Source organism: Pararge aegeria, chromosome 2, assembly GCF_905163445.1.
Source record: "Pararge aegeria chromosome 2, ilParAegt1.1, whole genome shotgun sequence".
NCBI lineage: Eukaryota > Metazoa > Arthropoda > Insecta > Lepidoptera > Nymphalidae > Pararge > Pararge aegeria.
Genome location: NC_053181.1, coordinates 6,210,362 through 6,282,450, shown reverse-complemented (window position 1 = coordinate 6,282,450; position 72,089 = coordinate 6,210,362). Strand labels below are relative to the sequence as shown.

General features: G+C 38.0%; 2 protein-coding genes across 3 annotated transcripts in view; one reads left to right on the top strand and one right to left on the bottom strand.

The window, feature by feature from the left end:
• LOC120627890 overlaps window positions 1-1,120 on the bottom strand; it is an 11,067-nt gene extending 9,947 nt beyond the window's left edge. For both annotated transcript variants that reach the window (XM_039896014.1, XM_039896019.1), the window contains exon 1: window positions 975-1,120. In XM_039896014.1, the coding sequence (XP_039751948.1) occupies window positions 975-990 (16 nt within the window). In that variant the 5' untranslated portion in view covers window positions 991-1,120. The remainder of the gene's footprint in view (window positions 1-974) is intronic.
• Window positions 1,121-15,806: 14,686 nt separating this feature from the next.
• Window positions 15,807-71,610, top strand: LOC120627826 (RNA-binding protein 24-like). The gene is made up of 5 exons (XM_039895894.1): window positions 15,807-16,212; window positions 27,855-27,981; window positions 63,332-63,404; window positions 67,766-67,995; window positions 69,420-71,610. The coding sequence occupies exons 1-5, from the start codon at window positions 15,991-15,993 to the stop codon at window positions 69,548-69,550; spliced, it is 783 nt and encodes a 260-aa protein (XP_039751828.1). The 5' UTR covers window positions 15,807-15,990; the 3' UTR covers window positions 69,551-71,610.
• Window positions 71,611-72,089: the final 479 nt, after the last annotated feature.

Sequence of the window (72,089 nt, the reverse complement as noted above, 5' to 3'; positions counted from 1 at the left end):
CTCTCATCCTACGACAATCGATCCCTTGGAAGATAAAAGGTGGGTGCGTCGCATCAGGTACATACCTGATGCGAGTAGGTATTATCTTAAAATAAGGTTTAGGTTCCAAATTTTGATGAAATAAAACCTGCTAGTAATCGAAGGATCCAAATTGTATAGATTTATTTTCAACGAACGAGATGTGTTTAAAATAAACCCATCCAATTTATTACAAAGTGTTGTACCTACCTATCTGCCAATCCTACCTATACGTTAACAATACCATAATACCCTAGACCAATTCAAGCAGTAGGTACCTAATAAATTAACTTGTTAGCGATTTATTACAGATGACGTCATGCCTCCCTACATACTTTGAAAATCATACAATGTTATAACACCTACTCAGCGTCCCTACTTTGAAAATCCTACCATGTCATAATATCTACCTAGCGTCCTTATTTTGAAAACCCTACCATGTCATAATACCTGCCTAGCGTCCCTACTTTGAAAATCTTACAATGTCATAACACCTACCTATCTAATTGTCTAATAAGATCAATTAAGAACAATTACCCAGCTATGTACCTAACGATTTTGTCGTGGGAATTTTGCCCATCTACGTATAAATAGTTATAATTTCAAAGTATAATCTTAGCGTAGGTAAACAAGTTAAGAGGTTAGTAATAATAGTTCGGTAAGCTAATCGAATACTATTTCGGAACTGGAAAAAAAAATTTAGCTATTGATCCTAACGAATTCTAGAAGAAGCCGCACCACACCCTTTTGGCCTGGCCTTGTGCCAAACTAACGCCGGCAAATGGCTGCAACCGGCACGTCAAATAATACATTAGGATTCTTACTTCTTTTATATTGCAAAACGTATTCCGATCACTCAGTGGATGTAAACCGGTTCAAAATTAAAACGCGCCGCAAATAAAATTTAGTTCGTCGAGAATTATTTTTAGTCTGTAAACATTAGTTTTCTCGCTTACCTAGAATGTTTGCCATGATGGAGATAAATAGATAACTTAGTCACTTGATATATTATTCACTGTACGTGAGCTCGGAGTGAAGCCGGCCTCTGAACTGAGGGAGCGAGGTCGGCTCCGGCAGTCTCGGTATACAGTTTGTACTCGGCCGCGTTACATCTCACGGACTCCGAGGCTCCAACGTATCGCGCTATGATGTCATCGTGGTACCTAACATGAATGTTGAAAACAAATAAATAATAAATTATCGTGGAATGTCACTAATAAAACAAAAAGTTGGTATTTCACTGCGGTAGGTACCTCTTTAGGGCATTAATTATTCTGCATGCACGTTTTCATTTTACACTGCTACCTCGGAAAAAACAAATACTTACATATTCTAGGTATCCCGCAGATGTTTTACTTGTAACTTGTAAGATGTGCAAAAGTTGGATAAAAGATCCGTCATAGCAAAGTATTTTGAACGTCTGCTTCATCATTCATAGCACGCTGGTAGGTACGCTGATGAACAAGTTACACTTTAAAAATACGTTTTGTTTTAATGTCTAATGATCATAATATATCATTGAAACAAAGGGCTCAGTGGCTGAAGACCAAAGTCTTCGAATAGTGCGTGTTGTCAGTGATGACTTGTTCGCTAGCTATAGGTTTCATAAGAAGGCTCAGCCTCAGAGTCACTCAGCGGGATATGGAGAGAGCTGCGCTCGGAGTACGTGATCAAATGAGAACTGAGCAGATCCGTAGAAGAACCAAAGTAACCGACATAGCACAAGTCGCCAAGCTGAGGTTGCAATGGGCGTTGCACATATCTCAGAACAGATGTACTTTGGGTACCAAGGTGCAGGAATGGCGACCTCGCACCGGTAAACACAGCATTGGTACAACCTCGATGAGTTGTATAGATAACCTCACTCCTGGACCCAAGCGGCACCAGACCGTGGTATTTGGAACTCCCTACAAAATACCTATGTCCAGCAGTGGTCGCCCATTGGTTGGCATGATAATGGTAGAACTTACACCTCTCTGTATAACATGACATGATGGGTGCCACAACGAGTAAGTATTGAAAAACAGAATAAGTAAATCATAATATTACACCGGGCGACTTCAAATGTTTTCCGAGGCACTGAGACATAACTAATTTCCTATCTTCGGGTTGATACTGGTAATTTTTAACAGATATAATTAAAAGAAAACTAGTATCTCTAATTACAACATAGCACTCCCAAGAGATAACTTTTTCAATCTTCCCTTGATACTTCTGTCTACACTCTTCTGTATCTCTATTTTTCCCACCATTTTATATGACCTTCCTTTTTATTCTGGGTTCCTGTCATTTTGAATTCCTAATCCAACTTATACCGACCACAGATTATGCATAATGTTGACCAGTGTGAACGAAGATACAGTTTTAGAGACATTTTCATTAGGTATACTATTTTATATATAATACCATACGTATACCATTTAAATAAGTGGCTGCATTATATAGGTCGGTACATTTGCTTTTTCCTAATCTGAATTGTTCAAGACCGTAGCTATATTTTGTCTTGTTTTGTCAAGCGTGTCGTCGTTATGTTGATTAAGCGACTATGTTATACGGAAAATGACCTTCGACACCTTTATATAGCCTGCCAGTGAAGGCCGTGTACACATAAATTTAAAATCAGACCCTTTTATAACGTTACGTTTGGTTAGTACATCACGACATTATTATAAGTTGTAATCATAACTAGCTATGATAGGACAGAAGTAGCTAAGTAGGTAGGTCAAAACTTTCTTTCTTTTTCCATAATACCATATACCACAAGGTAATACCACAAGGTAATATTGCAAGGTAATATTGCAAGCAAGGGCTTGCTTGCAATATTACCTTGTGGTAAATGATGATGCAGGCTAAGATGGAATTCGGGGCGCTTGTTATATTACCGTACCGGAACGCTATACGAATTGATTGGCGCGACGTGATGCCTTTGCCGGTAGGGTAGTAACTATGCTAGCTACGGCTAAAGCTTCCCACCAGTCCTGACCGGGCCAAATTTTTTCTATTGGGTATCGAACCCGGGACCTCCCGTGTCAGTGGAAATATTAATGTTTGTATACTCATTGTTATTAAGACATGTGAAGTGAGTCTGGGGTGAGAATTAACTTGCTGGTACATGGAGCTTGTGATCATCTTTACATTAAACTGAATATGAAACTATTAAGGGTTTAATTAATAATACTTATACCACAATGACATCCCACTTACAAGACCACAACGCTCACGGTCACGGAGGTCGTCAAAATTACTACTACCAAGTGTAAGTCGAAATGTAAGTAGTAAAACTTCCCTTTTTCATATCTCGCCAGTGAGTACGGAAAGGTAGAGAAAGACAGCGAGATTCTCATAATACACCCCTCAAACTCATAAGATTTATTGCTGCATATATTAGTCTCATTTTACGAAGGCTCCTGAATTTTATCCGCGATCTCAGCCTCGACGAAATATAAGACCATCTCAGTATAACCATCTCTTTAGACCGAAAGTTATGGCGCCTTGGATCACAAGTCTCAGAGGAGGCGCTATAAGGCGAGGATAAAGTTTTTCCGGATTTCTTCAAGTCCTGTGGCAGTCCACCTAGCAGGACTTGAAATATTTTTAAAAACACTGCTAGCAATATTGAATTCAATTTCGACGTATAGGTTTTGTTCTAATAAAATGATTTGGGTTTAACCGGTTAAGTTGTCTGAAAAAAAAATCAAGCCCACTCCCCGTCGCACTGCTTTATGGAAGATCGAACACAAGAGGTCAATCCACTCAGTCAACGCTTACGCAAAAAAGCCACCCATCAACCAATTAATTTATTTAGTTCGCCATATTGTTACAACCACCAATCACTATTAATAATTTTCAATTTGATATAGTAAACGGTACAAAAATTACAGGTTTTTAAGCCGTCACAGAACTTCTCCGCTCGCCCCACTGTTTACGCGACGATAGTTGTCACACAGATCAAAACAATTTCATTTTACTACCTTGAATAAATTTTTTTTTAATATACCCAACGACCAGTCTGCAAAAAAGTTGTGCAAAAAGTTCATTACAAATTAAAATAAATTCAGTTACGTTCGATGTTAATATTGATGCCTTTTCAGTTCTGTTTTATAATCTTGATTACAGCAACAAATACATCACTGAATTTCTAGGAATTCCCAATCCCAATCTCGAATCACTCATTGGATAAGAGCCAGGCAGGGGTTTTGAACTTCTTATTTTATCTTAGTTTTTTGTCTATCATTTCGATGTTGCAATATTTTATTTTGGGAACACTTTTTATTTAATGAATATTAACTCTGCCCTGTGGTTGCGTCGAAGCCTATAATTCAGCAAGCAGCCATAGCTGTTACATTTACTGCCTATCTATTCAAAAAGCTCATCTAAGTTAAAGACGCCTTTTCTAATAAAGTTAGGTAGTTCCTAATCTAAGTGCGTTCAAAATAAAAACAACCAGAGCGGCTTAAAAAGTTTTCACAAACTCTTCACTGGGAAAGCAGCAATAATGAACACAACAATCACAGAAAATTGTGTACTGGCATTAAAAAATGGCATTTTCTGTGAAGTGTGAGCGTACGTGAAAAGTAGATAATCTAAAGTACCTTAGCTTTGGGCGCCTGTTAAGTAAGACATAACACAATCCTCTGTAGTTGAAAAATCTACTACTTAAATTAGACAATTAGTATTATTAATATTATTATGATAAGCCTAGCCTTTTCTCGGAAAAGGGGTGGGCCCTTTTCCGAGAAAAGGCTGCCCCTAGTCTCTTGAAGGTTTTGTAATACTGAGCAGTTCAGTGCCACCTGGGGCCTACATACTCACAGTGGAAGATGGGACATTGTATTGTTTGCAGATGATACATCTCTAATTTTTAAGACTGATAGGAGTAAAGATAACTCTGACGAAGTAAACCGTGTTATATCGCATGTGTCGCACTGGTTTACAGTTAACAACTTACTTTTAAATGCAAAAAAAACAAATGTAAAGAAAATTTATAAAAATATAATGATAAATGGTGAATCACTAAAAATAGAGAGTTTCACAGTTTTTCTGGGCGTGACCTTGGATAATAAACTACAGTGGGGTGCCCATATAGATTCACTAGCGGGTAAACTAAGCTCGGCTGCCTACGCATTCAGAAAAATTAGACAGATTACTGACGTTGAAATAGCTAGGCTTGTTTATTTTGCGTACTTTCATAGTGTTATGTCCTATGGAATCTTGTTATGGGGTAAAGCAGCTGATGTCGAAACTATATTTATATGGCAGAAAAGATATTGCATACTTACTGTAGCTTCACAATATATTTATAATAATAGTGTTTGTAAGACAACATATTAGTCTTTATAAACAAAAAGTGGACATATCCAGTCGACTTACAAGAAATGGTCATAAATTTGTGTCATCTGCATCTCGTCTGCGAAAGGTACAGAAGTCATTTGTGGGATTGAGTATACGCTTCTATAATATTATTCCTAAGGTGATTTTGGACCTGCCAATGCATAAGTTTAAAGAATTTGTTAAAACACATTTAATACAGCGAGGTTACTATACAATTAATGAATTTCTTAATGACAAGGTTGCTTGAAGGCATCCGGCTCCGCTTTCAGCTCTCACAAGATGGAAAAATGAATGTTAAAATATTAATTATTGTTGTTGGAATAGAGCCACTGCTGAGTTTCTTGCCGGCTTCTTCTCGGTAGAATCTGCCTTCCGAACCGGTGGTAGAGTCACTACAAACAGACAGACTTGACGTTTTAAAAGTGCTTATATTAGGCCTACTTGAAATAAATGAATTTTAAATTTTGAATTTTGAATATCGTCGCTCCATATATTATAGATTGTTTTTCCTCTATTTCTTTTATTCTACTTCAATTATTATCTTGTATTTAAACTTGTTGTTTTGACCCTTAAGGTATAAGTAAACGAACATTTAAATAGTTGCATGTTTTGATGTTCAAGCGTAATAATTAATAACGTTGTTATGATTATAGATGACGAAATAGTCCTCGGTCTCAATCAGTGACGATCTAGAATGACTCATTTTCAGTTGACAAAAGGTCAGGAGTAATGGCGGACTCATATCCAACTATTGAATCATACCTTTGAATACGAATTGTCGTTTAATTTTGTGTGAATGCATTGTGAAACTTAGATATGAATTTCCGTGGATATAACGATCATCACACAATGTCCACTCAACATCCACTCGACTGAAACAAAAGTATTGAAATGTCGTGTAACATTGTGTTGTTTGAAGTGTATGGCCCATTGGCAAAGCGTGGTGCACTCGAAGTATAATTGCCTTCAAACATCAAATTGGCCTAACACCGCCTCGACTCAAGTTAAAGCATTGAAATCCGTCTGGCATGGCACCACGCTGTATCTCATTAACTGTGGTAGTTAGACCGTTGACAGCTATAACAACAAATAAGTACTAAAAAACCTAAAGTCAATCATGAAAGATAGACGTATGCTGTCCACGACTTTTTTCAGAAATTTTAAAGGGGAAAAACTTTGTCATACATGATTTTCATCACGAGGTATCACGGACTTTTTCTAGATCGACTGTAGGCAGATATTTTCGTAACTATTAAATTCTACACAATATATAAATAAGCAAAATACCTATATGACCTGATATGAAAAAGAATCACGATTGCGCATTTTTTTACAGGCTGGTATCTCAATAATCCTAAGGATGCCTGGAAGAGATCGCTACTAAGCGATAAGGCCGCCCTTTGTATCCTACTTTTAAATTTTTTTTTTGTTGTGTCCATTGTTTTTTTTTCCTATTTGTGGTGTACAAATAAAGTGTATAAATAAATAAAAATAAATAAATAATAATTTTGGATAAACTAACTTTCTGATGGTAAAAATAAAAATATTAAAATAGGTTCAGTAGTTTGAGAGTTTAGTTACGATTTTAAATAAATAACGAAACAAATCTTTCCTCTTTATAATAGAGCGGACAAGCGGCTCTCATTCCGATTTAGCTTAGGAAGTGGTCAATGTGATGCAAAACATACAGGGGTAAATTAACATTTAGAATTGTATACAACTAAATCATATTGTATCGCCTTCTTGGTCTTATTTCTATCAAGAAGTTCTCAGCAATTGGTACGGGGCAAGATTTACTAAAATTATAAATGTGAAAGATTGGATGTTTCATGTTCGCTAAAACAAACCCAAATGATGCTCAAAACCCCTCAATGCCTGAATCGCTGCTTGGCGGCACGTCTTTCTTCTAGGTACCTACCAGGCAAAAATATTTCTTCTTTTAGTTTTAACTTTTAGTTTTGATTTTCCAATAGTTACCCTCCTTTAAAGAGACGTTCAATAGTTTACCTGTGTATAATAAGTACGTACACATGATACATTGAATGCTGTCATGAAATCAGTTATAGCATCATCTTATACCTACTTATTCGATGACGATGATAACGTCACTACTTAAAATAGTAGGTCTTGGCATAATTAAACCTACGTTTCTTCAATTTATTATTTCGTTTATTAAACTTTACACCAATTTGAACTGTGAGAACGCTTTAGTAGACGGAAACTTCAATAATTAGGTATGTGTAGGCATTTTTCAAGTTCCCTTGGTTTTAGTAAAATGCTGCCATCTGGTTGCAATATTAAATATTAAATTAAGCACTTAACGCCATCTAGTGTTTGTTTTCTAAATTACGTGATGATTGAGTTTCGTGATGGGAATTTGTTCAAAGAAATCTGGGAGTTCATCAATAGTTAGATAGATGGCGTTGACAGAAAATAATCAGACTTTCACGATTGGAGAGTTCAGAATGAGTTAACTGATCTTGAATAATCAAATCAGCCACCCTTACTATCAGTTGCTCATGCCTGTACATAATTCTTTAGATGTCAAGGCGGTGCACAATAATTATATTCTACCAAAATAATGACTACGTTTGACTGGCTGGATTTCGTAGGTTCCTATTTTAATTAACACGCGTTCCTCGAACATCTGTTAAAAAAAATTTTGCTTCTGAGTGTTGAAGGAGGTAATAGTTGATTTTAAAGTAATCAGAGAAAATAGTTATTCAATCGGAACAGACAATAAATGCGAAACGAAACATTTTGGTTACGGACACGATAGTATTGTACCTAATTAAAGTGCTGTTTTAGAAATTGTACTTACGATGAAAACTTTAAACCTTGACTTCGAGAATCTACATGTGTTTAGGAAGTAAGATCTTGTATTCAATTAAGTACCTATCTCCTTAACACTATTTATATTTACTTGTTTAACAAAAAGATTTTGTTTTGTTTTTGTTTTGTACGCAGCACTATTCAACTGTCATCAGCATCATTGGCACTACAGCTTCTTGTAGGCCCGGGTCTGCTCTAATCATTTTCTCCACCTATCTATATCATATACTCATGTCTTCCAGTTTCGTATCGGTATTCGATGGCTTTTTGCGTATCGGCTTTCTCCATCTAGCCAGCGCAACTTGGGATTCCCAATCGATCTTCGCCCGTCTAGCTGTTGCATTGCCTTTTTGGTTTATGTTGATAAAGAAGAAAATTGAAGAATATACAAAGAGATGCTATGCACTGAAAAAGAAGACTGATAATTCAAATTCCGAAATTCTTTATTCGTTTTGATAGGCCTATCACAGGCAGTGTCCGCAGATTGAAGCCTTCAAACATATAAAAGATTGGACGAAAACAAGAGTACTTAAGTACGTTATAGCTTATCAGAACTTTTCGACTGCTAGTTTGCATTCATTAATTACATATTGTTATTTAATTTTCATTACTATAATACATATTATGATTCAGATTGGGTGAGTACGGGGTACAATTCCAAAGAGGATACAAATACTGAGGTACAATTTAAAGAATGAAATGCAAATGCCATAGATACTTATCATAGACAAAACATAACAAAACAAAAAAGTTTAATACAATAGTGACCATTGTATTATATTAAAGCTAACTTATGGCACAAATAACATCTAGAACATGTCAAGCGTAACGCAAAATTTCAGATTAGATCAATAAAAAACTTCCATATCCTACCATCTGCGTACCCCAATAGACACACTAGGGTAGTCCCGCTGCGGCAGCTGGCGTCGCACGCGCACGACACAAAGGCCGATCAATGAACTCACCCCCCACCCTTAGGGCAGCTAGGGTTCATATATTTGACCTCCCTTTTGGAGGACTAAAAAGATATTCTATATTATCATCAACTAGACTAAATAAAGGCCAATGAAAAGTAAGAGATAGTAGAGTTGTATGTTACAGAGCTCGTCTGGGGACGCTTCTACTACTAATACTACCATGCTATTTCTGCCGCCATTGCTATGTTCCGGTCGGAAGGGCTTGATTGCCAGTGTAATTACAGGCACATAAGACTTAACACCTACGCGTCAGGATAACAGATGGACGACGAGGAACACAGAAAGACGCTTTGTAAGACGCGGCCTTGTATGGCCAGCGAAGAGTTGCTCTGTTTATATAAAGTATAAAATTTAATTCAGTTTTCATTTAATTTAGCATTTTAATTTAATTTAATTTAATTTAATTTAGTTATATAATTACTGAAAAACGTAGCGCGCGTCGCCATTTGTCAGTTCAGTTGTATGCTGGAGCAGCCTAATATATATAATGCTAAGTTTGCCGCCAATTACCATATCGATATTTTATTGTTACCTATGTAACTACATACATATATCTAACTTAAAAATTAAGCATGGCAATTAAGTTATTTATGATTATTATTATTTTATAGTCGTAGTTTGGTTTCGAAACCCGACGGGGAAATTTTGGAAATTATTTTCGGCTTTAGTTTCCTACTGTAAAATACGTGCCGCAAAACGATGGATACGATGTCGCATACAAACCGATTGGAGGTATGACTTATAGCAACCATGCTCCTAACAGGTTTGCCCGCTACCGTCTTAGACTTCATCATCACATTACATGAGATAAGATTTCAATCAAGGGTTGACTTGTAGTGGAATAAAAAAAAACCTCACATCTAACGGTTGGCACAGTGTGCAGCGATTCTGCTTTCTGAGTCCATGGCCGTGTGTTCGATTCCCAAAACTGAAAAGTGTTTGTGTGATGAGCGTGGATGTTTTTCAGTGTCTGGGTGTTTATCTGTGTATTATTTAAGTATTTATGTGTATTATATTCATAAAAATATTCATAAGTCATCTTAGGTACCAATAACACAAGCTTCGCTTACTTTGGGGCTAGATGGCGATGTGTGTATTGTCGTAGTATATTTATTTATTATTTATTAACGTAGTGTGTTAATAGTAACGTAGAGAGACATGGTTATCGTGTTCGGATTAGTACGATGTAAATGGGACGATCCTAAAAATAAAAAAGATATGGGACCCCTTGTTACTTACCTAGCGTGCTTTTCACCGAAAAGGTTCATTGAATCCTTAAAAGGGAAGGTTACACAAGAGATACTAGAACAGCTGATCCTTTCGAAATCTTACAAAAAACACAAATAGTTTTTTTTTTTAATTTCAAACAAACTGTTTCGCCTAAACAAAGCGATTCAATTTAAGAAGCAATCTTTTGGTAACCAACGGGCTGGGTAGCGTTGGCACTTTCGTCACCATTCACATACAACAGTGGAAAACACATTTAATTATTCGTGGCTACTACTTGATTGATGAATTCCTTAACGACGAGGCTGCTTGGAAGCAGCCCGCTCCACTCCTATCTTTTACAAGACAGAGAAATTGTAAAACTGTAAATTGATGTTGCAATAGAGTACCTAATCTGCTGAGTCTCTTGCCGGGTCTTCTCGGTAGAATCTGCCTTCCGAACCGGTAGTAGAGTGACGCCAATTCATTAAGTTTCCCAACAACTTGCCAACTGAACAAAACGCATAATTTGACAGTAACAGGTGTATACCTCGTTTGTTCGCTTAAGTAGTTTGTGCGTCGGCTACTTCAAAGAGTGGACAACTACATTGGTGCGTCGCGATCGCAACTAATACTTATTATACATATTATATATAGTATTTTTAATTTTTTTTTTTTAGAATTTAAGTTGGAACCCCGGCATGCAACTCTAACTTGTTTGACATCGCCAAGAAGTTATAATATATAGATATGACAACAAAGTAGTTGCTCTCTTTACAACGGATTTGTATTTCATGAAATGCAATAGGTAGCGGGTGTAGACATAACGGTGTTTGATGGAACGTGGTTTGTAAGGTTTCCTGAATTATGGTAGACTGTGAATAGAACAGTTTGTACGTAACATATACCTAACTAAGTACCTTGCTACAAATCATTATCATTCATCACCGGCCTTATTTCGCTAACAGGCCTTGGCTTTTTTAAACATTTATAACGACTAATGTCCTTTTTCACCAAGCCTAGGCATCGCCTAAATCAAATGCCTAATGATTTAGCCTATGACTACAAAAAAATATACGTTTCAACAACTCTTAGGTTGGTTCTAACCTATTGCTTAACGGTTGATGTATGCCTAGGGATCTCCTTAGATAAGGCATTACTTATTTATTGCATTACCTTGTTCCGAACAACGAATAATTTGTTCGTCGTTAGTAAAAATGGGCATATGACACCGCGAGGTTAAGGTAAATCTGCATCGTTTATAGTCTCATACAAGTGTATCGTACCTGTATTTATATCCAAATACCAAACAACGCAATGTCCTTAACATTGGCTCTGAATAAAATATAATTTTAATAATTTTTTGAAAACTATTTATTGCTAAAATTAAAATTATCAGCACATTTTTAAAACGCCAATTTTATCTTATTAAAGTACGAATCTTCTAATTGAAAATAACGAGAGATTGCAATAGTAAAAAGACTCGTAGGACACATGGACAAATTACGAGAAAGAGGTGAACCGCCAAATCCGACTGATGGGCAGCGTTCGGAAAACTTCGTGACATCTTTTGGTCTAAAATCCCTCAGTACCTGAAGACCAATCTACCAGTGATCTGTAACTTGGTGCTTGATAAGATTGATGAGTCATTCAGCGGGTGATAGAGAGAACTATCTTAGGGTTAGGAGTATCTGTACGTGATCAAATGAGGTGACCCATCGTAGAATTAAAGTTACCGCTATAGCACAACGAGTTGCGAAGTTGAAATGGCAATGAGCGGGGCACTACAAAAGACCGACTGCATGAGGTAGTTTGTAGTGCCAAGGCTAAAAGTTTTAGTAAAAGGAAGATATAGATACATATATATAAATCTATGCAGATGAGGTGAAACTATTCAAAATATTTTCCTGGAATCATTGATCCCACATTCAGAGAAATTACTCTAAGAGTTCCTATATAAATATGCGGTTGCGACCTACAACTTACGACAACATAATACCTACTTGTAACATGACGACAAAAAAAAGATTAATTTGCACCATCGCTCACACGCTCACAATATGATGTTATTATATCGAGTCATTACAATAATTATTAGTTTTGGTAACTTTTATTGTATGTTACCTTAATATTATCTCTTTAATGCCATTGTTCCACGTTATGGCACAACAGGTCTTCTTCAGAGATAAATACTGACCGCCGGCCGGACGTCGACCTTCCTTGGGAATAATGTTTTTGTTGGCAGAATAACCCCCTTTCAGTTTAAAGGGATAGTGTTGTATTCTTCTTTTAAACTCAAAGTTAGTTAGTCTCCATTAGACAACGTCCGCATGATGCCTTTCCGGACCCTTTCTGAGAGTTCCTGTAGCGCAGATTTGTTGTAATAAAGCCTCCATAAAATTAAAACCTCCATACAAATAAATAAACACTCGTTGTAATAAAGTCCCCGCCGTGTCGTTCAGGTTACTTTTCTACAACGTGTAAATTAAAACCGAAATATTACTTCACATGCTTTAGAGTTACATTATTTACTGTCTCTGAGACTTATCTGTATAACCGAAACGTTACCTAATAGTTTTTGAGTAAAGAAGTGCCATATTTTTAACTGAAAGAAATCAGATATAGCCCTAACATCACATGCAAAATTAAAATCAAGTGACTCCTGTCACTTTATTAGGTACGATTCGCGTAGCGTAGGTACTATGCGCGTGTCGGCCTTTTATCTTCAATAGGGTTGCCATGAGTAAATACTTAAAATGTTTTGCATTAGTTGGAATGGAAGAATAGTAATTGATTTATATTTTTACAAGGTGATCCATTTTGGCCACCTGAATTTTGAATAAGACAGCACTGGAAAATGGGTTACCGGTTGCAAAAAATTTGTTGTAATAACCGAGTGCTGTTACGAATTATGGAAAAGAATAAATAGGGGATGAAAGTCAACCTATCTGCAACTTTGGAGCTATTGTGACAGAGCTCATCCGAGAAAGTACCGCCATACCTATTTTGGCCGCCAAGCAGCAATGCTGTGTTCCGGTCATACATGGACATGAGGTTTGGGTGTGACCTACGCCACAGGTTGATGGACACAGGGTGATATTTTGTAGGACATGTTTCTTGCATGCCCTGCAAAATTTTGCCCTTTTTATAGGTTAGGTTAGGTTTTCCATTTACCATAGGTAGGCCATCCGCTTGATCCGTTTGGTAATCGTGGGCAACAGGAAATTATAATTAAAATTTGAATGATTATGATATGTTTATGATAAAAAAAATATTACACAACACACTGGTAGATATTTCGATATCTGGATATCTCTATAATAATCAGGTATTTTTTTATATGTACCTACTTATGTATATATAAAATACACCACGCATTCTAATCACAGATAACTATGATAAAGCTTTGACGTTATCTACCTGGGTACTTTTAATGCACAAATCCTTATAAAAAAACGTTACGATCTCGAGATAAGAGCGCATTCCTATATATAGGTATAGATGCCGGATGTTTACCCTGGCGTCAGTAAATATTGGTTTCGGAGCTATGATGTTGATGTCTTGGGTAGTGAATAACCGTCAATCGTGAATAAGAAGTTCTCAAGTGTTTACGAAAACTAAACCATGTACAGGCGAGATTTAGTGTTGATGAAGTTCTACTGCTTAGCAGACGAAGGTAGGTATTTCGTTTTTGCTAAGTTCTGGCAGCAATCACATTGGTTTTTTACTGTCTTTGTTGACAGCAATAAATAAGTCTTCTTTTAAACCCTCTTTATTTACGCACCACTACAAATTAAGAAAATTAAGATGGAACAGAAAAACACAGATAGTTAAGCAGAATAGTGCTTAGACAACCCGTCAAGCTCTTAGCATGAGGCAACCAAAAGGATGTACCTATTATTTGAAATTTAATTATTAAATAACTAAATTAGTAATACATACAAAAGGCGGCCTTATCACTTTCTATCGGTCTCTCACCGGCAGCATATGAGCCAGAACCCGAGATAGTGTAAAATTAAAACCTACATACAAATACATATACCTACCTAGTTCGCACAAGTGAAATAAAATACTTTGTGCTGACGGAAAATTTGTTTTCTTCTGACCATATAGTCTATAGATATAATAATATAATATAATTCATTGTACATTAGTTGACCATTTTGACTGTAACCAAATATGTTGTTGTTGGAAGGTTTTAATGGGCAAAACAGTGAAGTGCCAAGTTTAATATTCTGCCAAGTTTAGTGCTTCTGTTCCGTTCTAAATATTTTGTCGCAAAAGTGTTCAATACCCAGTGAAGGTGGTTTATGAAATGTCTGTTTAAAAGTAGGTCACCAGTCTTTCACGGTCAAAGTTAAAAATATATCTGGTAATTAATCTTATACCTCTTCCAACAGATCGTGTTTTGGTATTTATATTGGTCACTTGCTATCTATGGGATACTTGCCATAGAAAAAAGCGCATAAAGCCTATAGAGGTTATGACTTCGGCCTCCTTTTTAGAAGGATTGCTTTGGTCGCTGGCTTTTGATCGCTAAACTTTTCGGAGTTATATGCGTTTTAAAATAGAGGAAAACAACATCGTAAAGTAACTTGCATGCCTGGGAGTTATCCATAACGTTCTCATAGGGTGTGAAATCTTCCAATTTGCTCTTTGCTAGCGGTGGTCGACGGCCTCACCTTCTTATTTTGAGAGGAAACCAGTTCCGTCTAGTGTGTCGGTAATGGGTTGATAATGACGAATATTTACCGGGTTCATATGAAAGGTCGTAGTTACCTAGGCGATGTGGTAAGGTACCATCGATACGTTGTAAAATACCTACTTTGTCGGAGCGTTTCTTATTAGGTAAATAAGATGTAAAGAAGTCTCTAGAAGACTTGCTTTACCGGCTCAACCAAATTCGATAAATTGTGTGGCACATATCTGTGTTGCTGAAGAGGATGACTAAATGCTAGAGTGGAAACCCTAAAGCTGAAAACGCTGTGCCATAAGATAGAATGGAGCGTCCATTAGGTGGATATACAATTTTAAGCGAGACGATGGAAACAAGCTCATGCGACTTCGAAAGTAAACTATCTAGGTACATTTGCGTGACTTCCTGTGACGGGGCAACTTAGATCCAGTCAATTTCAACCGAGCTGAAGGGAGTCGCTGGACACAAGCGCAAGCGACTTAGAAAGTCTACTAGGTACATTGTGACCGAACAACTTCGCGGTTATCTACTGTAAAAGTACGTCTTAAGTTATAAAGCGTAGTAAGAGCGGTGATAACGAGGCATATCATTAAGCCGAATGTGATGGAGGGTAGCAGGCTGCGAGGCAGTAGGTAGGGCAACGCATGTGGCCCGGCGGGACGGTGCCTCCGCATCTGGTACCGGCGGGGGGAGCGCGGCGGGGGTTAAAATTAGTACCGGAGCGCCACGTGCGCCGAGTCCGACCGCCGAGGGCGACCGAGCGAACGCGTAGCAAGCTTCAGTTCGCGCACGACTACCAAACACGTCGCTCACCCGTTCACGGTCCACCCCAGTGTTTACTAAACCCACGCTCGTGCGTATTTGATCCGCTGCAGCGGACAGTGATCGCGAAGTGCAACGGTGGCCGGCGCGACGGAGGCGGTGCAAGGCATGTTGATGGCGGGCGGTTTGCCGGCCGACTCCGAGGGCTTACTGACCCTCGGTGCTCTCCCCGGACAGAAGGACACCACTTGGACGAAACTCTTCGTTGGCGGCCTCCCTTACCACACCACAGACAAAAGCTTGAGAGAACACTTCGCAGTGTACGGAGATATCGAAGAGGCCGTAGTCATCACAGATAGACAGACCAGCAAAAGCAGAGGATATGGATTTGTAAGCATAATTTCAGAATTTATTCCACAAATTTTAGTGTTTAATGGTCACGTTTGCGTTGTTAAATAGTTTTAACTTAATTAACACGCCGTGCGACGTGCGTATGTAAGAAATAAAGAAAATTTATTCAGCTGAAATGACACGTAAACGCGAACTGTAATGTGCCTGTACGCATTCGTGTCGCGTCGACTCTGAAACAGCGCGGGCGTATCGCATGTTTGCGTTATCGTTACCTGCTACGGCGCTACCTAGGTGTATACCTAACTACTGGATACAGTTGTGTAGTGTCGGATACACTACACAATCACACACATTCACGTTGTACGTATCGTGAAACAACATCAAACACGGAAGTTATGCCCTTGCTAGGCACCTACAGGTGTACATTATACTTCCATCACGGCACTTAGAACAGACGTAACTCAAGCGTTTTCATTTTCCAAACATTACAGTTATTAATCGTGAGCGAATACATTTGTGCAAAATATACAATACCTAAATGGATCTTCTATATTCTATCCACCAACCAATTGATCGAAATAGATGTATTTGGGTACTAGGTATTTGAACGCTGCAGACGCAAATGAAATTGATTACGAACAGTTTAATAGAATAGGCATAAGTATCTACCTACCTACGCAATATTAAGTTAAAACGTTGATAAACCGTAGCAACACCTTGGCGTTCATCAACGCGTTAAAAACGCGTTAATAAAGTAGGTATGAAAGTTTTATACCTAACCAGCAAAGTTTTAGAACAAAAATATTACTTTGAATGAATTCGATCGTCAAAAATTTTGCTCTGCCCAAATGTTTTTAGCCTAAGCTCAGTGCGGTACGCTTGGGGCTCGTGGGAAATGAATCACAACCCCATTTTCAATTCAACTAGGGTTGGGACCCTGACGGAGGGAACATGTCTCGATGCACCCTCGCTGTGACATCTAAATAGCTGTAATAATCGCAATGCGTCGATAGCAACACTCTGTAAAGAATTTTTTTTTAGAAATATGAAAGTTACCGCTTTCAAGTTACCGCTTTGTTACGCGATTCTCTTCGAGATTATCTGGTTCTAAATACCTAATAGTCTTTTTCAGATTGTGAATAAAGGAACTGTTTGAAACAGGGATTTTGAAAACGCTTTAATTTTCAGCATGTACCTACGTAAGAACTTAGATTGTTATAATATTTTGGGTCGTGAATAATAAAATAAATTGGTTTAAGGACCAAAAATTGAGTAAAGTTAATCATCATGGAACTATAAAGTTTTACAGTGTAAAAATGTTTATCTGATTACGAGAACAGTATTTTTCGGATTTCCTATATCAATATTTCTATTAGGTTTATAGCTATTTTCCGGCACCGCTAACACGCCAGCAATATTCTAATTAGGTTGGATGAAAGAGAAAAACAGATACCTAACAACGATTTAGAAGTTACCGGAGATGAAAGTAACATTTTGTAAAATAAAAAAACATGAATTTGATAGAATTACAGACCGTACGTTCTCCTTTTTTTTATCTTATCTACATTTTTAACCAGATGATGTATTACTTTATAAATTCCCACCATTAGAGATTGAAAAATTCATGTATACCCATTCTCGAATGAGTTTTCTCGGCAACGTTGATGGTATTTATGAGTTTCAATACTATAACATTAGAGTAAAATAAACTGATTAAATGATTACTATTTTTCTTACAATGTTATAAATGTATGACTTTATACAAGGAGCTTTTGGTCCACCTCTGACATTATAGTATTACTAGCGACCCGCCCCGGCTACGCACGTATGAAACGTAGATACTAATGTGAGGCAGTTTAGAGCGATTAGTAAAATTATGATTGTGATGTGTAGGTACTACATATAAACCATCCTATTGCGTCTTTTTCTGAACGCTGTATTAAAATTCGTGGCTCAGCTTAAAAGATCTAAGCGTACGAACAGTGAGAGCAACTTTGTTTTATACATTACATAGTAGATGTAACGATAAAGAAAGATAATTCACGAGAGCTATCAATGTTGAAGAGACGTCTAACCTGTAGTTACTTAAGGTACTGATCCAAACCATGAGATATCTGATCAATCGTGTAATTTTTTACTCGATATGGCAAATTTTTTGAGGTTATCAGATTATATGCGCACCAAAATGAGTCCAAACCCGTCAGTATCAAGTACTGAACAAATAGTTTTCTATGTAAAAAAAAGTGATACAAGAAGCCTGGTCTTATTAAACAATTTAGCTTTGTGGATTCTGCATAAACCTAGCCTAGATAGATTACGGTGTAAGGTTTTTAATATCATAATTAAAATGGACCCTGGTGCTATAGTAATACGGGTTAAATATGAGAATTGTGTTGAACAATTGGTTAGCTCAGCGAGCACCGAGGCGGTATGACGGGACGTGCATAAGTACGTGTTAAAGACAAAAGACCGACATCTGATACTGTGCGGGCGAAGAACGGGTCGTGTGTACAGCAAAAAAAAAAAAATTATGTTAGAGAAAATTTGTAGAAAATTTCCACTTTTATCAATATTCAGTAGACTCGAAAGCTTTTGGAGATATAAGGGAATATAGGTACTTCTTTTGCAAGTACTATCTTTCTATTTAGATAGAAGATGCATCTTCTTCCACCATTTAAGCTCTTACCCAGGGTTATTCCTGATGTCTTATCCTAGGTATGGGATGAATAAATACACTTTTATTGTTAACTAAACTAAACAGATATAAAGAAAAACAAACAAAAATGAGCGTAAAACATGTTCCATAATATTATGCTGTAATATATTTTATGTCTTGAAGCTCATTTGGATTGGCATAAGTTTTTTTTTAGTAAATTTCTATACGTATTTCACGTGGATGTTTTTCTATGAAACTCAAAAAATCATTAGAATCTACTCAATAGTTTTCGTGTGACCTATTTAATCAACCAAATTTTGTGGTGAGGTAGATGATGTTTTACACCTACTAATGGCGTGTGTTCGGAATCACAGCTTGAGAGAAACACTAACCTACGAACTGAATATTAATTTTATGAACATTGGCATTTTTAATTCTATTATTAGCGAACCGTTGAGCACTTTGGCAATGAAACTTTATAGATTCGTTGGTGATTCTCTCAAATTGTTGTAGTTTAAGATTTTTGTTTATTTAGGATTCATATTGTGTGTAACGATGGGGCTGACATATAGGTAACCTATAAAAGTCCCTTAAAAAAATAGAATAAAAAAAAAAAAAAAACCAAATTTTAATATTCTGCATATACATATTGAAAGTGCTTTAAAATTTGAGTGAGTTAGTCAGTCAATCATGAGGTAAAAGCTGATTTCGAACCTATCAGGTATCTTAGAAATTTCTTAATTATTTCGTGATTTTATAATCCATTCATCTCATCTTTCACTAGCATAACGATCGTGTAATAAAGGAATTATTATATTATATTATTATAATTATAAAAGAGATAGTATAATAGCAAATTGGCCTTAAGCTATTATTTGGCACATTTACACTATAAAGAGGTACAGTAGTGGCTGCAATGTTTTTGGCCGCCCTGAACTACGCACAAGCTCATTTCAAGGCGACCAAAACTTTGGAGATTGAATAAATTCCATTCATTCATGAATTTAAATACAGTTTTATTGTACAGCACATCAAAATAATAAAAAAAAAACTTTGTAAAAATAAAGTTAACATTGTGTTAGCAATAGCATTTGGCGACTACTGTACTAATCTAAAAAAAAAATGTAGAGATTAAATATAAAATCTAATCAAATTTTAAAATTAATTAAAAATGTAATTCAAATTTTTTATAATTAATTTATCGTTTCAAAAATATCGCCAAACGTGAGGATAGTAAGAGTAATTTTGCCTTTAACAAAACATCCGCACGAAAACCTCTGCATTCGGTAAACCGAATGCAGAGAAGATATTTATAAGATGTAACAGTCGCAAGATTATAAGCAGGTCGTAATAATTTGTTAGGTCCTCCACATTTTAATTAGTAACCAGGTGCTATATAAACATTTTTCCAGAAAAAAAAATCGGTCAATCTCGTTGTTTTCATTTCATTTCCAAAATAAATGGTGTGGTCGCTTGTTTCTAGCGGCTCCTAGCAACTCGTTTCATGTCGTCTGTACATCTCGTTGGGGGCCGACCAATACTACGATTTCCGTTGCGGGTTCGCCATTCTAGCACCTTGGGACCCCAACGTCCATCGGCTCCAAGCTATGTGCCGCGCTCATTGCGACTTCAGCTACGTGACTCGTTGAGCTATCCCGGTAACTCTAGCTCTTCTTCTTATGAGGCCCATAATAAGACAATCACGTTTCAAACGCGAGTAAGGACGTACGGATCTTAAGCAGTATGGAACGTCTAAATTATTTTATGAGAGACGAGTTCATTGCTGAGGATGACGATTAGAACAGTTCAATTGCGTACTTATGAAAGTTATTTGGTATTTAATTTAAAATCTCTGATACTCAAAACAATATAGAAACACTCTTAAAAAAGAATGGAACGTTGAGTATAAACTTCCAGTCAATCTAAAATACGGACATGTTACCAACTTACTATTGTAACTTTGGTCTTTAATATGCTACAATACTGTTAAGACATGCCATTAGCATAAGTGATATCGATGTGTATTATGGGACCTCGCTTTGGATAAATAACTACACGTAAAACAATAAAGTTTTACATTTAATCGACTCATTGATATGCGTTGATGAATATTAAGCAATTAATAGTTGAGGCGTGACTGCTACATTGGATGCAGATAGTGGGTATATAACTCTTTTCGATTGTATTCTTTATGCGTATTGAAATAAAGACCCCAGGGTTTGGGATCTAGATATGGAAGTGCGCAATTGGAATGCTGGGCGTATCTGAGCAAGGCACGCCTCCCGCTACGGGTACTACGGCGTAGTATTTTTTTTCAGGGGTGCCTATTATCACTTATTTCATTATATATTAAATTAAGAAGCCATTTATTACACAACTACCATTGGTATTTTTTTAAATATTTAATAATTTACGTGCATTCCTATTTTCTCTCTCTCACTCTTTAGTCGGTCCCTCATGAAAGAGGACCGTGTTCTCTGCTATGGCGAGTAATCTTGTTATATATGATCTCTCTCCATCGGGTCGTCTTTGGCCATTTTTATTGCACCAGTTTCTCTTAGTTGACCACCGCGTTGGAGATCTGCCACGTGTGATATGTCCAAATTAACTCAGGATGCGCTGAAGAAAGATGGTAGAAAGACGTGTAATATTTTTTTTATTAATGTACAAATGCGTCTACCAAAACAACTCCTTGGTCTGCCTCTTTTTCCTTTACCGTTATGTGCTTCCCGTTCTGTAACTATTTTCGTCCACTTAGAATCATTCATTCTAGAAATTTTAAACCTAACAACATCGGAAAGTCCCCATTACTATATCAGAAAACAAATGTTTTTGTACTTCTTGCGTAACTTTGTTACACTGTCCTTCGAATGTACCTACTGCATGAAAAAACTTTTTTTGAGTTTGGTTAAAAATTACGTGACTAAAATTTTTAAAGTAAATTAACCATTTTTGTTAAAAGGTTTCATTCAGCACGGCAGGAGACAATTATTTTTTTTTTATTTATAAGTACTCTTTATTTGTACACTACATTATTCAGAAAAACAAAGAAAAACAAAAAACCTTAAAGAATGTAGTAGCATACAAAAGCCGGCCTTATCGCTAAGTAGCGATCTCTGCCAGGCAACCTTAGGATTAGGAAAACGAAATTATCTCTTCGGGGAAAGGATACAAATTTATCTTCTCCCAAATCTTTATCAACTCTCAGAGCATTGGCGTACAAGTAGAAATAATTTCCAAATAATATATATCAGGCTAAACTTCTTCTATTCCATGTTCCCGTGCATTAGCAGATGGACACGTAAATTATATCTCCTGCCAGGGGATTTAATTTACGTGTCCGATTTTTTTTTTATCTCCTGCCTGTACTATCACTAGCGTCCTGCAAGTGATATAAATAAATAAAAAGAAATACTTTAAAAGATAAGAAGGTTAAAAAATATGGAAAGAGAACAATTGAATTTAGGTTTCATGATCCCTAACATGTAACCTCAATTCAAATCTAATGAGCATAAAACAAAAAATTACAAAAACAGCAAGACTTTGCAGAGCGTGCAAGGAACACGTCCTGCATCGTGCCACCCTGTGCCCATCAACCTGGCCCCTGGGGCGTAGGTGTCAAACGTCATGTTCCTGTAATTACACCGGCAACCACGCCCTTCAGACCGGAACACAGTATTGCAACTATCACTTCCCCGGACGAGATCTGTCACAAAAAGCTCCCTACTACTTCTCTATTACGTATACAGAACGGTTACCAAGCGCAAAAAACAAGATGCTAAAAACTTGTTTACTATATTCGATAGCCGTTTTTATGTCGGACTTCAGGTCAAGGTTATGTTCTATCCTAACGTTGTACTTACAGGAAATAAAAGATTGGATGCGAAGTTTTAAGAGTTCAGTGGTGTCATAGTAGTAGGTGTCATACATGCGCCAATCTGTCCGAGAGCCATTAAGAAGCCTAGAATTGTTAATAAGTTAGCTTAATTGAAATAAATCACTAGAGGCTGCTAAAATAATTTTTCGAAGTTTAGTGGACATTCTACGTGTTACATGCGCGAACGTCTCCCCTGCTCTGTGCGATGGATGCTACTACCAAGCATGCAGGTTTCCTCGCGATGTTTTCCTTCACCGTTGAAGCAAGTGATATTTTAAAAACGCACATAATTTTGAAAAGTTAGAGGTGCGAAAGTGAAGTCGTAGTCCTACCCACTCGGCTATCACCGCTAGTAGGGAGGTATAAATATACAATATTTACAATTTTATAAAGTTCTTGGGGACTCGGTCCTAGGGCATCGTGATCAGCAGTAACAATATGTTTGCCTCTAGACCAACGAGGCGTTGCAACGTTGACATTATTTTATCACGCGAGGTTAAAATATGCACGCGGTTATCAGCCGGAAAACAAAAGGAGTTTACTGGGTTACTAATCGCATAACAGATAGGTAACTTTCTCCTTTTAGCTTACTAATTGTTTTGAGCGGGAGTTCCATTTTATAATGTAGTTAGTTGGTTTAAATACAGAGTTACAAGAGTAGTTAGTTATAGAAACCCAGTGCAGCAGTTAACCAATAAAAGAAGGAAAACTTACAAAATTATATAAGCGTCTGTTCAATCGTCAAAGCAAGCGAAATAATTATTAAATTAATATATCGAAAATTCGAAAGAAACGAATCCGACATTCGCAGTGTTAAAGCAAATAGTTCAAAGTTTTCATAAAACTTTATGTTTGTATTATTTTTGGTTATATTGAAATAAATTTTGATACTGAAATATCAATCAAAAAGAACGAAAGAGGTCGCCTATTTCACAGAACAAATAAAACCTGCGAACTGGTCGATAAGATGCCTTATCGGTGCCATACCTAACTCCAATTTGGACGCGTTGCTAAACATTGTATACCCATACAATTTATTAAAACCATTGAACCTTAGAAACTCTTGTAATAAGGACGTTTTTTGTTGGCCATTACCAAAACTTATTTGGCCCACTGTATTGATACCGATTGCATTTACCCATTGCTTTTAAGTTTTAATTATAATACGGTTTCCCTTTGTATTAACATACAATGTCTGTAAAATTGAAATCTTATTGTCTGTACTGTACCACTATAGGCCATTTATAATTAAAGGAACTTACCCGTTATAGACTGGGGAGCGCTCTATTGGTAAAACGATACATCCGAAACTGTTGCTCGCAGAATGTTTGTTTTCCGAATTATAATGTTCGAGCGTTTGTTTGATCGCGAGCACAACAGATTGGAAGTACGTACAGACGATTTCTTCTCGTGCTCAAGAAAAAGTAGAAGAGCTTTTTGTGACAGCTCGTCCGGGGAAGTACGCTTATTTCTGCCGCAAAATAGCATTGTTGCAATGCTGTGTTCCGGTTTAAAGCGCGTGGTTGCCGGTGTAATAACGGGCACATGAGGCTTAACACCTACGCCTCAGGTTGATTGACAACCGTTAGTGGTGAAGGCGTGTTCTTACACGCCCAATCCAAACGTCAGCGATCCTAATAGGAGACGGCCCAGACACGTCCTTGACGACCCCGACTACGACATAACGACGGACAACGCTCTTTATGCTAGGGCCTTAGGGCTACACACCGATGACATTACAACCACAACACAGCGACTTCGCCGGCGAAGACTAGGTCCCCGATATCTTACTTCACCCGGACGTGGGTTTAATCCACGGTCACGGGGACGTACGGACTAATCACCGTCCGATCAGTCCTCCAAATTCCGACGTCCGCCTAAGCCGGTCCGCAGGAGACGCCCCTAGGTAGACGTCACCCCGATGTTCCTCGAGCCCTGAGGCTCAAAACCCTTCATCAGGCGACGCTTCGCGCTTGCCCCGACCCACCGATGATGCTGTTGAAACCCGTAAGGTTCACAGCTAATAACATTTCGAATCCACACACACACAAACGTTGATTGACTCAGGGTGAAACTTTGCACTTATGCTGCAAGTGTTCGTGAGTGTTCCTTGCACGCTCTTCGAGGTGTAGCTCTAATTATTAGCGATGGTGGTCCACTTACATTAGGTATCTAATAATCTGCTTGGTCCTTCAATTGTTACTATAAAAAAAAATGCGCATGCGCCGGCGCTTGTATTGTTCGCAGGCAGTAAGTACGTGTACGACTTTCGCGACCACAAATTTAATGAATCGATTAGGTTTACTAGATAAACGATTCATTAAAGTAGTGCTCGCGAAAGGGTTTTTGGTTCGCAAATGAATGCTCAGTTCGTGGAAGAATGTGCAAGCGTTCGCTTAGTTCGCAAGCAAAAAGAACACGAAGCGAGTTCCAATATTTGTACCCGCTTATTAATGCTTGGTTGGCAAATAAATGTATCATTCGGGACGAATGAGCAACAGTTTATTCCTCAATATAACAGTTTTGTGAGAACATAAAAATGAGTTTCAAATTTTTGGTCCGCGAATGAATTTGTTTGCGTGACAAACGCTTGTGGAACGAATGTTGGCAACAAGGAGTTTGCGATGCGAACGCTCCCGCTGAGTAGTTCAGTACCATCCATATGTTAAGTTCTATCATAATAATTATATGATTTAATACGAAGGGCATATTAGTGTGAATATCTTTAGTGCAAATACAAATTACTACCTATCGATCCTGTCGTCGATATTTTATAGATAGGATACCTTTGCTCGTTTAACTGTTTTCAATTGGTTTGAAGAAAACCCGCTGAAGTTTATAATACGCAATGCGCGTAACTATATTATATACTCGTACGTAATGAGGTTTTGCTAAATTTGGACCCCCAAAGTACAAAGTTTACTAGGGCATTACTGTTAATAGGTTAACCATTAGCACTAGGTGTCTTTGTCCATTTCTACTTTAATATGGGCAGAGGCCAATTGGGGAATATACCCAAGTCCAGTAGCGTGCATAGAGGGTATACACAGGGTATGCAGATGATATAAAATGAAGAAAATCTAAGAGTATGAGTTATAAATACTTAAGGGTATGCTTTTTATAACTCTTACATGCCCTTTAGATTTTATAACTCGTACTGGGGATTATCTACATTTTATATCATCTGCATACCCTGTGCATACCCTCTATGCACGCCACTACCCAAGTCCCAACTCTGGGACTCATTAGGTTGATGACATGTGTCTGGGGCTGAAATAATGTATATTTCTTCCTCCTACTGCATCGAGGTGTTGGGTGGAATTCCAGAATCATTGCAGCTATTGAGTTTTCTGTTAATAAATTGCCATTATCACAAGAATATTTTAGTAACAGAAGCAGTAGTAATGAATATTGTATCTTAACACACTATATCTTATTAACATAATCCACTCTAACTGCAAGATGCCTCGTTATATCCAAAGGGATCATTAATTATCTTGATGTTGATGATTGTTAATGTGGAAGACGGAAAGACATGTGTCTGGGACCTCAAATAATAGGCTGTATAAGTTTGTCTAACTATATCGATATCCTGGGTGGAATTCCAGACTATTTATTAGGTTGTTCTGTTAAGAGATTCCTAGTATCAATCCAAGAAACGAAGTTAGAAACTTGGCGTAGTCCAAGCCTGCCTTGGAAAACAAAAGTCTTCGGCCTCGGTTGGTAATAATTGTTATCAATAATAAAAATCGTTATAGTCTGCCTGATTGGCAAGTGCGAAAATTTTTGTATTGTGGTTTGCACAGTCTTAGGACAAACCCTGCTAAAAAGGGAGTTTTAAAAGCACTATTTCAAATGGTGTAGCATATTTATCCTTTAAAAGATATATGATATTTTGAAGTTCTTGTCGCTGTTCAAATACGAATCCGGTTAATTATTTTTGTAGCATAAAAAATAAATTCTTTCGGAAATAATGGCGATTACGATTTTTTACGCAGACCATGGATGAAATAAGTAACTTTTCGAGGAAAAGGTAAAAAACATTCCACATCCATTACAAAGGCAAATGACATACATTTACATAATAATAGGTAGCAGACCGTTGCATTGTCACTAAAAATATGTAAATTAAAATTATCCAACAAAGTATGAAATGTATAGTTATTTTTTATCCTAGTAATTACGAATACATAAGACCTTCGATATCCGAAGGTCGCTCTGATGTTTCATTGATTTGTGAATATGTATGTGGTCGGTTCCAATGTTACATATTCTGACCAAATACGGATGAGCTTTGGTGTTTAACATAAAGTCGTTATTGTTGTTTGTATTGTCCGTTGTACGTTGGGTCATCTAGAGCTGGCCTCTATAGCACTGAGGTAGCGACCTGTGGGGCACACATGCATTACAATTGGTAATCGGACGACGTCATTCCACATTATTATTTACGAAAGTTTCACGGAATATTTTACAATGCAACACGATTGAGGAATAGATTAATATTTGATTCAACTAGTTGTTCGATGCGGTTTTGCCCGCGTTACGGCCCTTAGTTAGGGTCATAAAGTTTGAACAATTATAGCTTAAAACGATGGTCACGCTGCTACAAATTTGATGAATCGGTATTTGATTATTGCCGTCAAGCTGTCCCTGAACTCCTCATGTATTTCCCCATAGGTTGCGATAGAGTCATATGCCCACCCTGGAAATCCCGCATAAATTGTATGAACTCTCTTAAAAAATGTATGACGGCCAAGATACAGAAAAACGGACAAAAATCAGTAGGTACCAATTATAGATGCCCCCTAAATCAGAAGTTGGGTAAGCCCATGGATAGGGGCAGCTGAAGTTTTGACCGATTTTACGTACATAAGTTTGACGACACTGACGTTTCTTATTCCTTTGATTAAAATTTTAAAATTTGTGTCAATTAAAACAACGAACGTATATTATTCTGGTGGTTTAAAAAAATATTAACTTTATAATTTATACTGATAGTTCCTATAAGTTAGGTAAAAACAAACAAAATATGACATTTAATTTACGATTACCTATCCTAGAATTCATCAAAAATTGCAAAAATCGAATCTTAAGTCATGTTACGATTTAAAAAAATAATAATAATATATTTTAAATTATTTCTTGCAGGTAATAATGGGAGACAGAGCAGCAGCGGAGCGGGCGTGTAAGGACCCTAATCCTATCATCGATGGCAGGAAAGCAAACGTAAATCTGGCCATCTTAGGAGCAAAACCAAGAGGAAATCTAGCGCCCGGTAAGTCAGCCCTTTACTAAGAATTTGTGAATTCGTACTATTTTTGTCTGATCAGTGTCAGTGTTTTTATACCCGTGACGTCATTTTTCTGTGTTCTAAATTTCTAACAGATTAGGAAAATCTAGATTATTTTCGTTTTAATGTTTTCCAGTTTTTTATACTTAACACAGAGCGGTGCCCAAGTTGTTGATGATAAGAATATTGTGACAGAAAATCAGACAAATACCTGTCAATAATTAACAACGACTTCAGTCCGTACCGCATTACCAGCAGAAGCTGGTTTTTTATTGGATATTTGCTAATAAGTACCTACCAAATTTTGGAAAAATATTTTTTAGTTCTGAATTCAAATTTGGAACTAGAGTTTCAACTCCGATACCATATTTTCAAAGATTTATATTGTACTACAAATATCACATAAACAAGGCTCAGCTGTTTCTAAACGCTTGTAAAAGCACTCTTTTTTGCTTAACGTTCACATGAAACCTTTTTTTTAAATATTGGATTTCGTTCAACCAGTCGTCGCGTCGCGTCTCCGACAAAAAATGCCGCTTTGCGTGTGACAATACGCGCTGAGGGGGTCATTGTTACATGACATGTGATAATAAGAAATTAAATGTTTTAGTAGGTTGTGAAACGCTTATCGGTGTTCCGTATTCCAGAACTTACGATATTTTCTTATTATACCAAAGAGACGTTTATCGTGTTTCTATTATTCGATCTGTTGCCCGATTCAGTATCTTCTCCAACTATACAAGACACATAAGACAACTTTTCAATAGTTTTGCATAGGAAAACCAGATCACTACTGGTTCAAGAAATGTACTTAACTGAAAATCTGCCTAGCGTCTACATGACCCAGCCATGTTGATCTGGAAGCTAAAAATTTCAAAAGTTAGTCTTGTTCGTATGTTCTGAGGCTACCGAGGCTAGTTAGCTTTTGTGAGATTGCAGACATAGGATAACTGTTATTTTTTTCAAATAAACAATTTTTCTTTATTTCTTTCTATATTTGCCGCTGGATGTATGTTTTGGACTTAAGCCATTCCTCATGATCGCTAGATATTTTTGCGTTTAAAAGTCAAGGTTTTTAATGGTCTTAATATATTTCATGAATTACATTCATTTGTGAATTCAATTAAAATACGATATTTATAGATTTACTAAAGTCCTTTGGCAGTGAAGTTCATTTATGACGGCCAATTGATAAGGCGATCCAATAAGACGGTTATATCAATGCTTCCTCACTTCCCGCGATATTAATGCCAATTTGGCAATCATCCAGACAAAACTAGTCTAGACTCGCATTACAGAAGAACAAACATTTAACGTATAGTTTATAATAATAACAAACACATCAACAACACTGATCGGATCTTCCAAAAGTCTTACCGAATGCCACCTTTTTTCTACTTTCACATAAAGTTTTGCATGCTCGCAAACGTGGCGTTATTTTTGAGTTGCGAAACACTAGCGTCAACGCAAAATGGACCTAAACAACTAATTTTAACGTTGCAAATTCGGTTTACCTGTTTTTTATTATTTTATAAACCTTATGAACGAATTTGAGCTTTGGAAAGTAGGTATATGAATTCTATTTTACTTTGACGTTACAGAGTACATCTTTTCATAGGGTTACAATCACCACGTTTCTTAATTCTTTATCTTTACATACACAAAGCATAAAACAAAGAGATATTTTTAGTTACAAACAACATATTTTGATGCAGTTTTCAGTAATGGATAGTATATTTTAAGAGACAGGGTTTATATGCAGTATATATATGCATTTTATAGTCATATTAGCGGGCGAGGGTCGCTAGTATGTATAATATACGAGTAAGTTTAAAAATCGAATTACGTATTAACTAACGGTACAAAAAACCATAGGTATATATTTTTTGGTAAAATACGAATAACTGATATAAAGATAATGAGATAATAGGGCTATCGAACGGTGATAATATTTTATTTAACGGTTTATCTCTCGAGTGCGAAGGTTTACTCATTTCAGTTGATGACAGCAGTGGGCATCGATATAAATCTATTGAAGTCGTTGGCAGTGGGTCATTCACAAATCAAATAATTTATATCTTTTTGCATTCAGGGCCTTACTACTGTCCCTTATTTTTTAATTATTTATTTGTTTCAGGCAGCTAGACCCATTTAAAAAACACATAAAATACTACATACACGATACAATGAGATATATATATACTTAAATTTTGTAACAGAATTATAATTTATATTTTTAAGATATATTGAAGATAACACTGTTGTAAGCGCAGGCCCTTGACATAGAAATAAGTTTCTGTTTTTCTATCGCATTTCTTATAGTTGCTAACTTAATGTGGGGTAAAAATAATGAGTAGGTACAAAAAAACTAAACTAACAGTATCTGTTTGACAGCTGATTGACGCAGTGGGCAGCGATTCTGCTTTCTGAGTGGCTGTGGGTTCGATTCCTACGACTGGAAAATGTTTGTGTCACAGAATTAAGAACATACGGAACCGCGATTAAGCGACTTAGTTTTCCGAGGCGATGTTGTTTAGAAACCGATCAAGGGTTATGACTACCATACTCCCTGACAGGTTAGCCTGCTTCTATCTTAGACTGCATCATCACTTACCTCCAGGTGAGTCAAGGGCTAAACTATAGTAAAAAAATGCTGCTAAATGGAATGAAGTGACTAACCGCTGTTGTGTTCGAAAAACACTACTAAAGAGGTGTTGTTGATTGTGTGTACACGGTTTCTGTATGATCTTAAATCTGTGGTTTGTATAATGAACATGAATGTTTTTTAGTGTCTTGGGTTTTCTGTATAAAATAAGTAAAATATTCATCATCCATCTTAGTACCAATAACACTTTAAGATGGCGATGTGTGTATTGTCTTAGTATATTTATTTATTTATACAAAGTTTAGCGACCATAATTTTTTTAATATATTCATTTATTACGTATTCTTGAAAAATCGACGCGCCGACGTATAAACCAACAGTTGGCCCATAAATCGAAACGTTACCAACATTTCACCGCAAACGCAACACAAGGGTTGCGTGCATAGTCCAATCAATTAGCGAGCCTCCTACTTGCTTCCGGTTCCGAGCGTTTAGGGACTTCCGGAGGGGATTGTTCCGCTAATCATGGCAACACGTTAACCCGGCGAAGACAGGCTTACACGACAAATCATAAAATCGTATTGCTACTGCAAACTTACCCATTGTTTTATAGCATTCCAAACTTGCGTATGTTTTAATTTCCTGACCGAAGGAAATAACGGATGGACCGATTTATAAGCTATTACCTACATAGACATATCAGCAGTTATCTTGTACACTTGTACAAAGGGTACTGGCCACTGAGAGGGTAAGGTTCCAGGGGTACTCTTAACAATTAAAAAAAGAAAGTTAGAATATTTTGGTCATGTGATGCGGAACACCAAAAAGTATGAACTTCTTCAGCTTATCGTACAAGGTAAAGTGGCAGGCAGAAGAAGGCCTGGCCGAAGAAGACAATGGTTTGGAAAGAGCACCATTATTTAGAGCAGCGGTGTCCAAGGTAGAGATAGCCCTAATGATTGCCAACCTTCGTAAACAGACGGCACCCTGAGAAGAAGAAGGATTTAATAGTATTTGGAACAGATACAATGGCAGTTAAAATATGGCAAGGGTGACACTGCAATAGTAAAACTGCATGTAACACCGCCCAAATTTAAAAAAAAGATCAACAAACAGTATAACCTTGTACCAGCGTAGTATAAAAAAATTGTGTTTTATATATTTTGTGTATGCATATATAATATACTAGCTGTTGCCCGCGACTTCGTCTGCGTTTGATTTTGTTTTTAAAGTATTCAGTATCGCTAAGCCTTAAATGAGTATAGTAGTATATATATAACATGCGACTGTCAATTTATTATAGACAAATAATTTGCAATAAAATAAAATTGCGACTATAATTAAAGACCTAAGCTATCCTATCTCTTAAGTTGGACCAGACTGCTCACGGTGTGTCAATTTAATTTAAAATCGGTTAAGTAGTTTAGGAGTCCATCGCGGACAAACATCGTGACAGGAGATTTATATATATTAAGATTACATTGAATTCAGCGCAATTATTAAGAAAAAAAATTGATTTTCCTACAATGATACTGTTTAATGTTTTAATGATAAAAATCATTGGATACTCTTAATACTGTCAATAGGTAATTTCCTGTGTGCGAGAGGGATAGAAGGGTTAAAGCTTGAAGTATTGCCATTGATCGTCGGTAGGGCACATAAACAAATAAAAAAACTCTCGTAAGGCAACGTCACTTTAAAGTTACATCATTCACTCAATTAAGACCTGTTCTTTAAACAGCCTAAATACAAATGTATTTATTTGCGATTCTTAGTATAAGAAAGGTACCTATACAATATACTTACATTTTTTTGTTGTCATAAAAACATGACAACAAAAAAAATCTTTGGACTTTACAACACTATTGTAACTCGTGTTGTTAAGTAAGTCAACGTCACCTAAGGATGCTCTGGTCAGACCAGCGACGTCGGTGTGGGGTTTTGAAAATATTAAAAAAAAACAACTAAACCACACAGATTTGTCTAGTTATCGCGTGTAACCTATAGCAAAGTTAAGCTAATATATTCTTCCGCAAAGTAACTCCGTTTCTTTTAAGGATCTGTTCATAAAGCTTACATCTCTCAATCGTTTACTAACGCCTAATGATATACGAGTACATAATCAATCTGAACCATAATCTTGAGATGGCAGATTGAATAGAGTAGTGCTATCCTTTTCGTTATCATCGCTGCTTTTTTATTTTTTCTAAATACTAATCAACCATTACGTACTTAAGGTATTTATTTTACAGTGAAGAAAACATTGAACATGTGCTATACAAGTTCGAAAGAAAACTATTAAGTACAGAAAATGATTTACTCACTCTGTTTTGCAAGTATACAATAGCAGCCATATAAAATGAGGTGCGACATGCGACTACAAGACAATCTTGTTACACCTACTGCAAATAGAACTGAAACGTTTCTTTATAAATACGGAGGTTTTTTTTTTAAATATAAATAGCGGCGATTTGACGACCTCCCTGGCTTGTAAAATAGAAACACAATATCGTTACTTGTCTGCAGCGTAAATCTAACGAATACCAACAATCGTTGCATACGGTACCCAAATCATTGATTAAAATATTAATTCGATGCCTGTCCACACGAGTTCAGTTTTAACTTGAAAACGAACACCGATTACGCCAGCAAACACAAACCTTTGTCCTTTTCATATTAGCTTGATGGCAACTGAATGTACGGAATGGAACAATAGCCGTAACCTTTGCAGGTATGACATGCACAATATAGGCACTTCCTGTTGTTATTGAATCGTAATTCATACTTGCAGTTGATAACAGCATTCTAAAACACCAGGGCGGTAAGTGCGCAAACACAAATGTTTACGACGTCGCGGAAGATTGAAGATTCATAATTTGCTAGTGCACGGTAGAAAAACTATGGGATTACGGATGGTTAAAAGAATACCATGCATCCAGATGGTATGGATGAAATTTTTATGAGGCTTTAGGTTCGCTCCAAGAACAGGCATGGTGGTAACAATGAAAATAAATCACAAGAACACTTCATTAATCTAGAATCATATCGAACCTTAGAAATGAATGAATTTTTAAGACGCATCGCAAGGACTTGCGAATTGATTGGCGTCGCGCGTTTTTGCGATGTTGTCTTGTTGACGCTCTGTTTATTCATCTGTGAAAAATTTTTAAAACTCGATTTTCGACAAAGAAACTTTTCCGATTAGCATTGATATTTAACCTAAAAAGCTGGTAGAAAACGATCATGGTTACCTTGAAAATAAGACGCTTTGCCGCACCAATCTGTATCACAGCAATTCGCGCAGCAGTTTACTGCGTTTCGAATTAGCATCGCACCGACTCGCAGTTTTTTGTTTGCGCCCTAAAACTTGTAGAAAATTAAAAAACAGCACACAAAACTTGAAGGTTTTAAGCAACGCAAGATTGTCTGTCTTATACTTGCCGTTATTCTAGAAGATATAATATTTGGGGTTGTTTGGGCAACTATTTGATCTAGTTTCTGATCTCTCACTGTTTTACCATTGAACTGCAGGACATCGTTCACCGAATCTTCAACATTATGTTCCATACCTGCCATTCTACCTTATACCTTATACTACTAACGCGCTTTGCTTCTTCGTTGCTTATAGTACATCACAACAAAGATCTGGAATACCCAACCGGTTTCCGTTTTCGTGAAGAGAAGAAGTATAGACTAAATCGTAATTTTATCCGAGGAGTTCTGATATTATGTATTGAAAATTGACTCGCATTCACTATCAAGATTTGCTACGTTTTCTATCAGAGAGCCCACGAACGACGACGTTAAACACAGAGTCGCTGTGGCTGAATACGGTCGTGATGATAATGATGACCTAATTCAAGAGTGAGTAGGCATCTTCTAAGCGAAAATGCTCAAACTTAGGGCTGCATCGTCATTTACCATCGTGCAGTCTAAAATAAAATTGATACTCCCATTTTTGTTTAAAAAAATAATCAACTAGTAAGATAAGGTAGCATGTTTGTGTTTGTAATTGTAACGTTATCTTACTAACCGAAAACATTATCGGAATCAATTTGCTACCTACAGATTATACGCAGATAATAATGTGTTTCGGTAGCGATTATGATTACAATATATTAGGCTTCAAGTAATTACTTATGAGCGACTAAAGAATCTCTTTAACTGATACTACTTTCATTCGACCAGGGTCTTATGAAAATTACTTTCGAGTTATAAGCGTAAAAAACAAGAAATTTCAACAACCATAAAAAAACAACTTTACCTCTACTTCTACTTCTTATAAATACAAAAACTTACGACAATTCGTTGCTCTTTCGGCGCGTGAAAGAGCCAAGCCAAGAAAGTATACTTTCGTATTTTTAGCATCAGTAAGGATTCTTCTAACTTTACGTCTAACGTAGTTAGTAACTCGTGTATTTCGCGGAGGTTGCAGTTAGGTTATTGTTCGTCGCAAACGCATGCCCGTTGCGAGAGGGGGGGGGATTATGGTACAATGGGTGCGAGCGCGCATGACGGGCCACCTGGCCATGGCGTGGCGTACCGGTCCCGCCATATGCCCTTCCCCCGTAATGCACCGTGCTGTACTTAGGGTTGCCATAATATATAACTACTTTTTTACGGACTGATCGATTTTCAAACTCATAATCATACTTTTCTTGTTTATTGCTAAATGAAGGAAATGTTATACTTTTAAACTATTTATTAAGCTTCTATTCTTGCTGCTACCCTTATGTAACAAACTTCAGTTAGTGTACAAGTATCGGACATTATGAGTCTGTTGAGGTTACTTGTCCGATATCAGGTGGCCGTGTTAACGAAACCACCCGGCCCGTTCAATCTATTTATATGCAACTGAAGACATGACTATACGGTGATATACCTTTGCCTTTTCCCGACGAGAAAATAAAGAAAAATAAATGTATTTAAAGAAAATGTCATTTAATAAATCAAGATAAGGTCCTGTATCTGTGATCACGATAGTGTCCTAAGCATTTTATAGAGCTTCTATTCTCTCTGCTACCCCTATGTAACGAACTTTAGGGTATCACTAACGGACATTGGGGCTCTTTGGTAAGGCTACTTACCGCCCGATATCTGTTTGCCCTATTAAAAAACTGGCGGTTATATCTATACATATGCAAATTACCACAGACAATAGACTTAAAATCGATTTATTTCACTGAGATATTTTACTATACAAAATTGTCGTGAGTCGTTTACTGAATTTTAAAAACAGGTTTTAAGGTATTATCTGATAAGTAATTTAACATAATTATTCTTTTTATATTCAACTATTTATAAAATTTTTGTGTATTTGCTAACTGCATCGTAACAACGGAATAATTTACTAAGGAATTTTTAGCAGTGATACCGCTTTAGTTTTTTTTTAGCTTGCGTATGTGATGAATAAAATGATTTTTATGTATCGTAAAATATTATTGCTAAAGTTATATTGTTTGCACAACCATTTTGTACGGATAGCTGTTGTCCCATGGACACGATAACCTTCCTTCAAATCAAGAGTGAATAGGCATCTTCTAGGTAAGTGCGGTGTGCCGTCATCATTTATCATGAGTGCATCGGAGCGCTAGTCTATAGAAATATATTTAAAAAAAATTGCACTGATTGCCTGTGATATGCTTTTATCCGTTGAGGAGTTCAGTCGTCTTCAAATATCATCAATTTCTAATACCAAGTAAATGGTATCAACTATACGGTAAACATTTTAAACAGTCATGATGACAGTAATAAAGGATAGGAAAGATATTGAAATTAAATAATACATTGATAATATTATTAATTATATATATTAATAATGTATTATGAAAAACGTATTTTCATTTAAATTCTAAGTGAGATTGGTGTTTATTTTCAATTAATAGAACTGCAAAATGACCCGCCATGACAGTTGAAACTCCAAATTCAAAATTATGACGCGTGAACTACGAACATCTCTGCGTTGCTAAGTTCTTTGTTATCTATACTAAAATCAATAATCTTAAACTTAAACATTGACTTACCTACTAAAGCTCTAATTTGCCCGACGTTACGAGTGGAAACAAATCCTTTAATTGCTGCGATATTTTTTGAATATAGTAGATACTTCCGAACAGGGCAATTTTTCAAAATTAGTCATCATGCCTATTGTGAAAATCATTGGAATTTTTTGAGATTGCACAAAGATATGGTGTAACAACGCTAAAAAGAAATTCACGGCGACAATACGAATCAAATTTTTGAGTGGGTTGAAAAAAACAGGTCATTGTATGTATTTTAGGAAATAATTGATGGGTATAAAATGGATATGTAAATAGGCTTGAATAAAGGAATTTCAGAATGAAAGCAGCTAATGATCTATTAAAACCCGTTTAGAATCCAATAAATCGGTAATAGATAATGGATCTATAAAAAACTTCCTGAGGAAATAATTTCGGCCTTTGTACTTGATTGATATCGGGATGATTGTAAAATAAACGCATTAGTTAACTATCGTACCACCGAGAACCCGTGTTTAGTCTATAGCTGTTTGTCTTGAGAGATTAAGGTTTACGAGGCAGTACATAATGTGTGTTTATTCTTCATAAATACATCGGGCAGAACAAACTCTGTTGTGCGTTCCCAAAATACGTTAAACATTTGTTCCCACCCTGTTAGGGCTACTCAGAACTCCTGTACTCCTGGTCGAGCACAAAAGGATAAAGATCTTTTCAATGGAGATGTATGTCCGTTATTGGGCCGGTTTTTTAGAAAAGGTGTTGTCACGAGGTGTAACTGGTCGGCAACCGTTACCGTTGTAGCATCCGGCGTTTACAAAGCGATTTAGATTTGTACATACCTGAAGATCTTTGAATTGATTTGCAATTATAACGAGATATTTTTTATTGCAAACCCGCATTCGTGCAGCGTGGTAGGTCTGACGTTCCATACATTCCCCACCTACCTACGAGAGGGGAGTTCTGTGACTATTAGAGTGAGAAATGTATAAGCCTTATCAATGGAATTGGTATACCTTTTGGTTGGGATGTGCTACAGTTAATAAACAGCAAAGCAGAAGGAAAAGGTGTAGGTCACAAGTCCAGCTGATCGGTTACCGAGCATCCGACTTTGACAAAGCGTTTGGATTTTTATACAAACCTTGAGACCCTTGTATTGATTTGCAATTATAACTAGCTATTTTTTACTGCCACTAGAGCCTTGTGGAGGTCCGAAAATATATTTTTTTTTTTTTTTTTTTTTAAAGTATATAGACAAGTGCTTGACTGCAATCACACCTGATGGTAAATGATGATGCAGCCTAAGATGTAGCGCGCTTGCCTAGAAGATGCCTATTCACTCTTGATTTGAAGGTACCCAGATTATAGGTATCAGGGAAGACGGAAGATGGGAGGGCATTCCAGGCCTTTGCGGTGCGGATCAGAAAGGAAGAAGCAAAACGCTTCGTACGTGTTGATGGTATTTCAACCACGTAACGGTGCAGATTCTTTCGGTGCCTCGCAGTTCGATGGTAGAAAGGAGATGGTTTGACCAAATCGAATAGCTCCTGAGCACACTCTCCGAAATGTATCTTGTAGAAAACAGCCAGACAAGCAACCTTGCGCCGGTGTTCAAGGCTTTGAAGTCTACTGACTACAAGGTCGTTGCCAATGAGTCTCCTAGCACGACGATCCACCGAATCCAAAGCATCGAGCTGGTACTTGGCAGAGCCATCCCATAAATGGCTGCAGTACTCCATGCACGACCGAACCTGAGCTTGGTACAGGGTTAGAAGCTGTTCTGGCGTGAAGTAGCGCTTAACTTTGTTGAGGATGCCAAGTTTTTTGCCAGCAGTTTTAGCTTTGGACTCGATGCATTGTCCAAAGCTTAGATTGGACGAAATGCTGATACCTAGGAGCTCAATACTATTCGTGATTGGCACAGATACATTTCGGAAAGTCGGAGTTAGGGGAAACGGACTCCGTTTGGCGGAAAACAAACACGCTTGGGTTTTGGAAGCATTAAACTGTACCAGATTAGTGTCACCCCAATCGGACACCTCGCTTAAGGCCAGATTAACGCGTTCCACCAAGGCCTCTCTGAGCACAAGAGTTTCGTCTCCACTAGCTCGTGGACTGGACATGTATCTAACCGTCACAGTGCTGTCATCTGCATACCCAAAGATGCCGGGTTTTAACAGATCATTTATATGCAGCAGGAAGAGCGTAGCGGAAAGAACCGATCCCTGAGGGACACCAGCGTTGATGGCCATTAGGTCAGACGAGGACCCATCGACGACAACCCGAAAAAATCGTCCACTCAAGAAATCAGCGATCCAGTTGCAAAAACTAATGGGTAACCCGTAGGCTGGAAGCTTGTGCAGAAGACTTTCATGCCAGACACGGTCAAAAGCTTTCGATACATCGAGTGAAACGGCGAGCGCTTCACCGTGCTTATCCATGGCTTCACCCCAGATGTGCGTGGCATACACTAAAAGATCCCCTGTTGACCGATTTCGTCGAAAACCGTACTGACGGTCTGACAGGAGTTCGTTGTTTTCTAGGTATGCCAGAAGTCTGTTATTAAGTACACGCTCCAGACTTTTACATAATAAAGAGGTGATAGCAATTGGTCTGTAGTTAGATGGGTCGGCACGGCTACCCTTTTTTGGAACAGGTTGCACGTTGGCAATCTTCCAAGCTTTCGGGACCTGAGTGGTTTTAAGGGAGAGGCGGTATAAACGTGTTAGAATAGGAGACAATTCGGGAGCACAGGTTTTAAGAACCACTGCTGGAATTCCGTCTGGACCACTGGCTTTATTCACATCCAGATTGCGGAGCACTTTTAAAACCTCACACTGTCGAATGCGTATCTCTGGCATGACAGAGTCACAAAAAGGTATGGTTGGTGGTGAGGCACTTCCTGAATCTAGCTGTGAATTAGCTGCAAACAGAGATCCTAAGAGGTTAGCTTTATCCGTTGCAGTAAAAGCCAGAGACCCGTCAGGTTTCAAAAGGGGTGGCAGCGAAGGACGGCAAAAATTCGTTTCGATGGACTTCGAAAGGGACCAAAAAGCTTTACTACCACGTGGATAAGAAGCTAATTTTGCCCCGATACGTATGGTGCGACTAAAACGAGCTCTTTTTAGTACCTTCTTGTAGGACTTGGCGGCTAAGTTAAAAGCTCTCTTCTTGGCGGTGATATCCGGAGCTTTTTTTGAACGGGCTTCAGCCCACGCTGCAAACGCTGTATCTTTATGCGCCTCGGCTTGGGCACACTCAGCGTTATACCACCGTGGAACCCTGCCATCGAGTGATACGTCAGCGAATGGAATAAAGTATTCCATGGCTTGCATTATGACCTCCGATAAAGCTTTTTCACTGCTCGACGGATCATTAGACGAGAAGCATACTTGCCGCCAAGGAAAAGATGCAAAAAAATGCCGCATCTCGTCCCAATCTGCTGACTTGTATCGCCACACCCGTCTGATTCCAGTAGAACCGGAGTCCAGGGGGTGATAGTTTGACACTGACCTAACCAAACAGTGATCAGAAGTGCCCAAGGGAGCTCTAACTGATACTGAAAAACGGTCTGGGTCGGTAGTCAGCAGAAGGTCTAGGCAATTAGGTGTGTGGCCGTCAATATCAGGTACCCGTGTTGCCTCTTGGACTAGCTGAGAGAGATCTAGCGATAAGGCAAATTTAAGCGCCTCTCTCCCGGCGTGGTCGGTGTTCTGGTATGGGAATAGCCAGTCCTGGTGGTGAGCGTTAAAGTCACCCAGAAAAACCATTTGGGCAGTCGGATACCGACGCTGTACGGTGTCAGCCGTTTCACTGAGATACTGAAACATCCGCGTCGTCTCCTGGTCACCACTATGTGAACGATAAGTACAGGCGTAAACAATCTGATCCGTACCTGTATCCAATAGACACCACATGATTGAGAAGTTGGGTACCTCCAAGTTACGGAGACGCCGGCAACAGACGTCATTACGTGCGAACATACAGACCCCGGCACGAGGTTTAAAATTATGCTCAAGTGAATACCCTGGGTACTGAAGATACGCTACATCAGTTGGAACCCCAATTTGTGTCTCCGTAAGAAAAAGTAAATGCGGCCTCTCAGTCTCCAGATGATGGTGGACTGCACAGAGATTAGAGTGTATTCCTCTTATATTTGAGAAATGCACTTTTAAGGAGAGGAGGTGCAACCGCTGTGTATACTTACTTTTCTTCATTTTGCGTGTCATTTGATGTAAAGGGTGAATAGGAAAAGGGATGGCAGTTGTACGAGGCGCGACGTTTGTAGACTCCTCAATCCACGAAGAATATACTGCTTATCTAACAATACAGTGCAAGTCAAATAAGCATAGTTTAAGGCGATGCCGTAAACAATTCTCTCTTAGGGTTTTTCTTAGCAATTTGTTGTCTATTTCATTTAAGCATGGTATATAATCGTAATAAGGGAAGGTTTTTGTGTCCTGAAAACTTTGGTTATTCCGTTTGCGCGGGGTTGTTACTGAAGCGAGGATATCTCGTATTAGAAGAGATCTGCAAGTGTAGGTAGTGTGTAGGTAATGTGTGCGGGATAAGGCCGATGAATATAATAAGAATTCCTTTATTTGCTGGAATATTGTTTTTCTTTGCGTATATGTTGCGTTATTAAGAATATAATCAGAATATTTTAATAATTAAATATGTTGTACATTTGGTCTTACGAATATTATGTGTGTCTCCGTAACATTTATCTAATTAAATAGTCTGCAAAATGCTATATACATACTTATGAAGGTGCCATACTACATACCCGTATCTGCCTTAGCGCCAAAATAAATAAGCACTAATCCGTGATCGTCTCGGTTTGTTTACGTTTTCTTCAAAACCGGGTATAATGACGTTGTGTTCGGATTTGTGAATTTACTTGTACAATACAAATTTAACAAAGATAATATACAACAATAGATACACCATATTAATGCGTTAAGTTTAATAATAATAACAATAATTCTATTAAGACTTTTCTATCAAAGTTTAATGTTTACAATTTTGTCAATACTGATTGTTTACACTAAAATAATTAATACTATACCGTCTATGAAATCTACTCCCGTAGTTAATTAATTAATCTAATTCAAATTCCTCAGGTCAAATTTCAAATACTGAACAATACCTATCCTTATCGACTGAATAGTGTACGAAAAGGATAGCAATACTCAATTTAATCGTCGATCTGGAGATTGATTTTATTAATTTCAGGCATTATTAAGTTCATAGATAACACAGAAACCCATGTCTGTATAGTTGTTATGTTATATAATAGTTGGTTTCTACGTGTTCTTCAAATACGGGTATAATAACTTTGTGTGTTCGGGTCTTTGAATTTGTTATACAATAAAATGTATATAGTTATGTATTACAGATGGATATAATGGTATTGTAATATCGATATTTTAATTGAATCTACGTAATACGATTTCGATTTACCTACATGTAATCAGTAGCTTCAGTATAATCTCTTAATTTTGTAGTCATATTGTATATGGGTCCCAGACCTGCAATCTAATGATTTATTTTAATGATCCCGTTAACGACCGAACACTTACACGTTAGTTGAAATCTGTCATATACGGAGGCAAAGAATTATGAACACACAGAACCCTCATTCAGCCATAATTGTATGCTATGCAAAACAGAGAAAAGCCCTGCACGCGTTTACTTCACACACGCGGCATGTTGCTAGCTCACAAACTTTTCCCATTTCCCCCATTTTATGGTACAAGTTTAGAACATAAGGGCTAAAATAAATACCACTAAAGTGGAGTGGTTTTGGATGATTCAATATTAGTCGTGTACACGGTTTCTTATCATCATCATATCAGCCCATTACCCGGCACAAGGCACAGGTGTCCTCCCACAATGAGAAGGGGTTAAGGCCGTACTCCAGCACGCTGGCCCAGTGCGGTAACATACGGTTTCTATATGTTCTTCATTCGGTGTATGGTGATCAAGCGCCCAGGAACGATGTCGGCTTGGCAAAACCATTGTCGTTCCACGAACCTCCTTCTTCAGTAACTTGTTGTAAACTGCTAACCAGTTGGACTCTATCGTCTTCATACTTTACGTTGAGTTTACAATGAGCGCTGTCAAATTACCTTTGCGTTTTACGTGAATTTGTCTGGTACCCAACAAAAAAGTAAACACTACGAGGCAGGTCTCTTGCTATTACCACGACTTATCCATATGGCTTATTTATTTTTCATTCAGTTCAATTCTGTCCTATACAATTTTTATAATAAACTTATGTTTGTACCGACTCGTAATTATTCCCAAGACACTTGTGGATTCTATTGTGTTTTATATTTGTTTAGCTGATTTATATCGCTGTGTCATTATATTTATACAAATGTTTGTGTGGGTGAATATTTGACATGATACAAGTCCATAAAGTAAATTACGAATACCGATTTTTTTTATATAAATATATTCTTTCCAAAATCTACTTACTCAATAAAATGTACGCACATTGTATTCAATGTGTTTTGTTTCCTCGCATAATATTAGCCTTGTTATATTCGTTATAACATCATTTTATAGCCAAAGGAACTGCAAAGTATAAATAAATTAGTCAAAATGTAGTTAGTGGTTTTATATTTTTACTAGTGTGTGTGTGGTTCAGTGTGTGTAAGTGTTTTAAACACACTTGGAGGAAATATCTTGATAAATTTATATCATTTGACATCTCGGCGGCAGTCCACAAAAAGTTACGTGGAGGGGGGGGAGGGGACTCGCTGTAAAAAAACTATGAACTATATGTAACTGCGCTAAATCATAAGCCAGTTAAAATCATAAATAACTGTTCCGTATTTCTGTAATTCCGTGGTCTCGTAAAATACAATGCGGCACGAAATTTCGTTAAACCATCGTGTAACTAGCCATGCAACTATTACTGATCACTGGTATACATAGTGCCAAGTATGAGATTTTCTACTTACTTTGTCTTATTCGCTCGCGTGAAAGTTATAACGATTTATTAACGCCATCTAGTGGCAGTACTGTTTCCCAGTATTGTAAATAGATGGCGCTCCTACGTTACCATAAACACCGATATAACTTTCTCGCCATCAAATAAGTAAACGTGGGTAGCAAACCTCACACTTGGCTCTTATCATACTGGAATTGTTTCTGATGCGTACATTGATGTTTCAGTAACAAGAATAATTTTTAATTTAATAATTTCTTATATATTATTTTAATCAATTTTAATATTATGTTAGTAGTTTATTGGCCATATTGGCTACTGGTTGGCAGTCTTCGCCTGAAATCACTAATAAAAAGACTTCTGCAAACTGATACCTGCTTCTATTCAATATTGTGCGTATAATATATAAAAAAATAGTAATCAAAAGTAAACCCAGTTTCAGTAAAATACTTTGTATTAAGAACCGTGGGCGATTTTAACTCAGCCGTCGACGTCGGATATGAAAACATTGTTAAAGTTTTATTATATATGAGTGTTGATGAGGGCCGAGCGAGGCACTTGTCCAAACAGGCCGTGCGACACGTTGAATTATTAAGCGCAGTCGAGCTCCGAAATAATCGATTAACACCTGTCAAAGAAATTATGAAGAAGCCCGAAATGTTCGTGTTTAGGCTTCGGTGAGCGCTGTAGTTTTACTCTGGAGGTCCCGGGTTCGATTCCCGGCAGGGGCAATTAGGGAATTTATACTTTCTGAATTTTCTCAGGTTGGGCTAGCTACCCGTCCCTATACGAGTCTCCCTGCTGTATGAGGGGGGGTCAAGCTGTCCTGATCACCTCCTCCTTAGCTTAGTAGCCCTGGCAATCAGTTGGGGTTGTTGGTAGACGTCTGGGAAGTGTACAACGGGTTCCCCGGACGTCCAATAAATCCAACGAGAGGGGCATGCCGTGGTGGTTTTTAGTTCGGGTAAACGAGTCCCACATAACTTCTGTCCTGCCCAAAAGGACAGAGGTAGCCATAAAGCTATTCCACCACGACAAAAAAAAAAAAAAGGTCTGGTGGGAGGCTTCGGCTGTCGCTAGTTACCACCGGCAAAGAAGCAGCGAAGCGATTCAGCGTTCCGTTACGATTCCGCGTAGAAACTGATTAGGGGATTGTATGTGAGAGTGCAAGTGAGATTGCATTTCAGAGCTAAGATGGAGTGAATTTAATAAAAATACGTCTTAAAATTTTTGTTACAACATCGCCCTAACCGACGTTTCTAAATGGATTCAGCACGTGACGCGTGACGCCACGATTTCCATGTCCTTCCATAAGTTTCAGTGACGTCTGTAAAAGTTTGGCTTACATCAATGTAACGTTGGACTTCATGCAGCACCGGGGCTGATTTCCATTGTTTACGTTTTTGTAGTTTTTTATAGCATATATATATTCATCATCATCATCATCACTTCAACCGATTGAAGTCCACTGCTGGACAAAGGTCATTTGTAGAGAGTTCCAAAATCCACGGGCCGCTTGTTTCCAGCGGCTCCCAGCGACTCGTTTGATGTCGTCTGTCCACCTCGTTGGGGGCCGACCAACGCTGCGTTTACCTGTTCTATATATAATATATAGTATATTTAATATATATATTTTATATAGTAATAGCTGTTGCCCGCGACTTCGTCTGCGTTTGATTTTGTTATTTGATGTGGCATTCAATTTAGTTGTAGTTCTAAATAAAATTAATGTATTCAGTATCGCTAAGCCTTAAATGACGGGTTTGCTACCGTCCACTGAGGAGTTCTGTCCTCTATCTCCAATCACATTCATCAGATCTATTATCTACTTTTATTTAGTACTAGTAGTATTTATTTAAATCGGTTATCATTTGACGGCGTTATGGAGTAAAATCGTCAAACACTTTCATCCCCTCTCCTAAAGGAATAGAGCTTAATGTCGGGATATAAAGTATCCTATACTACTTCTAACACTTCCAAGAATATGTGTACAAATTTTCATGACGATCGGTTAAGTAGTTTTTGCGTGAAAACGTAACAAACAAACATACATTGACATTAAATTATTAGTGCCTTGTGCTTTGTGTACTGCTAATAGTGTATTCTACTTCTATTTTTATGTTTCTTTTTTTTCTTGTATAATTCTTAACGTGGTGTTATAATAACAAAGGATTGCGCTTTTTGTATCAACAATTTTAGCAACAATATTTTTAAAGTCGCAAAATCAAAACTACTAGTATTTTAACTAGTAATGGTAGGAATAAGAAGCGGTGGTTATGACTTCGACTTCTTTTAGTCTTCCGGGGGCCGAATTCAAATCCCAGCATCGCACCACTTACTCTACTTTATTCTAAATTATGTGCGTTTCAAGTAATAAATTCAAAGTCCAAGTCAAAAATATATCTATTCAAGTAGGCCTATAGGTGGCACTTTAGATGCGTACATAACATGAGAATTACAAGGTTGTGTGATGATGGCGATAACCATATTCGTATACTTAAAGCTAAAGCTTTAGGGTTCCAAACGCGTCCTAGTCTAAGAAGAAGCCCACAACAAACTTAGCCGGGCGATTTTTTTTTTTATAATTTAATTTTTAATTGAAATATCACTTGCTTAAACGGTGAAGGACAAACATCGTAAGGAAACCTGTATGCCTTAGAGTACTCCATAATGTTCTTAAAGGCGTGTAAAGTGCACAAATCCGCAATGGGCCAGCGTGGTGGACGGTGACCCAGTGACGTGCATGATATAAATGAAGAAAATCTCCAGTACGAGTTATAAAAAACTTAAGGCCAAAAAAAACTTTGTGAGATTTACAAAAAGCCTACACTTAAGTATACAAAACTAGTACTGGAGATTTTATATCATCTGCATACCCCTAAGTACGCCACTGCTGTTTCTTAAACCCTTCTTTTTGTGGGAGGAGATCCGTTGCCTGTAGTGGGCCGGTAATGGGTTGTTACGATGATATTTACAACCCAAACCACAGGCAACGGGTCAACACCCGACGCGTTCCCTGCATATGGCACAATACCCGACGCGTGACGCTACTTAGCGGCGCGGGCGAATTATTTCTGAATTTCAGTCGCGTGGCGACGCGTTGTGTGCTGTCAGAAACTTTAAAGTTGTATACCAACCCGTCCTGTCGAATTTATTCTCGCCAAAGATCTGGGAGAGAGGTTTAGCTGCGCCATGTATTTACAACTTAATTATAAGAAAATACCGGTAAATTAAAAAGCGAAAATAAAAAATTAAATGCAATGAAAAATAAAAGTACAATAAGCGGCTTTATCGCTAAAAAGCGATCTCTGCCAGGCAATCCAACAAAGGAAAGAGAAAAAAATAAAAACTTATAAAAATAAAGTTAGGGTTAGGTTGAACACAAGAAGAATATGATATCAACAAATATTAAATATAACCAAATAAAAATATAATATAAAATAGTATGTATATTTCAGGCTTCATCCTACACATTTTTGAATTTGTGTCTCTTACCTGTCGTTTTTTCCGTTGCATCCGGTTTGAAATCACAACGATTCTAATGAAGTTTCACTTCAAAAATAAAAAAAAATATTAAAAGACCGGTTAACTTAATTATAATTAAAGATCATTTCTATCTTAGTTTAATCAATGTCATTAGATAGTTACAGAATACAGACTCATAATATCCATAGAACTGTACTGTAGCAACTACACACACTAAAGTGCCATCCGTGTGCCTACTTGGATAAAGAAATATTTGACTTTGCCGTACGAGCAGGTGCAGTGGCGTGCATGGGGTATGCGTAAAGAAGGAAGATGGCATGAAATGGAAAAACCCTTCTCCTCTATGAGACTTGCCAGAATGTTAGGGTAGGCAGTGCTTTCGCGCTTGTATGGAGTGCCCGGCACTAAGATTAACGCACAGCTGCAGCCACAGATAGGTATGTACGATTACTGTTTCTGGCATCCTATGGTGATATAAGTTCATGACAGATCTTATCTTTGCTAGTAAACAACTTTTGAAACACCAAATTCGTAAGCCTTTTTGTGAAAACAGAAATTCGTTCACGAGCAATTTGCGGCGTGCAACATCAAACAAGTAAAAACAGCGAACCGCTAAACTAATGTGCGAAATTGAAACGCCGAAGTCATCAGTGATTAATGAAGAGTTCAGTTTGTTCGTTCGCGTAGGGGTGCCCGCCCTGCACTAAGCGCCGAGTCCGCATCGCGTGCGCCGCTCGCCCTTCGCTTGTGTGCATTACTTATGCATGTCTCCCCGCTGTCCTGTCATGCCACTATTTTTATTTGGTTCGGGACGCCATAGTGTTGAGTATAATATGCTGAGTGGGGCACGATCCCGCAACTCACAACCTCATTGCGAAATCTTGGCTCTTTTTTATAGTCAGTTGGCGTTATTAGAGAATAAATGACTCGTCGATCGAGTCTTATATTTTGCTTTTACTTTTTAATAGTCTTTTAGACCTTCAGACCCTTTTTTTGAGCCTGTTAACGTTTTCACAGGAACACTGATACTCCAGGCAGTCCTATATTTTTATACTGAATGGTTTTACCCTCAAAACAATGAATATACTGATGCATTATTTTAAATACATAGTTTTCCGCTGTCCTGTAATGACACTATAGTGTTGAGTATAATATGCTGAGTGGGCACGATCTCGCAACTCACAACCTTATTGCGAAATCTAGGCTCTTTTTTCATACTGGATGGTTTTTAAAAACAATTAAAGTAGCGGTGCATTTCTTTTGATAGTTCGCAGCTTTTATCCCATTTTTTTTATTTGGTTCGGCATACTAAAGTTTTGAGTATAATATGCTGAGTAGCACGATCTCACAACTCACAACCTCATTGCGATATCTTGACCCTTTTTCTGAGCCTGTTAACGCTTTCACGTTCATTTTATATTTTTATACTGTATAATTTTACCCTAAGAGCAATAAATATACTGGTGTATAAATGAACTGGTTCCTTTAAATACATAGTTTTCCGCTGTTCTGTCATGCCACTATTTTGATTTGCTTTATAATATAGTGTTGAGTATAATATGTATGCTGAGTAGGATATGATTTTGCCTTTTATTGGTGTACAATCGTTTTGAGGACACAATTAATTCGTAAATAGGTGGTACTCTCTCGGCGGCTTATAGCTACATTTGAATAAAACCAATGAAATGAATGAATGAATCAATACACTTCTATTGTACACCATATAAAAATACAGGAAAAATTATAAAAAACTAGTTTCCACGATGTATACAATTAGGCGGCCTTATCTCTACATAGCGGACAATAATGTGTTACTTCGGAGAGGTTATACTTCCTTCTTGTCTTGCGCCGTGTTTGTAGCTGGATAGCTCAAATGAATGTGTCAAATAGTGACATTTTACAGCTCTCCATTGCGTTTAATACCACAATCTCAAAGTGAGCTGTTAAGACAAAAGCGAGAAGATTATCCATCGCATGGCGGAGTTATCTGAGTAGTAGCCATTGTCCAACTGACAAAAACCTAGGGTGGGTACATTTTGTCGCAGCAGACACAATCTTTTTTAAATTGACTTAAGGTTTACGTTCTATAAGATATTTAATGACTAGGAGTTTGACGAAACTGTATCATTTAATTGACTGAGGTCAGTACGAAATGAATTTACCCTTCGAAGCTACAACACTATGGTAGTAAAGCGTTGAATGCACTGATGAGTCCGCACACGCCGCCTGTGATCGATATTGATTCAAACAAAATGTTCCTCATTTTTACGGTACAACGAACTTCGGTTTTTTTTTCAGTTGTTATGACCGTATTTTTAGTCGGACAGTGAATCATGAGAGCAGAATTAGCTTTTAAAGAAAAACGTGTTAGCTCAACGAAATGAAAGACTGATCGATAGCATTGCGCGTACTTATAATTGTGTGAGGCGAAGCCATAACGGTTGGCTTAGAGTGGCACCACGCGACCACGTGATTGTATCTGCCCTCACAGTAATCATGGCTTATTTTATTGTAGTAAACGGAAACGTGCAATTACAACCATTACAACGCCTTGTAGTCACAGTTTAAATGTGATTTGGGCTGTAAACAATTTAATGGCCACATAAACTTAATCATGTTTATTGTGACATAAAATTATTTTAACTTTCAGTTGAACAAATACATACATAATAATTATTATGTCATAAGCATGTAATATTATAATTAACTTACCTCGCCCTACCCGCTGGAATTTGTTCGCAAACATATCGAAGAAAGTAAGAGTAGGTATGATATGTTACTGACGCTCGAAACTTAACCTAAATGTAGCAACGATCCTTTTTTTTATTTCCAATAAATAAAAATAGTTATTTATTTTTAATATACAATAAACTTAGACAGGTGTTATTTACCATGATCCTCACCCTCCGATGGACGCCCAAAACAGAATAGAGAACGGAGATAATTCGAGAATGGATTACTTATAACTTTTTCAAATTAAAACACAATATAATATAAGTTACTGAAGATAATAAAGATGATTTAGATGAAAAATGATTTAGATAATAAAGATGATTTAGGGGTGTAAGTGGGTGTGGGGGGTGTAAGTGGGTGTGGCTAGTACCAGTCAGCCTCCCAAATTGCCAACCTCACCTGCACGTGGTGCACCCTGCCGTTTAACCGACGAGGCTCTGGCGACCGACAAGTGGCGGTATAACCACTTCGAATTGGCTAGGCTGAACAAATGGCACAGACCGGTGTCGGGCAGCAGCGACGCCGGGGCGATCAGTCTAGCCCTGCGATGACCAACCCGCCTGCCCAGCGTGGTCATTATCGGGCATATCTTTAATGGGAAGGAGAAAAAAACCACAGCCCCTAGTTCCCGGCGGCCCCGCTATTCCTGGCTCTGGCAGCGGTTATGGTAACGGCGGGGCAAGGGGTGTTAAGAATCTCCGGCAGAGATTCCGCTGCCAACCCCGACGACTTGACCTGGCAACATACAACGCACGCACGTTGAGGACCGATGGAAAGGTGATTGAGCTGGAAGAAGTGGTGAGCAAGTTGCGCTGGGATATTATAGGATTGTCTGAAGTCCGGCGAGAGGGGGAGGACTCGATAATCTTGGAATCCGGCAACTTGTTTTACTACCGGGAGGGTGACCAACAGTCACAGGGTGGTGTCGGGTTTATCGTCCACAAGTCTCTCGTCAACAATGTTGTAAAAGTCGAAAGTGTGTCGAGCAGGGTAGCATACCTTATACTCAGAATTACCAAACGGTATTCGTTGAAGGTCATACAGGTATACGCGCCGACTTCGGCACACCCAGACGAGGATGTAGAGGTTTTGTATGAGGACATTTCAAAAGCCATACATGCCTCGAACACCTACTACAATATTGTGATGGGGGATTTCAACGCGAAGCTTGGCGAGCGAACTGGTTCAGAGTTGAGGGTGGGACAATTTGGGTATGGGCAACGGAACCACAGGGGTCAAATGTTGGCTGACTTCATGGAGAAGGAGGGCCTTTATATGATGAACTCCTTCTTCAAGAAGCGGCCACACAGGAAATGGACCTGGATAAGCCCCGATGGTTCCACGAGAAACGAGATCGACTTCATCATGTCGACCAAACGGCATGTATTCAATGATGTCTCTGTGATCAACAGGGTTAAAACCGGAAGTGATCACCGTATGGTAAGAGGCACATTGAGTATAAACGTTCAACTTGAAAGAGTCAGACTGGTGAAGTCTACACTCCGGCCTACTCGTGCCCATATTCAAAACCCCGAGAGCTTTCAACTAGAACTACAGAACCGGTTCGGTTGCCTAGCAGATTGCGACACTGTGGACGATTTGAACAACAGGCTGGTGGAAACTGTCCAAACAGTCGGGTCCAAATTCTACAAGGCCCACCGTAGAAACAAGGCCAATAGGTTCTCAACCAATACACTCAAGCTTATGACGGAGAGGCAAGAGATGAGACTACAGTCTATAGCAGACGCGTCCGCTTACCGGCGGATTAATAGGCAGATCTCTAAATCACAGACTCGTGATATGCGGCACTTCAATACAGAGCGTATTAAAAATGCCATCGAGCAAAACAGAGGCTCTAAAGTGTTCGCTAGAGATCTGTCTATCGGTCAGAGCCAGTTGATGCGACTGAAGACCAATAATGGTAGTCTTGTCTCTTCCAAACCTGAGATCTTGGGTGAGGTTGAGAACTTTTATGGACAGTTGTACACCACAGTACAGACGCCTGTTGAAGATTTGGCTAAGGATCCTAGAGCCAAATTAACTCGACACTATACCGAAGATATCCCAGACGTCAGCCTATACGAGATTAGTGTGGCTCTCAAGCAGCTTAAAAATGGCAAGGCGCCGGGTGATGACGGAATAACGGCAGAACTCCTGAAGGCCGGTGGAAAACCGATACTGAGAGTCCTTCAGCGATTGTTTGATTCCGTTATTCACCAAGGCACAACGCCAGAGGCATGGCACAGGAGTGTGGTGGTTCTGTTCTTCAAAAAAGGTGATAATACCTTGTTGAAGAATTACAGACCCATCTCGCTGCTGAGTCATATCTACAAGCTGTTTTCGAGAGTCATTACGAATCGTCTCGCTCGTAGGTTTGATGACTTCCAGCCTCCCGAACAAGCCGGTTTCCGTAAGGGCTTTAGTACCATAGACCACATTCATACGCTGCGGCAGGTTATACAGAAGACTGAAGAGTATAACCGGCCACTTTGCTTAGCGTTTGTGGACTATGAAAAAGCCTTTGATTCGGTGGAAACTTGGGCTGTGTTTAGGTCACTGCAGAGATGCCGAATTGACTACCGGTATATCCAAGTGTTGCAGTGTTTGTACAAAAACGCCACTATGTCAGTTCGTATACAGGATCAGACTACGAGACCAATCCAATTGCAGCGAGGCGTGCGACAGGGAGATGTTATCTCCCCGAAACTATTTACCGCTGCGTTGGAGGACGTCTTTAAGCTTCTGGAATGGAACGGACTTGGCATCAACATTAACGGCGAGTACATCACTCAACTTCGGTTTGCCGACGATGTAGTCATAATGGCAGAGACTCTGGGAGACCTAAATACGATGCTCGATGGCCTCAGCAGAGCTTCTCAACAGGTTGGCCTACGAATGAACATGAGCAAGACGAAGATTATGTCTAATGCTCATGTTCCGCTTCAACCAGTAATCGTTGAGAACACTGCACTCGAAATTGTTGACGAATACGTATACCTAGGACACACGATCCAGTTAGGTAGGTCCAATTTCGAGAAGGAGGTGAACCGCCGAATCCAACTCGGATGGGCAGCGTTCGGGAAACTCCGTGCCATCTTTTCGTCAGAAATCCCTCAGTGCCTGAAGACGAAAGTCTTCGAACAGTGCGTGTTGCCAGTGATGACCTATGGCTCTGAAACATGGTCGTTAACTATGGGCCTCATAAGAAGGCTTAGAGTCACTCAGCGGGCGATGGAGAGAGCTATGCTCGGAGTATCTCTACGCGATCGAATCAGAAATGTGGAGATTCGTAGAAGAACCAAAGTTACCGACATAGCTCAACGAGTCGCGAAGCTTAAGTGGCAATGGGCCGGGCACATAGTTCGGAGAAAGGATGGACGTTGGGGTCCCAAGGTGCTGGAATGGCAGCCCCGTACTGGTAAGCGCAGCGTTGGTCGACCCCCAACGAGGTGGACAGACGACATTAAGCGCGTCGCAGGTAGCCGTTGGATCCAAGCGGCTCAGAATCGTGGAACTTGGAACTCCCTACAAAAGACCTATGTCCAGCAGTGGACGTCTATCGGTTGATGTGATGATGATGATGAGATGAAAAACTAGATGATATTAGTTACTAAAATAAGAATCACGATATAGGAGAGTAAGACTTCGACTTCACTGTCGGGAGGCCGAGTACGAATCCCAGCACGCATCTCTAACTTCTAAGTTTCGTGCGTTTTAATTAAGCAAGTAAAATATCACTTGCTTAAACGGTGAAGAAAACCATTGTGAGCAAACCTGCATGCCTGAGACTTCTCCATAATGTTCTCAAAAGTTTGTGGAGTCCACCAGTGCGCACTGAGTCAGCATTGTGGACTTTACGCCTTTCCATTGTGGGACGAGACCCGTGCCCTGTAACGGATGGATATGATGATTAATGATGAGTAAAAGTGATTAGGAAGATAAAATCTAGCAAACTTCTTCATTACCGTTACAGAAGGTAATGTTTTATTATCGGATTACGGAAAGGTAGGTTGGAATTTTATGGAGTGTAACAAATAAAAGTAAACTATAGAAAATGTTTGATCTTTCAGTTCACTTCAGTCGTTAAAACGGCTATTGAATTAGGTACATGTTACAATTGTTTATGTGAATATATTAAAAGCGGACAAAAACATATAAAACGGCGTCGATATAGATACTTGTAGAAAATTTGAACGTGTTCCAAGTAAATAATTGGTAGAGCTTCACGATAATGCAGACACGGTATTTGTCTCATTAATTTTACTAAGAGCTCCGGTTGATTAGGACAAGATGTCTTGCGACTTTTTGTCTTATGCACTTGGAGACAGTTTAATGGCACGATAGAAAATAGTGTTAAAAGTTACAGTTTCACCGGCTTTGTTAGTTAGATCATTCATGCTTCTGTTTTAAAATCAGTAAATGTAAAAGTGAAAAGCAGTAGAATTATGATAGGTAACTTCATATAAACTTTAATTATATATTCATCATCATCATCATCATCATCATCATCATCATAGTGTGTGCATAGAGGGTATGCACAGGGTATGCCGATGATATAAAATGAAGAAAGTCTCCAGTACGAGTTATTGAATACTTAAGGGTAGGCCTTTTATAACTCTTACAATGCCTACTCTTAAGTTTTTTATAACTCGCACTGGAGATTTTCTTTATTTTATATCATTTGCATACTCTATGGACGCTACTGGCAGTCATCTGCTGAACTAAAGGCCTCTCCCAACGGGCACCCAGTAGCAGAACAGAGGACGCTACTTCCCGTTCTCAATTATATTCCCTAAGTCGCCTCGTACAACACCCGCGGTTGCGGTCCGACATGCTGCCACCACACTTCACATCGATTATATTAGAAGACATGTGACTATTTTGACGGCCGACTGGCGCCGTGTGCAGCGACCCAGCTTTCTGAGTCCATGGCCGGGGGTTCGATTCCCACAACTGGAACTTGTTTGTGTGTTGAACACGAATGTTTTTCAGTGTCTGGATGTTTATCTGAATATTATAAGTATTTATGTATATTATTCATAGAAATATTCATCAGTCATCTTAGTACTCATATCACAAGCTACGCTTACTTTGGGCCTAGATGGCGATGTGTGTATTGTCGTAGTATAGTATAATATATATTCAAAGGATATAATACTACTTAAAGCTATAGCATTTTTGTTCAAACGACACAACTCCAGTGAGATCGCACTCTTAAACAATTGGCGGCGGACGATAGATAGGTGTTTAGAATTTAATAAGGTGCTTCTTAAATCACACCTATTGTTCGGGAACTGCCAATGGCATTTTCCCAAAGAATGCAGAGGCTAACTAATGATCACTAATTCTAGGTTATACTGAACGGTATCTGCCAAAATACTACATTTATAATATTATTATATTATTAGCTATAATAGCTTAACTAATGTATTTAAAACTTACTTTTACGTAATTCACATATTATTATGATGTTCTAGTCAATTCTGACACTAACATACGTTACTCTAAATATTATTATATTACTTAAGTATTGCGTCAAATTCTGATAAAACTGTCAAACAAGGACTCTTATTATTTTTACGTTATGAGAATGATTCTAAACGTTCCTACTGAACAATCAATAGAAATTAATTACTATCAACTTATTACTTTGGTATCGAGGACATCAAGATTATAATAGAGGAATAAAATATTAAGTTAATTAACCCAGCGGTTTTCACTGACGAACTAGTGACGTATTGCACTCATAAGCGAAACGTTGAGGTGGGTATTACTGTCAGTTTACGCACACCGAGTGATTCTCCAACTTAAAATGTCACCTTTTTTAAATCTTTATTGCTTTTATAAGTTAATATAAATAGACAAATGTTGAGAAAAACACTATTTTTAAATCTCTTTTTATTATTTAAACTAATTTAAAAAAAATTAACACAGTTCTGTCTTGGACGTCCATGTGTCTATGTGCGGATCCCGTATCTAGTGGTCACGATAAAGAGCGAAATACTTCACTTATCGAGTTGGTTTTTTTTGACAGGCTTCAGTGTTTTGACGAAGCCTATTACTTCACGTTATTATGAGATTTAGTTTAATTATTATTTACAAATAATCTCAATTTTATTGTAATGAATGAGATTATGAGGCGTGCACTTTTGGATTTTCCAACTATTTTAATATGAGAAAAAGTGTGACGAGCACGAATAAAGCGGGTGCCCAACGCGGTTTGTAAAACGGAAAGGGAAGTTCATGGAGCAGGGATGTATTGTTATAGTGTTGGCATAGGCTCGAGTCGAGGAGTTCCGCCCCTGCGCCAACTGTAACGCGATCCCTAGTGGCGACATCCGCACGAAGCCCTATAATCCGCCGATCAAACCTTACTACCATGGAACATTGATTATAAACCACTTAAGGGCTACAGTGCATAGAAAGACGTCACCGTTACCCAAGATTATGAGAATTGTAAACTTACTAGTGTTGATGTTAGATAAGAAAGAATTATGCGGGGAAGTTTAAAAGCTGCATAATACCGTACCTTAATTGATCTGATGTCAACAAGAAATAAAACTGACTTTCATGCAATATATTGCAGTAATTGATGAAGGTACATGCTTACAATAGCACAAATTGCAGGTCATTTTCTGCTTTGCTTTGCTAGTCTGGTAATGTCGATCCTGATAACATTAACTATACGACACACAAACCAGACTGTAAACTATTGTGAATAAAAAAAAATAGACAAAAACAATATTTTAACGATTCTTTTATATGTCATATATGATGCCTATGTTATAAACCGACTTACAAAAAATGAGTAGGTTCTTAATATTATATATAGTTTATTGTGCACAAGATATATAATAATAATAATGCAGGCTAAAAAATAAATGGTGTTAAAATGGAAATCAAGTTAAAAACATTCCTCATAGTAAAATGTCGTTTAAGCTACATGAGCTTAAACGACATTTTACAAGGAGGATCTCATTTCTCACTTGCACGGTGTACCTTTATTATCTTACGAAGTATTGTTTTTTAAAGTCATATTTACAGAACATTGTTCTGGCAAAGATTTGCAATTGAAGAAATAGAGCGGGTATATTTCACAAATAAAAAATAATACATGCATTGATGTAAGGTATAATAGATATCTGGCATCCATACATTTAGTTTTTTTGTAACACACGAGGAAATGAATTAATTCCAGCTTACGTCTAACCGCTAATGCAGTTAAAAGTCCCAGGTCTACCATTAATTACAATCGTAAATCATTAGGTGACGAAAGTGCTGGCTCTCTTTTTAGAATACGATGTGGATATAGACTGGGCATTCTTGGTACCATTCCATTGAAATCCTTGTATTTTGATTTTTAATCGAAATTTAAATGTTTTGAAGGGGTAAATAATTATTGTTTATTGTTCATTAATCTTAAAAGCTACGCTCTTTTCAAGTCTGTAGTTATTGTTTTAGACCTATAAGCAAAAAATATGTTAGTTTTTAGACATGACAGACAGACAGGTTGATGATTCTCAGGTTTAAAAATTGTAACAATTTTGGTATATATTGGTGGTGAATTGGATGGTTGTAGGTAAATAAATCCTAAACGAAAGGAAATTACATCTCAGAACTATCTACTGCTCCAACTATTTCAGCTTTAAACATTGGGAAATCGATGGTACTACTTTTATCTAGACCTAGAAACTAGAGTTTTGTTTAGACTTCGTGTCATTATAAGATATCGAAGACTATTTGGATTAAAATTCCTATGGACAATCATCAAGTCCTTAAGAACTTATAAGAAACACGTAGTTTTCTTCGTTGCCTTAATTATTATTTATGTACAACAGCTGGCGAGCAGAGGTTGGTTGAGCGAGGCAGTCCGTCCGGCGAACGACGCGGTTATTTATAAAACAAGAGTTGCGTCTCGTTTTGTCTTCGGCTGGCTCTTTATTTTGTCTAAATATACGCAGTTTTGGGAACGTCGCCGCCTCTGCCGCGACACCAGCGCTGGCTTCGTGCCAATAGCACATATTTTCTCGCAGGCATTTCTTTTGTCTGATTCAATGAAGTATACCCGCAGGGTATATCTTATTTTCCTTTACCTAAGAGAGATCGAGACAGCTTTGCTTGCTTTATATTTGCGTGATCCATCGAAGAACCTGATTTAGCAAATAGATTACAAAGAAATTGGAATGGTGACTCTTCCTTGGAAGACGTTGGAAGACCCTCTCACGACTACGGGGTAAAACGGAATTAACAAAGGCGCAAAAGTCCGCTGAGCTCTCAAAGCACTGCACGATTAAGTGCATCAAAATATAATTAATATGCAAAAACTAAATTTCTTTGTAATGAAGTGTCTTTTGAAATCGGTTTATTGAAAACTATCATTTGATATATTTATACAAAAGTGTTTTTCTATCTGTTGGATATGACTAATAAGTAATTTCTACACACGCGTAGAAGCATGCAAAACTAAACTTAGGCGAGGGTGACTAACTTGCCAATCTGGCGCACGTGTTTTCCAAAAATAATGTCAGTCTGAGGAACTGACGTTTTTAGCACTATAAGTGTAACTATTAATCCAACGTGTCCAATAAATCGTTAAACGAATTGATGGTCGAATGTGTCCGAGAAAACATCGAGGAGATCAAAAGTAAGGCTACCGGACACGCGAACTGTCATCCACGATACCCAGATTGGGTTTGGACACAAAACTGGGCCACGACTGGTCTACGTCTATTCCTGTACCAGTAAACTTGTACGACATATTGATGTTACAATGTGTATTAACAAAGCAAGCTTGTTTCTGTACGGCAGTGAACAATTTTCTGCGTCTTCACTGTGAGTTTTGGTTTGGCTTCTCTGGCACGTTTTCGCAAATACTGGAATCGTAAACGGCATTTAACGATTACACTGAGATCCGATGTTTCATCGCCAAGCTTTCTGAAAACTGGGTACACGATATGCACTGCTATTAGAAAGATTATGATAATTATATAATAAGAGGAGTTTCTATTTGTAATGTGTTAACTAATTAAAAATTATACTGCTTACTTAACTTGTGTGTTAAAGTTTTAATAAGTCCGTTGAGGTTCCGTCTTCTATCTCCTTAGATCTTTTTCTATCTCGTATTTGTCTAACTTCTCTCGAAGGGATTTGTACGGTCTCCTATTGTGTCCAGCATATCGACTCGTAGCGACTCGTTTGATGTTGCTTTTGCTCTTTGAAATTCGGTGGTATGAAACATCTTAGGACCTCAATAACTGACCTACCTAATATAACTTATTTCTTATTTATATAACTTGTACAATATGGCGTATCTCGCTGTAATACCAAATAATTGTTAAATAGTTTTTTATTTACGCAGCAGCGTCCTACACCTATATGATTTACTTCAGATAGTTATATTGTTGAAAAAATAAAATACAAGCCTGTGAGGGACCAATAGTCCGCTTTACCGGTGCCGGCTCAGTCTAAAATCGTATTTCCGTAGAATCCTTACAAGCGTCGTTAAGCTTCGGTGTCGGCTTTGCAGTTCGTCGACCCGGACTCCGAACTCCTGAAACCAAGCAAAAACATTAAAACAAAGCATTATTTACTTAAACGGGACGTGTGCGGTCCGTTTTACAGGAGAGACCATGACTAACCTAAGCTCCGTGGAAATCTACGTCATTATTCTTGATACTTTGGTATTACATATATTCGGTTTCCGTAAGATGCATAGGAAGGAAAGATATTTGCATTTACTGCACTATAACTGATGCATGTTAACTTAGAGCTTCTTGCTTTATATCGACTAGAGCTTACGTCTAGCATAGAATTTTTATTGCTTAAAAGACTTGAAAATTCCTTCTGTGATTTATTAAATTTGAAATTAGTGGATTTAGCTTTATATCGACTTGAGGTGCAAATTCGTTTCAAAAGTTTATATTTCTACATTAATTCATACGGGTGTCCGACATTTGTTTTACTAAAGCTAAAACTGTATTGTGTAGACAATCGATTACTGTGACTAACTAGGTCACACACGAACAAAAGCGCATCGTTTTTAGGCCGTGGCACAATAGTGAAGATAAAAAAAAATAGAATTTCGAATCAGATAACGTTTGTGGTGGACAGTGGTTCGACCTCGGCCGTCAAATGGCACGGCATCGATCGGTCTGCGGCCCATCACGTGGTCTTGGAACCACAAACACGCCACCAAAGGGTTAACCCTTTTCATTTTTAAGGGTGATTCGATTCCGGTGTCGTTGTCTACCTAATTTGTTTCCGTTAAGTGGGTAGTTTATTTGATATGTATCGGTTTTTATCCAATACGAAGCACTGCAAAGTATTCTTAAACTTATCAAGATTTTAACATAATTCTTGATTTGCGCTAAGTTACGTTTTTGTTTTTATACTTTTCCTCATTTCAGTAGGTTCTAACATTTCTTCGATACCTTGGATAATGTTGAATTTTAGATTTTTTTTTAAATTTAGAAATACATTTACATTACGCCTACTTTTGTTTATTACATAACATTGACACGAAACGGTTAGGTTTGAAACGCTCTTCCGGCGGCTTCTTCCTGCCACATAGTCAAGCGTGCACTAATCAAGACATCGTAAGCATTTGATAAAAATATCTATTTTCCACCAGACAATATCTTATTTATTGATGAACAATTATATATAATGACGTTACCATTAATCATCGATATATATGACATCCGTAGTGTATTGCATAGTCTTCAGACATCAATAAAATCGGCTACATGTTATATTCAAATCACAACATGAATATACATCATCATCGTCTCATCAGACGACGTCCATTACTGTTAATAATGTTTTAAATGGATTCCAAATTCTACGGTTGTGCTTCTTGTGATTCTGTGATGTGACTGTATATATCGTCTGCCTATATAATGGGGGTATGTCAATCGATTCCAGCACCTTGAGATCCCATCTTTATCGGTATCCCGAGTCATGATTTCCGCCCATTTCCACAGCTCAGCTACAGCTTTACAACTCGTTCGCTTGCTACTCTGGTTTTTCTAGTTTTCTAGCGTCGACGCATCTCGTCTGATTTGATCTCTTACAAACACTCCTTGCATAACACTTTCTATCGCTGGGAAACTTTGAGCTTTCTAATGAGGCCTGTAGTTAGCGACCATGTTTCGGAACCAAAAGTCATACGATTATGATATTTTCATTGTTTGCATGATAACTACGACTAATGATTATTTGTATTGCTAGTTTGTAAGTATGGTACCAAACCGAAGGTCATACATTATCACGGCAGCCCAACCGCGACACCATCCGGGGCCACTCCGGACGTATTCGTGTGTAATTGTGGGGGAAATTTCACCATAACCGCCAAGCCGGACATGGGTCACGCTCCTATGCTCATTAGCCATTAATCTATCGTTTGTAATCAAATTTCATATGCCATATGGGTACCTATTTGTATTGTCGCGCTGAGTTTAAAATTGTGCACATCCTAAAAAATAGCCAATTAAAATTGCGATTTAAATTTATCTATTCCTCTATTATAATTGACCAAAAATAAACAGACTCGTGCTAGTCCGTTTTATTCGATTTTGCAGGAAGTTGCAAACCATCTTCATGTCTTCATACAAATGGGCATAATTCGACAGTTCACCACTGATTAACAATTGGCAAAAATGCTACGGCGGGCTCTATCAAAACCCTATACTGGCCCGTGCAGCACAGGTTTCTGGTGCAAACCTAAAGCAATACGTTAGTATATTTCGCTGTCGCTTCTTTTCCTGACCTGTTGCGTTTAAGGATTAAATCTGTCTCTCTTTTTGCCTATATAAATGTAGCTGGCCGAAAATCTATCAATCTATCTGTTGATATTGGTTAAAAATTGTATTTCATATAAGTAATTAATAATTACACTTGCTTCGGCGGTGAAGGAAAACATAATGAGGAAACTGGAATGCCTAAGAGTTCTACATAATGATCTCAAAGGTATGTGGAGTCTCCCAATCTGCACTGGGCCAGCGTGGTGGACTACGGCCTTATCTCATTGTGGGAGGAGACCCATGCCCTGTAGTGGGCTGGTAATGGGTCGATATCCTGCAAACCTAAAGCAACACGTGCATGAAGTCACTTTTCATCGTCACAATGGGTTCCAAAGTTGGCATTATCAAGTCTTTATCAAATCTTTAGATGGGATTCTGTTACAAACTTTTGCCTATTCATTGGTGATAAGTAGGTAGGTCGCAAATTTGTACGCTAACGCAGAAGCAGGCTTGACACTTTTTGGCCTTGCCTTAAAAGTTCCATAAAGTTAATTGGGTAGCTAATCCTGGCTCTCTTTGCAAGTGAGTTGTTAAGATGTTCCGTCAGGCATTTCGATATGCGCTTTGATGCCAACGACTTATAAGCCATTTATAGCTAGCGTGTCGTCTTCTTGTCAAGAGCCATGTCCCTGGCTGCCGAAGCCCAGGCGGCGGCTAGCGACCGAAATAGACACGCCTCGAGGCGGCTTAACAATGCAATAAAAAGAAATTAACATTTCTGACGTTGCCTGCGCTAAGTTGACTCTTGTGTCATTTGGAAGTGGTCCAATCCCGATGTGATATATTTCAGTTTCGAATCCTCTCTAGCCACTTCCGTTAAATGGGAATCGAAATAGCATCTTATGAGAGCGCGCGCGATGACAGATTATATTTTTCCCTCGAAAGCGTTTCTATATTTCGCTGTCGCTTCTTTTTAATTCCCGACGTTGTAAAAGAGACCTACTATATTTGAAGATTAAGTCTGTCTGTCTTTTTGCCTATATCAACGTAGCTGATCGATTTACGGTTTATTCTGGGCAGGTTTTTGTTTTACAGCATAAGACTTAAGGGGGCGCTTTAATTTACCTTTATTTCTTCTGGGCATATATTGGCATTACTCAGATTTATAGATACTAAGTTTAAGGTTATAAACCACTAGATGGAGAAAGCTGGTTTTCTTAATTGTCCTGCGTAAGAATAAACCGGATCTACATATATTAACTGTGGCAATGGAAAGCAGTTAAAAGAAACATACTAAGATTACTGGACCATAGGGTCTCTTCGTCAAATCGGCTTTTTAACTTTCTGAGAAGCGTGTTTGGGCCGCTTACTGAATTGAGCCATCTAAACTGCGGCTGATCATCTTGATGTTGCTGAATAAATACTAATCTAAATCTATCTTTCTATCTGTAGATAAGTTGCGTAACAAAATTTTTTATAAGTAAATAAAAATATCACTTGCTTCGGTGAAGGAAAACATCCGGAGGAAACCTGCATGCCTAAGAGTTCTACATAATGTTCTCAAAAGTATGTGAAGTCCGAACTCCCCCAAAGCGTGGTGGACTATGGCCTTAACTCCTTTTAATTGTGGGAGTAGACCCGTGCCATGTAGTGGGTCGATATGATGAAGATGATGTATATTTACTATTTGTATACTTTTGACAATAACAACCGCGTTACTAAGTATGAAATCTATATCGAAAATGGATGGTTAGTCTTTTATTACTTGTAGTAAGTACTTAGGGTGTTTGTAGTCATTTTGTGTTGCTTGTTCCAGGATTCGGTTTGGCCGCGGCTGCCGCGGCAGGAGTCCGCACGGGTTACCCCACAGTCCTCCCAGCGCATTATGGGTAGGTTGCACCGCTCTTTGCGCCCATAACGCATATGTACCGTATAAATGTTCTATGGTTCAACACTTCGATGTTTGCCAGCACAAGCGGTGCCGCATGCCGCTTCATACACATCTCACGAGACAAAAATCAGACCCGATCACGAGTGGATAGGTGCAAGTTATCAAGCATTTATCAGCTGAGCTAGACACAGGAGATAATTAAGTTTTATAACAATTTAGTTTTTTTTTAGTATTTGGTTTCCATCCAAAATGGGTTAAAGAAACTAATAACACTGGTACATGTGTTACCCGCTGCCTCACCCCACACGACGTCACGTGTGTTAGGATTAATTAAAACTTAGTATTTTGTGAGACTAGAAACACACTGCCTAGATCCTAAGACAATATGTCGATTTTGGTCATAAAACAATAAAATTTGATTGAACTTAACGCTCATGGCGTCACTTTTAAAGTGATAGCGTGTTCCATATGTATTTGTGGCTGAATAGGAAATCGAATTTCTGGCGTACCTACCGGGTAATGCAAAACGAACCCACCCCACACAACTCAAAATGTGTTAAGTCAAATCTAATTTAATTATCCTCTATATCCAGAAACATTTCTAACGCTCGTTAACGGGTGTTTTTGTTTGATTCTTAAAGTTTACGAATTACCAAGATTTGATTTGACTCAACACACGTGGCCTTATGTAAGGTGGATCAGCGTTTGCAATATATTGCAGTGGTAATAGGCGATAGAAGTTCAGCTGTGCTGTAGGTAAGTGAGGATGGTCGTTTTGCGACACGAGTACTTTAGCTGAGCTGACTTTTGTCTCGGTAGATGAGGCGAGCGGCGTCTACGGACGGCCAGCAACGCGGCGGGCAGCGGACCCCACCTAGACTAAATATTCAAACATTTTCACATAGGTATCTATGGCAAGCGTGAGCGTGAGAGTGGATTTTTTCGTTTTGGGTGTGAATTAGTCGATTGGGTTTTAAATGTTTACGTTTTTGAAGCTATACGTTGCTTGGGCGGCGCCGGGGACGCCTCCTTGCCTCGAGGTATCCGGCGCCGCTCAGCGTTCACTATTCGCATCGTCTCGACACTCAGTGTTTTCTTTAATTTTTTTTATGTTTTAATGCCGTGTTCGTGTAAGATTTCTTTTTTTTTTGATTTGTATTGATTTTTGTTGGTGGTGGATTTCGTTTAATACACTTACTAAGGAAACATAATAACCGAATTTCCCTTTTGCAGCCTGTAATACACGACCCTAAGCAATTCAAATACGACACTTTGAATGATTTCAATTACCACGATTAATGTATTAAAACGTAGTTACCACTGACTATATTGGTAACAAATAATGTATGTCTTCACTAATGATAGATCTTGTTTTCATTACGACAAAGTGATTGTAGATTTTTGTGTACAATAAAATAAATTATGGGTCACGAGTTAAAGGCTGCGTTCACGTTCCGTCGATCGTAACAATCTATCACAAGTTTCAAACAAAGCTATATACAATGCGCGCAATTTACGACAGTTTAATTCCGAACGAATTAAAGCAGTGTGATGTACGTTCGCCGAAACGTGGATGGCTACCAAGAAGGGATATTCTGTTACGAGTATATTCATCGGTGGCCTAGTGCATTATACTTATGATATAGCGCAATATAGAAGAGCAATGTGCATTGTGCACTCTCGTCTTCCACCGCCGCCGCCGTGTCGTAATATCCCATAATGTCCATCACATTTTCTATTTGACATAATACGTGGTACCAAAACAGACCGATGTCGTGAGGAAGCCACCACGTGAAATATCATTAATATTTAACTTCTACCCTTAATGTAAGTACAATTAAGTGAAAGCTTCTGTCGATTAATATTTCCTTTTCAAATACCAATTCAGTAGAAATAATTGTACACAAAGATCTTCGTTTCGATGCCCTCCATATGAATATATCGACGTGGTTCAATTAATAGCTGTAGGTGTGTAGGTGTGCATGTAAGTAATAATTTTAATATTAAAATTTTTAAACTTAGGTTTCTAACAGACGACGTAAACCTAGATAGAGGTGAATAAAACTTAGTTTCTGATTGTCTTTGTACCTGTAGATGTGACAGCTTGTGTGTCGTTTCGCCAGTTTTATAATATCTATTGCTCTTGGCGCGTGTTTTATGTATTATAAGTGTTTCTTTTTTTATATAATATAATATATCTTAGAGTTTTGTTTAAATTAACGGTCTCGAGGCGCGATTATCACCTGTTTATCTTTTAAATGGATGATATTATCATCGAATTTTTGAGCTAACGTAGGTATGGTACTTGCGAATGAGATTCGATCACCACAGGTGGGCGGCTAGGGCGGGCGGGGCCTCTCGCCGGGCGTGCACCACGCATGCGCGCTCGTCTCGAATCCTCGTACCAAGCTAATCAAGTCCGCTATGAACTCCGATCATCCATCAATCCGTCTCTATTGACGTGTATAGGGTTGGAAAAAGACAAACGGTCGATAAATGGTGAACTAAGTAGCGTGGTCCCGGCCGGGAGCCCCTCGTGAACGCTGATGCAGCACACTACAAGCGCTCTTGAACAGACTTGACCGCCCGCCGTCATCGGGGTAGCGGGGAATATAAGCGCATTTGGCATTTTCTCATTTTAAACTTCTCCCTTTTGTAATACGTGATGTTTCTTTTAATAAAATGCGTTCACAATTTCACTCCACTTCACTATTTATTAATTGCGAACGGATGGACTTTTTGAACTATTTCGAAAGTGGAATTTATGTCTCACGTCTTGATTATCACGACTTTGAGAGATGTGAAGACATGTATAATAGCGACGGCATACGTTTATTTCCGTCGCGACTCTGATACCGTTAGCGGGGTTTTTAAACGGATTTTTTTTCTCTTGCCAATGACGCACGGCGGCTCGACCACGGTCCACGACTGAGTATAGAATACTTATATAATACATAACAGTTTATCGATGTCTACTAACATAACACGACTAGTAGCTCGTACCTGTCAAGGCTGAAATGGGGCTAGGTACTTACTGCGTGTGATGACAGTTTTAAGAAGTGTGTCATTTTGCAATCACGAAGTTTCACGGTGGCTGTGATTCTCATCGAAGCGCCGTGAGGTCCTTTTCACAAACACACATTGTTTTAGGGTGAACGGTTTAGCAATGTAGGCATAACTATACAAGCTTACCGTATATACATCGTGACCGTAATTGTGATGTAACCGTGCAAAACGACACGGACAGCTTACATACGGCGCGACGCCTCATACCTGTCTATGTTCCTTAGTACAAGATTTGGTCGCTCGCAATCGAGTAGTCATTATCGAGTATTGAAATATTTGAACATCGGAGTAAAATGGATCCTAGGTTTATTAAATTAAAGCTCACATTTGCCTACGACTGCTTCAGTCCGGGCTTTAGACAGAAAGTTTGTAAAATAAATCAGCACAACAGGATTTAAGATTCTAAAGCAAGTGAAATAAGCCCCCTTTACTTTGGCGGTAAAGAGTTTGATATTCGATAACGACCCCTCTATTGCTAGTGAGCATAATATGTTCCAATAAGTACGATGGTGTCAAGTTGTGTATCGGTGAAAAAATATGTAAATTTTTATCTAACTTATAACATAAAATAAACATTAATGATTAAGAATATCTAATAACCTATATCATAAACGATGGAATAAGTCCCTAACACTCACTTCTCATCGCTTTAGTTAACATTACGAACAGTAAAGCGTCCTATGAACTTCACGCACAATTTGAACTAATATTTTGACACAAAAAAACCATGCATTAAGCTTCAAATGTATAAGATTACAATAAACAATCGCACTTGTGGTATTACGTTAAAAAAGCCGGTTACACGGACGCGGCACAATCCTCACTACTCTAATTCTAAACTCACCGGGAAAAACAGCCGTGTAAACGGGCGCCTTCTATCCTAAAACGTGCGTATGTGAAAAGGATCTAACCTAATCTAGATATTCGTAATATAGGATTTGTCCGCTCCCAATCGTATAGTCATTTTCGAGTATCGTTACACGTCGCGACAAGGTAAAAAGGATCTTATCACCTATGACTTCAAACACAAATTCGTCCACTCTTCATCAGCCAGCGTACTTGGCGTTTGCAAATTAAAAATCAATAATACGAATTTAAAAACGAGCACCATTACGTCCATTTTACTTTGACGTTACAGTGTGTAGGCATAATATTGACTTCGCGATTCAAAGCGTGCAAATCTTATACTTAATCGCGGAATCAGGCGTCAGTCGATCGAGTTTCGGCCCCGAGCGTCTGGCGTCTGTGTCACTTGTCTGATAGTTAAGATAAATGGTCGGTATTGATCGGCAGGTTGTCCCCTGGCTACGTGTACGGGACCCCTAGTTACATGGGCACCGTTGGGGGTGTCGGGGCGAGCGTGGGCAGCGGCGCAGGGGGCCTAGTGCAACTACAACAGCATGCGGCTGCGGTTGCTGCTGCTAACCATCTGTATGAATACCAGGCGGCTGCTGCTCAGGGTGCTGCTGCGTATCAACAGCAGTATGCTGCAGCGGGATTCGACCCTTACGCTACAGCTGCAGGTTTGTATACTGTTTTGTTTTCATCATCATCCTCAGCCTAATAACGTCGCGGTAGTCCATTAATATTATCATCAACCACAATATTATGGTGAACCACGGCGTAAACTGTAGTCGGCCATAACAGTTTAGGCCGTCGTCAACACAGTGGCGTGCGTAGAGGGTATGTACAGGGTATGCAGATGATATAAAATGAAGAATATCTCCAGTACGAATTATAAAAAACTTAAGGATAGGCATTGTAAGAGTTATAGAAAGCCTACCCACAAGTATTTTTAACTCGTACTGGAGATTTTCTTCATTTTATATCATCTGCATACCCTGTGCATACCCTATATGCACGCCACTGCGTCCACCAAGTGGAACACTTCACAAGCCGTTGGTCATAATAGAAAACGCTCAGGCATGCAGGTTTCCTCACGACGTCTTCCTTCACCGTACAAGCATGTGATATTTAAATTGCTTTTATTAAAAACGCACATAACTCCGTAAGTTAGAGGTTCGAAATCGATCCCCCCGAAAAGGAAGCTGAAGCCTTAACCACTAGAATATATCCGCTTCACTAGGCTGTCCCCGCTTCGTATCGACAATCATGACAAATTACCTATAGGTAACTTTATGTATCGTATAATTTCCGAATGCATTATAATATGTACTTAGATATTGCGTCCCATTTATTACCACTGATAAGCGTAATCTCTACTTAGTTAATGAGTGCAATATCGTAATTTTTTTTTTGATACTTAAGCTTACCTACTTTAGTCACTATGTCTTATAACGTAGAATACTTTGAGAATACAAACTTAAAAATACGACGAACTAATATTTTAATTTTTTTTACTATACACACTTTATAAGTCTACGAAAGAAAATATGAACACGTTATCTAAGTGTACGAGACAAGACTATTCATGAATAGCCTTTAACACTCAACTGTTGGACTAAACGCCTCTACCAACAGAAGGATTTGCTTATAATTTTGTTTTTTTTTATTTAATAACTATCATTATTCTTTGTAATTTTTTATTTTAGCTTTTTAATTTATTTTTAATTTTACATTTATGACATGCCATTTTAATCAATTTATACTGCAATTTTAATTTCATATTGTATATTGTTAATTATTTCTTTTTCTTTTCTCTTATATTGTCATTTTAAATGTATTACTATGGGTTTTGCCTTAAATAAAGAGATTAGTATAATTATTATAATCACCACGCGCGCTGGACGGTTTGGTGATCGCAGTAGATCGTAGTAGCTCAGTGGCCGTCCTCCGTTACGTCCTTAGTCGCCTCGTACCCGTGGGAGTAGAGTTGTTGATAACTGCATTCAAATCTGCCGTCACCACACGGCACTATTTGTTGATTAGAATTACAACAGAAGTGGTGCCATTATCTTTTATAACATCTGTGCGTATGTCTCAACAGCAGCGGCCGCCGCAGCTAGCGGAGCAGGCTACGTGTCCCAGTACTACGCACTACCAGGTGGAGGAGTTCAAGGACCTCTTCTACCACCCCTATCGTACCCACCGCAACTTCAAGAGGCGCGGATGCAGTAACAATCTTTTGAACGAGTGTGGCTACATGGAGAAATTTAAAAAATACCTAAAAATGGCGGGACTAGAAAAATTTTTGGGATCATTCTTTGGATCTCTAAACTGTAATATTAAAAAAAAAACAACAAAAATTTAACACGACCTGAAGCCACATCTTATAAGAAGCGGTAATTATTATTTTAAGGTCCTAATCATACTAGCGTTTGTTAGTCGAAAACGCCCGCACCTTAACCTGAAACGTGACTAATCCATTTAGAAGGTTTTTTAAACTTGGTGAATAACATCATAATGTGTAACCAATATAGTTTGGTTAGTGAACGTCATTAATAACAAATTCTCGTTTAAGATTCTTCCCCGACGAAGATATATCGCGACAAAAACTTATATCTCCCAATGACTTTTCTCTTTCTATTTCATTTAAGTAAACGGCAATAAAAAAATATTTATTCTTCCAATTTACGCCGTTATACGCATGAGGGTATAAAACAATCGGTTACCTTATCTATTCTATTAGAACGTTCGCTGCAAACACTGGTATGATTTGAGCTTAGAATGTTATGAAATGGAGTTATTTAGTATTGTGAAAAGAGAGAATTATTGTCTACAAAGAGAACGCGAATGGTTTTGTTACCGATTAGACCAAATACAATCTATCTTTACACACTGTATCAACCAAATATATTAAATAAATGACCAAAGCTCGAAGCTTTTACGCTAGGATTAAGACACGATGAGGGTACATAAGCATATATGCGGATCGGTGAGAGAATTAAGGAATTTAGTAAGTGAAAACTTACATAGTAACATTTCGTATGACTAAGGTATTATAAACATAGTAAGTTAAAAGAGACCAAACCTTACCTAACAACTTTGACACAATTTTCTTTGTCATATATTAACATAATATACTTTAAACCCATGATAGCGATAGCGAAAATATTTAAAATTCAAAATCTTTTACCGTTCTATCAGAAATTTTAAAACATTTACCGCGCTTGATCCTTGATATCGAAGTATTTTTAATGTAGAAAGACCGCTCTGGCTTTCAGGGTCTCAATTATCGTGTCGGAAAAGCGGATGAATATGGAGAATAGATTTTTTTTATAAGGTGTCTTCTTAATTATTTTGAACGGATTGCTTGGGTACATCTAAGCGGACCGCAACGTAACTTTAGCTTATCGTTAGCCTCGGTTGAAGAGGTACGCTGAAATCCGAAAGGTCATAGATTAAAACTCTACTTGAACTATTGTCTATTACCCCATACTTCTTCCTGGGCTCACGCTTGATTATACGGGGAAAATTAGTTAATGTTTAACAAGTCTATTTATATCAAACATTTGATGTGAATTACAATTTGTGATTTTTTTTACGCTGACTGAGTTTGAGAGTTTTTATGTGAATTGTATCGTTTACCATAAAATCGATCCCCTGATTGCTACATATATACCTCTTAATTATCCCATGCTGATGTTTTACATATATATTTCGCAGAGAAATAAAAATACGAGACATGATAAATATTCGATATACAATAGAGCTATACAACGAAAAATGAGTACTAGTAAGTACTCATAATACGTAAAATAGCTTATTGTTACTTTAATAATGTTTCAGACAACTACCGATTGTTTTGTTTAATAATATACAGTATCGTTACAATAAAAGTAAAAAAAAAGTATAATATAGATACAGTAACGAAATACTGTTTATGATGTGTACGGCACGCATTGATGTTCCCGAGCCTTAATACGTCTTATGTCTTGCCTCCTTATTTCAACTTCCTAATAGTACACCTATTTTTTACCAAAAGAATATTTTTTAGAACTACAGCTAGGTACATTTAAAAACATTACTATAGTATTAATATATAATTTTTAGATTAACATACGTTAAATCAAACAGCTGTCCAATGACAATAACTTAAAAATATTGTTGCTCATAGCGTAAGGTTTTCCGAGTTAGTGGAAAACCTGAGGCAGCTTTTTAATTTTTTATAGCAACAATGTGAGTTTTTGGTATTTAATAAATAGCTTTTCATACTTCCAGACGTACATCTTCCCTTTTTTTTGTTATTTTATTTTTGTTTTTTATAAATTATTATTTCTTAGTTGTAATTGCTTATGCTGTAACCTCATTTTGTAGTTCTGAGCGTTTGCTTTCTTAATGTTAGGGAAGTTTTGCACGCTAATCAAACGGTAGATTAATTATGTTAATTCTTTAAAAATAAATTTAAAAATCATTAAAGCAATGAAAAACCAGCGAAGTGAGAGTTGGGCTTACACTCGAAGGGTTCTGTACCAAGGTCCATTTTTTTTAATAGCAGCATACAGTCCGTGAGATACAAGTATATAAGTCGCTGAAAGACTGACGCACGTACTGAAAGACAGACATCGGTGACTTAATGGTCTCCGTTGGCGCGCCTGTTACGCAACTCGAAAAGCAAATTCTTAATTATAAAAAAATATCAGCGCTTAGAAGGGAAAATTGTATCCCTTTAGGCAAAACCAAAATACGTATGGAGACTGAAAATCAATGATGATAC

Coding starts and splice junctions, on each gene's coding strand:
- LOC120627826 (XM_039895894.1), top strand. CDS start 15,991: ATGTTGATGGCGGGCGGTTTGCCGGCCGACTCCGAGGGCTTACTGACC. Junction 16,213..27,854: donor AAAGCAGAGGATATGGATTT/GTAAGCATAATT, acceptor TATTTCTTGCAG/GTAATAATGGGAGACAGAGC. Junction 27,982..63,331: donor AAGAGGAAATCTAGCGCCCG/GTAAGTCAGCCC, acceptor TGCTTGTTCCAG/GATTCGGTTTGGCCGCGGCT.